This window comes from Eleutherodactylus coqui, chromosome 13 (genome assembly GCF_035609145.1).
Source record: "Eleutherodactylus coqui strain aEleCoq1 chromosome 13, aEleCoq1.hap1, whole genome shotgun sequence".
Lineage (NCBI taxonomy): Eukaryota > Metazoa > Chordata > Amphibia > Anura > Eleutherodactylidae > Eleutherodactylus > Eleutherodactylus coqui.
In genome coordinates this window covers 62,954,739-63,026,827 of record NC_089849.1, presented here as the reverse complement: position 1 = coordinate 63,026,827, position 72,089 = coordinate 62,954,739, and the positions used below count along the sequence as shown (strand labels likewise).

Here is a 72,089-nt window from a genome sequence, read left to right as displayed (position 1 = left end):
TCGGGACCTGCAACATCTAAACGCAATATCCCCCGTACCACGAAACGAGGAAACCCAGGGCCATTATTCCAGGCTCTTCCTAGTAAGAAAACCCTGCGGAAAACAGCGGATGATAGTGCATCTGAAACCTCTGAACACCTGCGTCAGATACAGAAAATTCAAAATGGAGTCCATCTCCTCAACGATAAAGTTGATTCCCAAAGGGGCCTACATGGCATCCATCGATCTGAAGGACGCTTATTTCCACGTACCGATCCACGAGGGGTCCCAAAGATACCTAAGGTTCGCAGTGGATATGGGCAAAGAAATAGAGCACCACCAATTCAGATGCCTGCCTTTCGGGATCTCCTCAGCACCCAGAATTTCTACCAAAATTATGGCAGAGGTAGCCGCCTACCTGAGGAAAAAGTCGATCCTAATAATACCCTACCTGTACGATATTTTGATAATAGCAGAGTCCAGGAAACTACTAACGAAACACCTAGAGATAGTGCTAGAACTCCTCCAGTCTCTAGGATGGATCATAAACTGGGAAAAATCCAGCTTAGACCCCGACAGGAAGAAGACGTTTTTGGGCATAACGCTCAACTCAGAATTACAATGCTCCTGCCTGCCTGAGGAAAACATACAAAAAATCCGAAGGCTGGTCAAATCATTCCTACAGAAACGATTATGCACAATTCGGGAAGCCATGTCTCTCCTGGGATGCCTGACGTCATGCATTCCCGGAGTAGCATGGGCCCAGGCTCACACCAGAGCTCTGCAGGCCTCCGTCCTATCCACGTGGGACAAAAAGCAGTCCTCGCTAGGGACAAAAATGTATATCCCAAACACAGTGAAAACATCCCTGCATTGGTGGACATCCCCAGCGAACCTGCAGAAAGGGGTTCATTGGCTACAAAACCCAGCCACGCACATCACAACGGACGCTAAACCAAAAAGCGGATTTTCTCAGCAGGAGGCAAATAGACCCAGGAGAATGGTCTCTCTCCCTGGAAGCATTCAGAACCCTGACCAACCGGTGGGGGATCCCACAATTGGACCTGTTTGCAACCAGGGAGAACGCCAAAGTAGGCAATTTCTTCTCCCTCCGGCCAGGAGATCATCCTACAGCAATAGACGCCCTAGGCCAGGACTGGGGAGAGGGGCTGGTGTACGCCTTTCCTCCGATACCACTGATCCCCAGGGTCTTACAACATTTCAGAACCCAGGTATGCACGCTAATCCTGGTGACCCCCTTCTGGCCCAAGAGAAGTTGGTTCGGTCTTCTGACAAGATTGAGCGTCCAGGACCCAGTCACCTTTCCTACCTGGACAGATCTGCTATCACAGGGGCCACTGAACCACCCGGGCTTAGACAGACTCCACTTAACAGCATGGCTCTTGAGGAATCCTCACTAAGGGGGAAGGGATTCTCAGAGAGAGTGGTAGAAACGTTAATGTCCAGCAGAAAAAAAGACGACCCACCTTATCTACCAGAAGGTTTGGAGAAGGTTTTCCCTTATGGAGACAGGAAAGGGATTCCGGGGATTCTATCCCGGACATCCCTTTGATCTTAGAGTTCTTGCAGGAGGGCCTACAGATGGGCCTCTCTCCAAGTACCCTGAAGGTCCAGGTCGCAGCCCTTAGCACCATATGCGACACAAAGTTCGTGGACAATAGATGGGTCAACAGGTTCCTGACAGCAACAGCTAGATTACGACCTAGACCCATCAACCTTGTTCCAGACTGGAACCTTAATTGGGCCCTAAGGGCAAGGACAGCAGAACCATTCGAGCCGATCGAAGCACTACCGATAAAAATGCTTACGATCAAGACCGTTTTCCTAGTAGCCATCATGTCTGCAAGGCGGGTTAGCGAGCTTCAGGCTTTGTCCATTCACCACCCATTCCTAAAAATCTCGGACACCAAATTAGTATTTAAAACAGACCCTGCCTTCATGCCAAAAGTGGTATCACATTTTCATAGGTCCCAAGACATAATAATTCCCTCATTTTTTAGTAAACCTAAAAACGAGGAAGAAAAAACCCTAAGCTGCCTGGACGTTAGGAGAGCAGTCCTAGGCTACATAGATGCGACAAGCCACTGGAGACGGGACTACAACCTGTTGGTCCAGTTCAGTGGCCAAATAAAGGGAACAAAGCAGCAAAAAACTCCATAGCCAGGTGGATCCGCCTGGCCATTATAGAGTTCTATAAAGCCCTCGGGAAGGAAATCCCTAAAGCCCATTCTACAAGGGCAGTAGCATCCTCATGGGCCGAACATAGCTCAGCTTCGGTCGAGCGGATATGCAAGGCCGCAGTCTGGAAAAAACCCCATACGTTCATTAAACACTATAGGGTAAAAGTGCAGCAGGACGAGGACATGGCCTTCGGCCGCAAAGTCCTCTCGGCAGCAATCCCACCCTAATAAACTTTAGTTGGTACATCTCAATTGGTGCTGACGTGGAGACGACTGGGGAAAAAATAGATTATACCTACCCGATAATCGGGTTTCTAGGAGTCTCCACGACAGCACCCGTACCTTCCCCCCCCCCTAAGAACATAGTAAAGAAATTATAGAATATAATTTTCCCTCAAAAAAAAAAAAAAATCCCAGTTAGGGAAAGAATTTAATTTAAGCTCCTACCCCGGCAATTCGTTAGAATCCACTGAGGAAAGTGGGGAAGGGGGGGGGGGGAGCTTTTAACCTCTCTGTATGTTCCTGTCCTATCAGGAGGAGGCAATCTCAATTGGTGCTGTCGTGGAGACTCCTGGAAACCCGATTATCGGGTAGGTATAATCTATTTTTTCGGGTGGAAATGCCAAGATCTTTGCAACGCCAGGTTATATCGTATATTGAATTTATTGCTGGTCAGCCAGTGAAGGTAGCACCGAGCCCGCTACTCCGCACAATATGGAGCGTAAGCATTCGGCTCTGACCCCTGTGTAGCGGACGGCACTCGTTATTGCTGGCACAGGTCCCAATACAATCACTGAGCTCCGCACCCTGCGTGTTATGCTGACAGCGGCCGTACTACATCTTTCCTGCTCACAGACAAGCAACAGAGTATGCTTATGCATGTGAACGTGTGGTGTCCGGAATGGCTTTGGACATTTTGACTTCGGATTGACAGCAAAACATGCTTCAGAAATTCGTGTCTTGACAGCAGATTTCGGGTAGGGGTGTCACTGCTGAGACTCCCATCGACCCAGAGAACAAGGGTCCTATGTCTCCATCTTCTTGTCAATGTGGGATTTACTGTACCCATCCTCATTGATGTTGGAATGAATGGAGCAGTGGTCACACGTGCGCAGTGCCGCTCAATTAATTTCAATAGAGCTGACGGAAATATCCAAACGCTTGGACTATTTGTGCCATCTCTGGCCTCCCATTGAAAATAATGGAATGGCATTGTGCATCTGTGACGGCCACTCAATTCAATCTCCTTCTCACTGCGGGGGTGTAGCGAGCTAACATTGCGGAAGAGAGGGGGGACAGAGGACCCCCACCGCTCGCTTATCACCTATTCATGTTGCATCTCTCATCAGATGAGTATTGTTACTGTTGTATCTTGTCTCCACCAGAAGAATGGGTGGAGACAAGATGCACGCCCACAACCAATGGCCACAACTTTATTGGCTGGCCCCTCCACCGCTCTCCCTTGTCCTCTTACTGACTTCTGCACTGTCAGTCTCCTCACTGGCTTCATATATTGCAACTATTATGCAAGGTCGGCAAGGAGACTGACAGCGGGTGACCAACTGCGCCGGAGCAGGGACGGGAGAAGGCAGAGCGCCAGGGGACAGTGACACTCCGCCGCTATCCATTGTCCCCTTCATGTCATCTGCGCTGTCAGTTGTTACCTTGTCTCATGTTCAACAATATACATATAATATATTTACCACAAAGTGCTTCAATCCATCAATCTGAGGCAACAATAAGGCAGGAGAGCCAACGTGGAGGCACGCCAGCCGCTGGATGTTTCGGAAACGCTCTCCTTTCCTCAAGCATTAAGGGGAAGAACCCAGATACGACCTGCTGCCGGTGTGCCTCCACATTGGGTCTCCTTCTTCAATGTTACCTCAGCTTACTGTTTTGAGAGATCCATGAACTGAAGTACTTTGTGGTGAAGACTTTTGTATGTATATATTTTTGAAACTTGAGCTAAAGTAACAAGTAGGGGGCATGATGATGTCATCATGCCATTTGTGTCAAGCTGCACAATCTTGGCCTAAAAGAGGTCAAGGCAAAGAATGGAGAATGCCGTGGCAGAGTCATGGAGTTGAGTGAGTTTACCATTATATTGCCAGGGCACAGCGGGCCTATAAATGACTTGACGGGCACAATGAGGCCATATTAATGACTCAGAGGGTACATGGGGGCATTTTTTTAATTTAACTGTATGATCCATACAAATCAAACAAATCCAGGTGGGGGAGGATAATGCGTATGGGATGGGTTATGAGGAGAGTAAAAAGCTTTGGGAAGGGGAGAGGGTTATGGGAGTGGGTGAGGGGGTTGGGGAGGAGAGAGGAGTTATCCGTAGTCATCCGGTGTTATTTTCGTGCAACAGCACAACGATCTTCTGCAGAATCTAAAGAAAAAAAGAGAACAAGTGTGAGACTTTCCTGAGAGTAGACGAGTCTTGTGGGAAGAGTAGTTACTAGGGAATTGGCTTTATACTGGAGGATGGAGGGCCAGTGAGGTTTAGTGGGAGTAGTGGAGTCAGAGAAGTGGGTCATACAATAAAACCAACAATAAGGAATGAGGGTTACATTCACCTTAGGAATCTTCTAAATCGGGCCCATCTTCCATGGCCTTCGCTGCTTCCGCTGCTGGAAAAAGTATATAAGATCAGAAACCAAATGTCCAAAACACAACTAAACCATCAATCACCAACTCCATATGTGTAACGTTGTGTGATATGTGGTGTCTGCATGCAACAAGCCCTCTGTAGGTGATTCTGTACTTACTAAGACGTCTCAGAGTCTTCAGTCATCAGGCCATCGTCACGTCCGGTCGTGGCATCACCTTCCTTCTTCTCATTGTCGTCTTCACTATTGGACAGCACATAACACACATATAATTGTAGAGAGATTGGTCAGAGACATAAATCACCCTTGTGTATAAAACCCATTGAAATAATGGCTTCTTTACTGGCATGACTTCCCACCACATGACATCAGGCACATCTCGCACCAGTTTCTCCCCCGTGTAAATACAGCCTGCTTCTGTTATAGACTTACGGTTTTGTCAGAGGAATTGGATACATTTCGCCATATTCAGGCCTGGAAAAGAAGATACAGAACCAGTTATAATGGAAGAGATTAATATCTACCAAAACCCCTACACGGAACACTAGAAAAATAGCGTCATTATGTACAAGATACTTACGGAAAATAGCCGGTGTAGTTCTCAACGCTCTGCAGCCACCTGTGTAGGAAGGCAAAAAAGAACAATAGAAATATGACATTTACAGGTTATTAAATGGTCAGAAATAGGATATTTATATAAAAAAGAGATCTATAACTATTGTGGGGTCCTACAGTGAGATACATACATATGATCTGTAATGTCCTCCAGGAGGATGGGGGGCCCGTTATCTCGAGATCAGCGGGGGTCTCAGCAGTGAGACCTCCACCGATGAGCAAGTTATCCAATGTCCTATGGATAGGGGATAACTCGCAATCTTCGTACAACTCCTGTAATGTGTGATATATGTGTAATTCTACAATCAGCCCATTGTAGATGGATTCTGTACTTACACACGGATGTAGCTGAATTTATCCATCACAGTGTTGCTCTCACATCCTGTAGACTCAGTGTTTTCCTCCTTCTCCTCCTCGTCTTCTTCACTATTGGACAACACATAGCATAACTTTCATAACTTCCACATTTGTAGAACCGTATGAGGCTCATTTTTTGTGGGATGATTCATTTTTTTACTTGCACCATTTTGGGGCACCTGGGAGTAAATGATGAATTGTCATTTCTTTCATTCCTTTTTTAGGAGGAGAATGAAAGAAAAAAAAAACAAGAATGTATGAACAATGTTAACCCCTTAGTGACCGTCCTATTTTGTAATTTAATGACCAAGCTATTTTTTTTTTAGTTTTTCCATTGTCGTATTGAAAAGGTCAAAACGTTTCTATTTTTTTGTATACACAGGCATAAAAGTTTAGTTTTTTTTGTGGGGCGAGTTAAATTTTATAAATGGCGTTACTATGAGGTACATATAATATGTCATAAAATTTGATTAACTTTTTTTTGCAGGGCTTTGAAAATAATCCAGAAAATTCCCTGTTATTTTTTGGGTTTTGTAAAAAAATGACAATAAAAACACTTATTAATAATAAAATGAAATACCAAAAAACAAATGATAAAATAGAATTTTTTTTTTATTTTTTTTTAATATGACATTTAGGGCTTATTCAGACGTCCAAATATCGGCCGGTTTTTCTCGACCGGTCGATATACGCTTCCCCTCTCTGTAGGGCAATGCTCCCAGCCTGTCCCCCTATCTCCGCCTTCAGAGAGGGACAGCGTATATCGATCATGTGTGAAAACCCGGCCAATATACGCATGTCTGAATAAAAGCCTTACTGTGTGGCATAAAAGATCTTTCATTGTGCGGGTCAATATGATTACAACCATACTAAATGTATGTAGTTTTAAAAATATTTTTCTAAACTTTTAAGACTAAGAAATGGTTTTAAAGAAACATAAAAAATAGCAATTATGATTTAAAAAAAAAAATAATTTAAGTTTTTCTCTATGTGGGATAAATAACTAAATATTTTAATTGTTTGGGTCGTTACGAGCACGGCAATACCTATTTGTGTATTTTTTTTTCACTCTTTATTTAAAATATTTTGTAGAGGATAAATGTTTTTTTTTTATTTATTTTACAATGTATTTTTTTTACTTCTTCTTTAATGCAGTATACTGTGCATACACCCTCAGCCTATCAGACAGAGGCCTCCTGTTGCAATGGTAACCTATCAGTACCTGGTGATCACATTGCGAGGTGCTGATGGGTGACAAGGGGAGCCCCCTCCCTCTGTCTTCCAATTTCATGCCAAAATCACTATCGATCGCAACATGGAATGGGTTAAACAATCAGGAACGGATGTTTCCCCAGTCCCAGCCATTACAGTAGGAGCTAGATTGCATAAATTTACTATGGGGTTTAAAGCACCATACCAAGACCTGTATATTTATGGCACTGCATCATTATGAATGTATTCCTGCTACTTCTATATACTTACGGAATTGTCTCCATGGTGGGATGATATGGATGGTCGGAAAATCTATCAGGCCTGAAGGAGAAAATACATACAATATATTACTGCGCCCCCCCAGGAAAACTCCTACTGATGTAACACCGCTAATGCATCTCGCCTCAGCGGTAAGGAGTCGCGGCTCAGCTACACTATTCACATAGCATGGCCGCCATTCAAACTAAAGAGCAGGAGCTACCCAAATAGTTTAGTGGTGCCCCGCAGTCTGCACTACAAGTGTAGCGTGCCGTCCTTCAAGGATTGCTCTACTAAATCTGTATATCACTCTGCACGGAAGACTCCTATATGTAATACTAGAGAAATATGGCATTATGAAAGAAGATAATTACCAAAAATAGACCTCTGTGTCTTTAACTGTCTCAATCCATCTGTGTATGAAGTAGAGAAAGAAAAAATTATAAATATGACATATACAGGTTATAAAATGGTCCGGAAAAGGAGATTTATATAAAAGTATCAAGAACAATCAAAACAAGGAATATTCCGTAACAACCAATCAGAATGCAGCTCACAGTTTCTGAGTTCTGCAATCAGGTGTTTTTGACACATAATCACACAATGTGGAAGTCAGCATAGGACAATGGCGCAAGCTACCAGCGGCAGCTTGGGGACAGAGGAGGTAAGTATGTAGTGATGCTATTTTATTACATACAAGGGGGCGGTGGAGGCATTATTTCTGGAAGGGGGCAAATTTGGGGGTCTCAGAATTATTAATCAAAGTTGGGTTTTTTTTAACGTTTTTTTTGTAAAGCAGTAAAACATAAGAAAAATGATAAATTTTGTATCGCTGTAAGGCCTTGTTCAGACGAGCGTTTTTTTGTGCACAAATAGATGCGCAAAAAGAACACGTCTATTAGAACTAATGGTTTCCAATTGAAGCGTTCACATGAACGGTTTTTAGACGCGCAATATCTTTGCACCTACTAAAGATAGGACATGCGTGGCTAAAGTCCGTTCTGTGTGAAAAGATAGGACCTGACCTACCTTTAAGTGCGTGCTGCGCAGGAGTTTCCATTGACTCCCATGGGAGCTGGATTGAATGAGTAAACTATGCGCAAATGTAGATAGCGCCTTTAGCTTCGTTCACGCGATTTTTCCATACTCTAGCGGCGATCTTTTTGCGCGGCTATTTGTGCGCCAAAAAAAATGCTCATCTGAACAAGGCCCAATCGCACTGACCCGCAGAATAAACATAATTTCTTATTTTTACGGCTCAGTGAACATCTTAAAAATGACACCGTAAAACACGATACAGGAAGCGTCAGGCACTGCGTGATCACTGCTAATACATGGCAGCACACGAAATCACGCCATGAGATTGTGATGAGAAAAAGTGCGCAAAAAACACCAAACGTTTCATAAAGAATAAGTATTTATTATTGATAAAGTACATGGGGATTAAAAACAATTAATAAGCACCAACATGATCCATTGGGGGTCACAATATATAACTGCCCACCATAACACCTCATAAGATACAATAACAACTACCAAGGGCCTCAAATTACTAATCATATAAGGCTAATATATGCTACAAGTAGCCAGGACAATACCGGCCATCCTTATAAACACAGCAGATTTGGGTGATAATCGCCCCGTGTACACGTGGCCGCCGACAGGGCGCTGAGCCAGAAATCGCTTCCCTTGTTAGAGTCACGTGGTTTGTAGCAGAACTAAGGACCAAGCGACTGTCGGCTGTGTAAACTGGAGCCGCTCAATCTTTGAGCACATTTTGATTACTGCGGAAGGAGGCGGCTGGAATGATCTCCGCCCGCCCCGCCTCCATCCACAGAACGCCTTTCACTCCCGTGTAAAGCGCAGGAGGGATAGTCGGGCAGCGGTCTGTGGGGCGGCCGTGTGACGGTATCTCTAGACTCCTGCCAACACATCTATCCTGGGGAAACTGATTAACAGAAAGGAAAGCATATGAAGAAAGTACAGAATACCAACATTACGTAACAGTGACAAACAGGGGGCACCAAGGGGCGATTTCACACAAGGCACCACGCAGCCTAAGGCCGGCCCTGATTGTGGGGGTCCTACAGTGGGATACTTACATCTCATCCAAGATCGTTTCAAAATCTTTCTGGATGATGAAGTCATCATCATCATCCTCCGCAAACTCAAGTGGGACCCACTGCACCTCTTCATCCTCCAGGGTCCTATTAGAGAATAAACAAGATGGAGATGACCATCAAAGAATGCTTAATAAAAAGTGTTAATCAAAAACTTGTATGTACTCCAAAATAGTACCAAGAGAAACTACAGGAGGTCCTGCAAAAACAAGCCCCCCATACAGCGACGGAAAGATAAAGTCTCGGCGGTCAGAAGATGGCGGCAGAAAGGAAATTATCTCCAAAGATTTGTTTATTACAAAAAAAACATACACATTTTGTATTGTCATAATCATGTCTTTTCTGCCGCAGTGTGTGCGCCGTAAAAACAAGACCTCACAAAGATGGAAGAATTGTAATTTTTTTCCATTTCACTCCAGGTTTTTTTTTTTTTTTTTTTTAAGTGTCCTAGTACATACTGTCATACTAATACTAACAAAAATACAACTCATCTCGCAAAAAACAGGCCCTCAGACAGCGAAGTCACCGGAAAAATAAACGAGTTAATAAAAATAAAGAAAATAAAGTAAATAATATAAGAAAATAATAAATAAAGTCTGCACCATCAAGGGGTTACGCAAAATGACATAGAGTAGCAGTTTTAGGTTGTCAGTGGCACTCCGATGACACATTATTAGTAGAGATGAGCGAGCGTACTCGGAAAAGCACTACTCGCTCGAGTAATTTGCTTTATCCGAGTATCGCTGTGCTCGTCCCTGAAGATTCGGGTGCCGGCACGGAGCGGGGAGCTGCAGGGGAGAGCGGGGAGGAACGGAGGTAAGATCTTTCTCTCCCTCTCTCCCGCCCGCTCTCCCCTGCTACCCGCTGCGACTCACCTGTCAGCCGCAGCGGCACCCGAATCTTTAGGGACGAGCACAGCGATACTCGGATAAAGCAAATTACTCGAGCGAGTAGTGCTTTTCCGAGTACGCGCGCTCATCTCTAATTATTAGCTAATGGGGTATTCTGATTCTGCAAAGTTGCTGTTAAACTAATAATTTGCTCATGTTATGCAGATGTGTAATGCAGTCGTGTTTTTTCAGTGACTTTTCTCGGCGTTCCAGCAGTGATTATTCTCCAGGTGCCTCTAGCCTCTACGACCCGCAGGCATTCTAGTGCTAAAAGTCAGGCTCGCTCAGTTGGCACGACCAGGACTGTTGTCTCCTGCAGCTCTGAGGAACACGTTCGTCCTAGTGCATGCGCAATGCCAGTGTGCAGCGACCAACTGTCGGGACACAAAGTAACTGTCTGCGCAGAGCTGGAACCAAGCGCGCCATTTCCTACAGTGCTGTGTGGGAAAATAATATATACACACACACATACTCTTATTGTGCAGCTTCAATTATTTCACTTTGATTTGGTGACAGAAAGGGGAATTATGGGACTAGCGACAAATAACCTTACCTCTATGCTCGCTTACTTAACTAAATTAACTAAAATAACCATCAGACCTTCTGTTGGGTAAAATTGTGGGGTAGGCCACAGCTTTATTAAACCAACGCTTATCAAAACTTTATTTAATTAAGAAAAACCTTTATGAGAAAAAACCTTTTCCATGCCGTAAACGTCCAACTTTGAGTCCACAATAGTCCCGAGGAAATTCGTGAGCCCAGGTCCTTGGCTGCTAACCTTCCTCGACTCTCCTTCTCCAGCATGGAAAAAACTCCAGGCATAACGTAGCTGTGACAACTTCCGAGAAAAAACAAAACAGAAAAACCTTGATCCGAACTAAAAAACCAATAACATCCACGTCGCTCATCCTTCCTCACCCTGCCTCGGGGCGGGCGGGTGGGTGCTTCTCTTCTTATATCCTTCTTCCACGCTGTTCACCGCTGCACTGAGCTCCACTTCCTTCTTCTCCCCTTTTCCCTTTCCTGTCCTAGCTCCGCCCACCTTCTCGCTCGCTTCTCCTTTAACCCCTTCCTATCCCCCTTGTCGCTCGTCCCATGCCGTCTCATTAATTCATTTCACGGCATAAGAGCAATGTAGTTTCCAGCTGTATATTGGAAGGGAAGTAGTGGACATCTTGGAAAACAGAGACGCAAGGAAACAGCGGATCTGGAGAACGGCGTGAAAAGGTAATGGTGGTGCAGATTATAAATACAAGCAGTTGTGTGTAAACCTCGTCCCCACCACTATTGTATGTGGAATTTCTGAAAATCCGCTTGCTAACTGGAATGCCCCTGTAAGCTTTCCATCTTCTGCCATTGGAATATAAATGTTGCCTTGGGGTGCGTTCACACGGCGCTGATTGGCTGCAGATTGTGTCATTGATTTCGGTGCAAATTTGCAGCTGATTTGAATGCAATTGAAGGGGTGAAATCTGCTGAAGATCTGCACCGAGATCTGCAGGAAATCAGTGACGTGCGGATGCATCCTTCTACCTGTCATGCTATAAGATACTCACATCTCTGCTGGGTATTCAGCCTCAAACTCCTCCACAATATTCATCTCGCAAAAACTCGCCAAATCTCTCGCCGCACTATTAGACAGTAAATAAGATAGTGAGAGTCTAGGGGTTAGGGTCAGCCATTATTCTATAAGAAAACCCTCCCCAACCTCTAGCGCCACCTGCAGGAGAGCTACAGACATGATAGAAGATAATGCCGGACACAACAGGAGCTCCAGACACAGTTGACTTACCTCCAACCAACTACAACTGTCAATGGAATGTTGGCGCTGCAGCTCCTTATATAACCTGCCAGATGTCATTATCTGCATAATGTGGTAATATGAGGGGGAGGAGCCAACAGCCACAACATCACTCACTTTAGCCAATAGGGACCAGATGAGGCCATGCAGCCAATCAAATGCGATATAGATAAAGTAGTCTCTATAGAATTATAAGCCTGATGAAGGGGCATAAAATAGCCTGGAGAGCTTGCAGATATCATTCTTCTGGTTGCCCAAAAAACTTATCACCTCTATAACACTTCTGTTTTTTTATTGTACAAGAGTATTTACTATTTCTGAGATTTTTCTGGCTAACACAGGATCACATTATTTTTGCTCTGTATCATTATGTAATTGTGGAGGACGGAGGTAGAGATGTTGGATGATGGCTGGTTAGATAATACATAAACAGTATGTCAGCAATATAGAACTAAACATTATACGTAGTACTATTATATAATCATTCACTATGGTCTCCTATCATTTCTGTGTATGCCCCTCCCAGACATTGAGGACCTTTACAGTTTCCCAAACTCCTAAATGGTCCCTACAGATGGGACAGGCATTAACATTCTTGGCTAAAAGAGGTATTCCAGGCATTTAACCTTTTTTTAGTGCTGATGACCTGTATGTCTCTATGTACGTCTGTACCATATCTTGTATCCAATTATACTTAGCAGATGGAGATAAAACCAATCTCCTGGTGCTCAGAAAACCTTCTCTAGGTGAGGAGAAAGATGCAATTGTCAAGACCGGCCCTGGATCAAGACCATAACTTCATCCTTACAAAGATATATGGTCTCAACAGCATCAAATGTGTTTAAAAATTCAGATTTTTATTTCTCTATATTAAAATACCTGGTGCGACGTTTCAACTTCTGAATGTAGGTCTTTATCAAGCTACAACAGGGTACTAGAGCCTCCATGTCTGCCTGTATCACATCTTGTATCCACACTAGAGGCGGTACAACAAGGTACTAGAGCCTCCATGCCCACCCATATCACATCTTGTATCCAAGCTAGAGGCGGTACAACAAGGTACTAGAGCCTCCATGCCCACCCATATCACATCTTGTATCTAAGCTAGAGGCGGTACAACAGGGTACTAGAGCCTCCCTTCAAGTGTTCAGTTTTCCACAATAGATAATCCTTTTCCTCTGATATTTTAATCACTTACTTATATCAGTGTTACAATCACACAGAGAGGATTTAATTTCATTCCGACATCTCCTTCTAGGGGAGGGTTGTGTTTCACAAGGAGTGTAATATCTTTCAACAATTCATCAATCCATTAATATGTTGTTAGTATGTATTTATTCAGTCACTGATTTGTCATTTCATTATCCCCACTCATCACTGCGGTGTTTTCTGACGTTATAGGCCTCCTGCACACGTCCGGGTCGGATCCCGCTGCAAGAATTCTCGCAGTGGGATGTGAACCTGTGCCCCTGCAGTGGCCACTGTGGCTCACCTGCTCTGCCGGCTCCTGCAGAGCCGGCGTGTCACTAGTGACTTCTGCGAGGCTCGTACAGAAATAGAACATGCCACGATTTGTGAACCGCGTGAGGGAATTTACTGCAATTCTACTTTTGTTGGGAGTATTTTCTTTTCATGACGTGTACACAGTGGAAAAATGACATCATTACTTACTCTGTGAGTCGGTGCGATTGCGATGATACCAGATTTGTATGGTTTTCTTTTTATTTTGCTGTACTAGTTTTAAAAAACAAAATACCCTTTAAAAAACATTCTTTTCTGTCGCCATCTTCTGACTGCCAGAACTTTTTTCTGTGCTATCTGTCAGAAGGGTTGTGTGAGGGATGGAAGCTGCAGGGCAGGCTGGGGTTTGTATTGGTTCCTTTTTGGAGTACATACATCTTTTTGATCGGTTTTATTTATTGGAGACAGAATGACCAAAAAAGTGCGATTCTGGTGGGTGTTTTTTCTGACGATATTCACCATGGAGGAAAAATTATACATTATTTTGATAGATCTGACTTCTTTTTAGACGTCATTCAATGGCTGAGCACGGTGACCAATCACAGGCAGCGCTCAGCTGTCATTCAATGGCTGAGCTCTGCATGTGATTGGCTGAGTGCTCAGCCAATCAGACCAGCACTTTCTGGAGAAGGGGATTTTTCAATCCCCAGCCTCCTGAAGAGAACTGCCGAGGCCGGAGAGAAGAGGGAAGGGCTTATATTTCTAGTCCCTCTCTGAAAATCATCAGTGCGGGGGTTGCTTTCAATGGGGAGGCAGCAGCACTGGCCACACTGAAAGCAATGGGATAGCATCATGGACCTCTGCCATAGCTGTGTCAGGGGATCATGATGTACTCACTATGCTTTCAATGGGGCCAGCTCTGCTGCCGCTGGCCCCATTGAAGACAATGGGCGACAGCGCAGATTTTGCTTAGAGCTGCGAGGCTTCAGTGAAAACATTACAAAGAAGAATAACACCATTGAAAATCAATGTGACGTGTCACACGCCTGAGTGAGGCTTTTATCAAGCACTGAAATGATGAAATCATATGCCATTAAAGCTATCCTGATAGTGCGGCAAACATCGTTTCACTTAAATATCCAGCAATTTATCTCTGCTGCAGGGTGAGACGACCGGGACATTGTGCTGCCTGCTTTTGTAGAATAGCCATCTATCTCCAACTATTTATTTTCGCCATGTTATACTGAGGCGACCCTACAGTAACACGGACAAAGTTTTTCCCGACAACCGAGCTGGGGAGTAATATCAGGCTTCTCTGCAACCTTCCAACATGGCTCCTCACTACCCTGTGCATTAGTAGTCTGAGACACTTCACACTGCTTTCAGATTGGCTAGCAAATCAGAGCAGCATTTAGTGTTTCGCCTACTGCTACACTGTCAGTGCTCAGCATTCATCAGGTAGTCAGAGAAGCGCTGCCACCAACTTAGATGACCAGAAAGAGTATGGAAACTGGCATATTCAGTATTAGGTCCTACTCTGTTCAATATATTTATTTATGACCTGATAGAGGGACTGCACAGTAAAACATCAATATTTGCAGATAATACGAAATTATAAAGGTGATTAATACAAGGGAGGACAATATGCAGCTACAAACGGACCTAGATAAGTTGGACGCTTGGGTAGAAAAATGGCAAAGTTCAGTATTGATAAATGTAAAATTATGCACATGGGCAGGAGAAACTGATAATAATAATAATCTTTATATATATAGCGCCAACATATTCCGCAGCGCTTACAGTACAGGGGAAATAACACAAGACCACGGTTACATGAAGTAATCAATTGATGGAAACAGTAGGGGTGCGGGTCCTGCTCCAACGAGCTTGTATACAAATAGTGGGGTGATACAGAAGGTAAAAGGGCTGGAGATGTGCACAGTATGGCGAGGTGGAGAGTAAGGGATGCTATACACAGACAATGGTCAGGCCGTATAGTGGCGGAATCGGAATGATTGCAGATGCCAGTCGATTATGTCTGGCAGGAGCTGCAGTCAGTAAGACAGGGAGCATGTTATCAGGCGGAGTACAGAGGGCTTTGGTTTAGGGGATATGGTATGACTCCCTGAAGAGGTGCGTTTTTAAAGCACGCCTGAAGTTTAGTGTGTCAGTGATTGCTCGAATATTTTTTGGTAGCGCGTTCCAGAGGTCAGGTGCTGCTCTGGAGAAGTCTTGGAGGAGGGAATGACAGGTTCGAATTAGAGGGGCACTTAGTCCTATTTCGTTACCAGAGCAGAGGGCGCGGGCTGGGTGGTAAATTGAGATGAGGGAAGCAATGTAGGGCGGGGCGGTGCTGTGGAGTGCTTATGGGTATTCTGTATTTGATGGGCAGCCAGTGTAGTGACTGGCACAGGCGTCTGAATAGCGACTGGACAGGAAGACGAGCCTGGCTGCCGCATTCAGGATGGATTGGAGAGGGTAGAGTCTGGAGCAGGGGAGGCCGATCAGCAACGAGTTGCAATAATTGACCTGAGAGAGGATGAGGGCAACAGTGAGCGTTTTTAGCGTGTCTGCGGTGAGAAAAGGGCATATTCTTGCGATGTTCTTGAGGTTCCGCTGACATGTTCGGGCAAGAGATTGGATGTAGGGGGTGAAGGAGAGATAGGAGTTAAATATGACCCCAAGACAGCGGGGGTGCTGGGAGTTATAGTGGCGCGACACACTGTGATGGAGATGTCACGATGAGGTGGACTAGTAGAGGGTGGAAACAGGAGAAGTTTTTGAGAGGTTCAGTTTTAGTTAGAGAGGACATAGTGTTAGACACAGCGGACAGTCAGAGGCGTTCTGGAAGAATGTTGCTGTGATGTCACGGGAAGAGGTGTATAGCTAGGTGTCGTCAGCATAGAGATGCCACCAATATACACTAAGTAGGGTACTGCTAGGGAAAAGTGATATGGAAAATGACCTCAGGGTACTAGTCGACTGTAGATTTAACTGGAGCAACTAATGCCAGTCAGCTGCTGCAAAAGCAAATAAAGTCTTTGGGGGAATAAAAGAGTTATAGGGGCGAGGGCTGAGAACATTATTCTTCCACTATATAAGGCACTTGTCAGGCCTCACATGGAATACTGTGTACAGTTCAGGACACCGGTGCTCAGGAAAGATGTTACAGTGCTAGAGGGGCTTCAAAGACAGGCAACTAAATTAATAAACAGAATTGGGATTATTCACCCCGGAAAAAAGACAGTTAAGGGTAAATGCACACGGGCCGGAAATTCTGCGGCCGGATTTCCCGCAGAATTCACACCCATGCATGCTGCCATAGGATTGCATTAGTTTATGCAATTCTATGCAGAGAGCCGCGATTTGATCTCATGAAAACTCACAGAGTAAACAAATCACAGCATGTCCTATTTGTATGCGAGCCTCACAGAAACGTCACTGCTGACGCGCCAGCTCCACTCTGCGCATGTGCCGGCTGGGTGGCAGCCGTCACATAGCAGAGCGGAGGAGAAGACGCCGGAGGAGGTAAGCCGCGGGTCATGGCTTGCATCCTGCTGTGAGAATTCTCACGAGATCTGACCTGGCCGTCTGCTTGAGTCCTAAGGGGCGACCAAATAACTATGTATAAATACATGAGAGGACAATACAAGGATCTCTCCAATGATCTGTTTATACCCAGGACTGCAACGGTAACAAGAGGGCATCCGCTACGTCTAGAGGAAAGCAGGTTTCATCACCAACACAGAAAGAGGTCATTTACTGTAAGAGCAGTGAGACTGTGGAACTCTCTGCCTGAGGACGTGGTGACGTCAAAATCCATAGAGGAGTATAAGAGGGGACTAGATGTCTTTCTAGAGTGCTATGATATTACAGGATATAGACATTAGGTGACCAGCGGGTTGTTGATCCAGGTCTTGGAGTCAGGTAGGAACTCAAACGTTAATAGAGGGATCATTCTGGCTGCCACTATAGAGTCGGGAAAGAATTTTGTCCCCTAATAGGCCCTGCCTCGTTGGGTTTTGACATTGTGGAAGGTCATGGATTCCACAGCATTGCGATGGCGCAGGAAATAGAAATCTTATTTTTTAAACAAAAAAAGTCTGCCATATGCATGTCTGACAACGGCTCGCCGCAGTAGAGGAAAGACAGGTACGTGCGGACGCCGGCTGCTGTCAGGGTCGGATTCCGCTGAGGGCTCCTGCATGTGGAATCCGACTTATTCGTGTGCAGCCGACCTTAGTTACGTAGTCGCTACGGATTGTCCACTGTGGAAAATTGGAAGCAGATATGCCTTGTGTATGAAGACCGCCTCATGACGAACTTCACTCGTACCCGCTGCGGTACTGCCGCAAGAACAGCACCATGTGACCGCACGCTTAGCGACTCCGCAGTCTGGCTGGTTGTTTTGTGAGGGAAACGCCAACAAGCTCTCCCATCGCTCACTTTTCATAGGCCGGCTTCACACAGACGTATTTGCGTGCGCAATATATGGAGGATCGAACCCATTGATTTCAATGGTTTCGTTCACATTTCCATATTTTCGCGTGCATTTCGGTAGCACAAAAATAAACAGAACAATGGGAGGTGCGCACATGCAATACGAAGGAGATGCGTGAAACACTGCGCAATTATGCTTGAAAAAGAACACATCTGGACATAATTAGCCATTTCAATGTATGCATTTATTTGCAGTGCGCAAATGAATATGCCTGCGGGCAGAAAAAGTAAATTATGCGAATACATGCGCAAAAAAGCCTTGTTCCGTGCACAAAAGTGCAGCACTGTGGGACATGCAATTGCGCTTCCGCTCGTGTGACGTTGACCTACTTAAGTTTATGCACCAACCAGTAGACCTAGTAGGACATTTGTAAAATGGGTTCAAACACTGCCGTGCCAAAACAGCACTAAAGTCTGTATATGTGGAGGTGAGAGACAAAAATGTAGCCCTGTGATACATGGCAGCTCTGTGTACATGCAACAGTGAGCAGGCCGCGTTCTCAGTAAGGGCTGTACAGAATTGGCCCAACACGACACCCGTAGGAAGGAAGTCGCTAAGGATTCTGGGACTTGTAGTTTTGTACTGTGCTGTAATCTCCGGCATGGCAGCTACTGCATAATCTAGACATAAGGCTGAGTTCATCATAGGGTGAGACGGGCGCTCGGGTGTGATGGATTGTAATGAGTGGTTTGCATAAACTATCATAATGTGAATGTCATTTACATGTAAAACTGGGACTCCTAATGATTGTCAATAGGGTTGTGGTGCAACTGCAACCGAACGTGACCATGGCAATTACAAAAAATCCAAACTCCTTGTACTTTTGTTTGCACGTAACTTTGCTGCCATTGACTGCGATGCAAGTCATGTGATTGCGACTCGGCGCTTTTTTTAAATAGTCGTATCGTATCTCTAAAACAGTTGCAAACACGAAATTAGCGTGCGTAGAATAGAGCCCATTGATGTCGCTGGGTTCGTTCACATTAAAGATCTTTTTGCTTGCATTTAGTGCGTGTGCAAAAAAAAAAAAGGGACCTGCTATATTTTCCCGCGTATTTGCGGACCAAGGATTTCCATAGTCTATGGGGCGTTCACAATATGCGGTGAGATGCAGAATATGCGGCCGGGGACAGAAAACACCGGGATCTCATTAGGCTAAATAGCCTTTTAAATCAGGGTCGGTGTTGTGTGCGCAAATATCAACTACGTACCGTGTGAAAAATTAGCGTTGGAATTGACCTGCGGTGTTGATATAAATCCGTAGCGTGTCCATTTATGCTGCGGTTTCACGCTTTCCAATGTAAGTTAAGATGCCTTCATATGGGGCGCTTCTCTCCCAATGAATCGCTGGAAGCAAAGGTTTTCGGCAATTGTCGTCCCATTGGCTTACAGTCACCGACAAGTCACCGCGAGAGAACCCGCTCGGTAGTCGCTAATCTCTTTGTTTCAGCTCACGGGAACGGAGCAACTAATGGCCATTTTATGCGGGCCGACAGTTGGATTAACGACTGCAGGAGTGCTGGCGTCACCGCTAAGGTCGTCTGCGCTCCTGCAGAGCATTTACACTGCCGGACTTCACTGCTGGATCGCGGGCGTCTCGCTCAGCGCTTCACCTTTTATGTGAAGTGTTGAGCCGGGAACATTTAGGCTGGGATGTCATGGGACGGAAAACTCGCAGAATGACCGCGCCGATAAACTGCGGGATAAGTGATGATTGTTACGTGTAAATGGGCCATTGGCGCTCCGTGTAAACGGGACTTGTTGAACAACTGCTTATTTACTCTGTATGGAGGCAGTGGGAAGAGATCTCTGGCCCTCTCTGCCTCCATTCGCTGTGTGAAAGCGCGGGAAAGATAGCTGTTGACGTGGCTGCTGTGCGAATATGCATCCAACTGTTGTGTGAAGCTGTTTTTAGACGGAATGATTATAATTGTCCAAAAAATTGATCATCCATTTGCTGCCAGCATAAGAGCCATCGTCGGCTCGTTCACTGATCGCTCGGATTAAACAGCGCTCGCGCAGTCCTTCTCGGTCACTTATACAGCGATGTGAAAGACTGACCGATTCTCGTCTGAACTCGCCAACGATGTATCCGCTGTGTAAACAGGCGGCCCGAGAGCGAGTGAGATAACTGTGACGTCACTCTTTCACACAATAACTGGCTCGTCTAAATGAACCCTTAGGCAGCTTTCACTCGGGCGACAAAATCGCACTATTTTCTCGCAATGCGACAGCACTACATGTTGCATGTATGTGAAGCCCATTCTTTTCAATGGGTTCCTTCACATTAGCGATGTTTTGTAGGCTGGTACATTGCAAAAAAAAATGAATCGCGGCACGCTAAATTCGCTGTGATTTGCGGTTTTGTAGCCCATGTTTCCCTACGGAGCCTTCCTTTCTGTTGCATCGCATCACATGAAAACGCGAAAGTCCCATCACCTAACAGATGAAACCGCTTCGCCGCGCGTCTCCTCTTCAGCTCTGGCAGTCTTGTCTGTAGTCTTGAGCCAGCATTTCCTGGTTTGGATGTTCAAAATCCCTGCCTCCAGGAAGCGCTGGCTCTCATTGGTTCTCAAATGCTGCTGCTCAGCCAATCACTGCAGGGCTCGGTGAACCAATTGCAGCCATCATATTGAATGGCTGTGATTGGATCATCAAGTGCTACAGTGATTGGCTGAGCCGTGGCACTCGAGAACCAATCACTGCAGTGCTGGTGGTTTTTGAACCTCCAAACAAACCTCTAGGACAGCTGGGTGACTGCCATGATGGCCTTATTACAGCTCCTGTCAGCCATTTTGATGCACGTTATACTTTCTGGTGTTTTTTGTTATTTGCAGTCTGTATTCCGCTGTTGGCATCTGTAGTCATTGGAGCTGCTTCAAGTTACTGTCTTACTCCTGTCTTCAGCCTTCTCAGGAGTCTTCAACTTCTCATGAAGAGAACGTGACATCTTCCCGCTACAATAACAGCGACGCCCATCTTGTCCAGATAACATGGCGTTCTTTTGTCAGAAGGATAGCTATGCCACTGAGGTGAGTGTGCGATGCCCGCTGGCATCTGTGGGCAGTTCTTTTTAATGTCATCTATATGTCTGGCTGGGCTCACACGATCAGGTTGTACTCCGGCTGTGAGCCTCGCCGGGCACCCTGCGTACCTCCCATATGTAATGTTACTTGCGTATGAGCTGCGAGTCGGACTCCTCCATTGACATCAATGGAGGATCTGTGGCAAAATAGAGCATGCTGCGATTTTTCTTCCGTTTGTGGAATATGCAATTCATATCCACGAGTGTGAAGGAAAAATCAAAGCTACGTGTATTTCCAGTGCCTGTGTTTTGCCGCGGTATGTCCGCGTGGATGCCGATTGCTGAATCCACATATAAATCCGGTCGTGTGCGACCGGCCTCTGTTAGTCTCTGCGCTAATGCGATCCACTGATCTATTGTCTATCAGGATGACCCAACGGTCCTTGTGGGTGAAATTAGGCCATATTTAAGCTGTGTGATCCCATGGTTTCTACTAGAGATAAGAGGTGCCTAATGTGTGTGGCGCCACTAATCTTATTGAAATAATGCTTCTTTTAGATGAGCCCATTCTCATTTTGAACCAGCGAGCGACATCACCGCTAACTCGTTCGCAGTCATGCAGCCTGTTTAGATAGGCAGAGACACCGTTGGCTCGTCGTTCAGTCCCTATAGAAGTGAATAATGGGACTGAACCGGCGCCATTTAAACTGAGCGACAAGCGAGCGAGCCAATGATTGTTTTTATGCCTACTAAAGATGAGCGAGTATACTTGCTAAAGGCAATTGCTCAAGTGAGCATTGCCTTTAGCGAGTACCTGCCCGCTCGAGACCAAAGGTTCGGGTGCCGGCGGCGGGCAGGGAGCTGCGGGGGAGAGCGGGGCGGAACGGAGGGGAGATCTCTCTCTCCCTCTTTCCCCCCGGCTCCCTCCTGCTGACTGCCGCTACTCACCGCTTCCCCGCGCCGGCACCCGAACCTTTGGTCTCGAGCGGGCAGGTACTCGCTAAAGGCAATGCTCGCCTGAGCAATTGCCTTTAGCAAGTATACTCGCTCATCTCTAATGCCTACGTAAAATGAAAGCGAAGGAAAAGTGAATTTCTCATTCATTGCACGGTCGTTGATTTGCGTTTAGACCCAACGATTATTGTTCACTTTCGCTCGTTTGACGCAGCATAACACGCACGTTTGTTTCAGCTCTTGGTTAAAGGCGTATTCCGGGACTAGTTGCCCCGCACCCCCATTGATAAGCTTTTAGAAGGCTGCAGCCTTTTCACAACATACGAGGCACAACGCCATATATTCTGTAGCAGCCGTGCCCAGCATACCAGCTCAATCCCATTCACTTGCATGGGACTGCGCTTCTGAAAGGTCATGTGACAAATGAACGTGGCATTACATGCCCGTCAGAAACTTTGTGTGTGCAGTAAGGACCCTTAGGCCGGATTTACACGACCATCTTTGCGCATGTTTATGCACGCACAATATGCAGTACATAGAACCAATTGATTTCAATGAGTTTATTCACACGTGCCAATTTTTCCTGTGCATTTCAGTGGTGCAAAACAAGGATAGTGCAGCATACTTCATTTTCTTGCGTACTTGCGCACTAAGGGCGCCCACCCACTGGCGATTTTTTTCCCTGCGAAATTCGCAGCATTTTTTTCTCTGCAGTGGTCTATGGGACTTGTAATGTTAAAATCGCGATCGCGCAAAATCGCGATTTCGCGGTAAATTGCGATTTTGCGCGATCGCAATTTTAACATTACAAGTCCCATAGACCACTGCAGAGAAAAAAATGCTGCGAATTTCGCAGGGAAAAAAATCGCCAGTGGGTGGGCGCCCTAAAAGTCGTTATAGACGTCAGTTGGGATGCGCAAATGCGTGCATAATGTTCTAGGAGATGCGTGAAACACTGAGTAATTGTGCAGCAAAAAGAACACATCCTGAACTCATTAGACTAATTATAGTGGGAGCGTTGGCGCCTATGTCTTAGCACACGCAATTGCGCACAACTTGTGTGCGCAAAACGTTCAAAAATTACACGAATGCATACGCAAAAACGCTGTGCTTGTGTGAATTTGGCCTTATATCTTTCCGGATCCCTATTGCTCATTCCCTTCCACATTTGCGCTTGTCCTCGTGCAGAATATTTAGACAGGCAGATCATCGCTGAGAATCGCTCAGTTCTCGCTCAGCGCTTCGCATTCTATTTAAAGTGCGGAGTGGGGAGCATTTAGACGCAGCGAAAAGTGAGCTGGTTGACCGTGAGCGACAAACAATAAGTAAGCAAATAGTGCAGGATGGATGTACATTTAGACGTAATGATTATCGCGTATTTTCGTTCATTTGAACGGATTTTGCGTGACGATGGTTACGTGTAAATGGCCCTTATGCCTGTCCACCCCTCTATTTGCTGCTCGTCTGTCTGTGGATCAGCTGAAGTTTTCAGAGCAAACCCGCGCTTTAATATGCAGATTTCTACTGCAGGTTTCTTTTGAAATCCGTGTCCGTAACAGCGGATGGTCTTGCAGACGAGTCCTCGGGAAGTCGACGGCCTTGTCCTCGCTCTGCTATTGGGATGATGTAGCATATGCCTGCCATGCACCTGGCAATCTAGAACTATATTCGGTAATTACTTTTTGCACAGTTGTCATCGGCTCTGCATCCCGCTTTCTGCAGTCAGTTGTATCGGTTTACACTTCTAGGATGATGATGATGGTATCTGATATAAGCCATTGCCCTGGCGCCCTCCTTGTACCCCCAATGTCTGGCATCTGCTGATCATTGTTGTAACACTTTTCCTTTTGCCCGTCAGTTGGTGACAGAAGTCGTGTCTTGCAGTCCTGCTCAATTAAAAACTGAGAATGGAGGGAAGAAGGAGACTTTGTCGGGATATAATGTAATATTGAAGGACACCGTTCTGTTCCCAGAAGGCGGTGGGCAGGTAAACATCATTTAAAGGGACCCTGTCAGCAGATTGAGCTGCTACCAAATGTACGGCGCTGTGTTGTTTCTGTAGTGTACATATTGTCACAGAAATGACCTGATAACTTAATTCTATGGGTCAGTACGATTACTACCATACCAAATGTGTGTGTGTGTGTATATGTGTGTATATATATATATATATATATATATATATATATATATATAATTTTTTTTTTTTTTTTTTTTGCTGTACTACTGTTAAAAAATATCACTACTGGGTCCACTAAGGGGGGGTCATTGTTATTACTGAGGCCACTATGGGGGGGTCACTCTTATTACTGGGGGTCACTATTATTACTGGAGTCACTATGGGGTCACTGTCATTACTGTGGTCACTATGGTGGTCACGTACTACTGGGGCCACTATAGGGGACCCTATTGCTACTGGGATCATTATGGGGGCCACTCATTATTGGAGCCACACTGATTACTGTGGTCACTTACTACCGGGGTCACTATTATTACTGGGGTCACTATGGTGGTCACTGTTACCACTGGGGCCACTATGGGGGTCACTATCACTACTGGGTCCACTATGGGGGTCATTGTTATTACTGGGGCCACTATTATGACTGGGGTCAATATTACTACTGTGGCCACTACAGGGTTACTATCACTGCTGGGGCCACTATGGGGACCCAATTACTACTGTGATCATTATTACTACTGTGGCAACTAAGGGGTTCACTATTACTATACTGTCTTACAATTACAGTCAGACCTTTGAAGGCCCCCATAAGACTGAAAATGAGTTTGATGCCCATGTCCTAGAAGGTGTTAAAGGGGTTGTGTGGGCATACTCTGCTGCCCAATTTAACATTGTGCATGGAGAGATGCCATTTCCAAGGCAACCATTTGACACTTAGCAAGTGTTATGCGCAGTGCTATACTAATTATTTGTACCCATGCATAATGCTTGCTGACCCTTGTCTCGGTCATGGGTTGTGTCTGGTATTGCAGCTTGGCTCTATTTAATGAATGGGGCTAAGCTGCAATACCAGACACAACCTGTGTATAGCTGTGTCATTGTTTTTGGAAGAGAGCAGCCACATTTTTCTAACCTTGGACAACCTGTGTTGTGGGTATAGGTAGATATGTATGATTAAATAATACATATTCCTCATCTTCTCTACCAGCCTGATGACCGAGGATTCATCGGTGATGTTCCAGTGCATCGTGTCACCCGGCAAGGTCCAGAGGCTGTACATTTTGCCTTGTCTCCCTTGGATCCGGGTTCAGAAGTACTAGTGAAGATAGACTGGAACCGTCGTTTCGACCACATGCAGCAACACTCAGGTGTGCACTAAGGCTTCTGTTCTGATTGGGCAGCATATGTATGTATGAGAAGCCTCTATTGCCCCAGTTAACACTGGATGCCCTATGTCTTGTCTTATCCTTCTACATGGTATTATGTTACATTGTAACGTCTGTTTCCTCCAGGCCAGCACCTCATCACAGCCATTGCGGACTCTTTGTATGGATTCAAGACCACCTCCTGGTAGGTTAGACCTCTCAGATGCTGGTTTGTTTTGTGTTTCAATACACTTTTATTCGAGGCTCATGGTACATGTCACAGACATACAAGAATTGCACATAGTAATAAGCTCAGTCGCGATGCTTTAGCTGGAACTCGTGCACATAAAATCTTCTACTTCTCAACATTTTGAAATATTAACGCTCGTTACACTTTGACAGAGGTGTATGAAACGGGAAGGGGGGGGGGGCGGTCATAGGGATGGGAAGTTATGGGAGGGGAGGATGGTGGTAGTGGGGGGGGGGGGGGGGGGCACCAGGCAGGGAGTGAGGGAAGAAGGGATGGAACAGGGTCGCTACATAATGTTTGTTCAGTATGATCCTGTGGTTTTGCTAAAGATCTGCTAAAGGTTTGTTCGTTAATAACTATTAAACCTCTCTTAGCTCCTAGCCTCTACAGGCGGCTCTCATTCTTCGTGTAAATTAGCCAAGGGTTCCAAAACTTTTTGAATGCACTCCACCTATCGTTCTTGATTGCAAATAATTTTTCCTAGTAACTATGATTGTATTAATCCTGGGTACTGCTTGCGATCTCCAACTTCTGGTTAGAGACAACTTGACCGATAGGAAGATGTGGGAAGTGGGTTTTTGTAAAGTCTGCTGAGACTTCATTCATTCCCAAGAGCAGTAGAGCTAGTTGAAGTGAGGGTATCAGGCGTGACCCTGTTATATTGGAGAGAAGGTTAAACTTCATACTGAGCGGACATTGGGGCACTCCCACCAAATATGAAGTAGGGAGCCCAACCCTCCACTATTTCTCCAGCATAGTGGGGATACTTCTGGGTTTATTCTGGTGGAGACCAAATTACTACTGAGGAAGTACCAACGTTTTACAGCCTTGTAGTAGGACTCTAATAAACTGGCACTCTTAGAGCTTTTATGGGCCCAGATGAAGGCATTCAACCATTGTTCGGGAGAGAACGTTCTGCCTAAAGGCCCATTTACACGTAACAATTAACTCAACATTCATTCAAACGACCGAAAATGAGCAGTAATCGTTCATGTAAACGTGGGCATCGTGCACTTTTCATTTGAACGATGATTTTAAGGTGAACTTAAAATCCATTGTTTATCTACTAAGAGATAAAGCAAACCCTTTTACCTTTCAGTAGACCACAGGCTGCTATTTCCACGGGAGTCGGCAGATAACATTGTTATCTGCTGGGATCCATGAGCAGAACAGTGAAGCTGTGCGCACAGCTGGGCGTTGCAAACAGCTCCTGGAGGCCCTTGTACTTGTAAATGCAGATGATAAAGTGTTAATGGCCATTAACACTTTATGCAAATCGCAAAATCTTTCAGTTGTTTGAAAGATTATCTTTGCCTATAAACGGGCCTGAAGTCTCTTTCGCAGTTCAGTAGGTGAACTTTTTTAAAGTGTTTCTCCTCCTGTTCTCTTTTTCCTATTAAAATTTTGTAGAAAAAGTGCATTCTCATTTGGAGAGGCGGGGTTTGAGTAGAAAGTTATGGAGACACATTGGTAATGACAGCGTTAGTGGGCACTGGCTTTCAGCATATTTTTTATTTTGGAGAAAGTTTAAGAAGTTAAGACCCAGGTTTCTAAGGGGATTAGTTTATTTTTTTTTATCATCAGGTCTTTGATGTCTTTAACTCCTCTTCCTCCCCAACCTGCCGCTGCTACTGAGAGCTCTGAATTAAAAAGCCCAGAGTTTCTAATGGGAGCTCTTAGATGCCGTTTTCACTTCTTGGGTTTTCTACATTTAGATTACATATTTCACATCAATGCAGCATTGGTCAGGTACTGCTAATTTTGTCCGCAGTTTGGAGGGCTATGTACTACTCCCAGTGGTGGACATTGTTGCCTATTCCACTGGTCTTGGCCAATCATCATCAATGGCCAGGCTCCCTGTGGCATATATTGTCCTCCGTTAGGGTACCTTTACCTTTGCATTCACCCAGGAGCGATAATCGCTCACTGAATGGAGGCGAAGCAAGTCTTTGGTGACTATCGGCCCACTGAAAAGTACCCATAAACATCACCACCCACATCGAGTAGCTGGAGCACAGTGTAGCTCCATGCTCAGTGGTTCAGGTGGATCTGCAGCGATAATAATTGACTTTATTTAAAGGGGTTGTGTGGGATTAGAAAAAAATAATGCACCCCCCGAACATCACCTTTTTGTGCATGGGTTTAATTTGGTTGCAGCTAAGTTAATTGATTGTAGCTGAACTGCTATACCAGACCCAACCTGTGAACAGGAGAGGCACTAGGAGATACCTTCCTATCAAGGAAAGTAGCAGAATCTCTTTTTCTAAGCTCATACTACCTTTACTTTTTTTTATGTCCCTGTAGGGAACAAGAGCCATAACAACTGTGATCCCTATGGTAATGCATTACAGTTCTTCTATACTGCAATGCCTTATTGCTTACAATAGCATAGGTTATAGCAAGCCGTGACACCAGAATTTGGTGTTCAGTTGCCATGGCCTTTTACATGCCGAGATCTACATAGATCAACATCGTGTCATGTAGGGAGTTGATAGCGGGGTTAGCTGTTCTTATCAATCTCTGCTGTCGCAGCGGGCGTCCTACCACTAGACACAGCCGGCTCCCGCTGCGGGATGGCGCAGGCTCTACTTCTGAGTCCGTGCTACCCACAGGACTAAAAGTGTACGTCCTGTTATGTTAAATACCCCACAACCAGGACGTAAAGTTACGCCCTTTGGCATTAAAGGGTTATAATTAAGATTAGGCATTAACGAAAAATTAAGTTGGTAAAACGTAGCCAGGGGCATGTTACTTATCCCAGCTAGCAAAACATATGGACACTATTTATCCTGAAAGACAACTAACACTCTTTTAACTTACAGGGAGCTGGGCCGACAGCGCAGTTTTATAGAACTTGACACGCCGATGATGACAAACGAACAGGTAGAAACTGTAGAACAGCTGGTAAACGAGAAGATCCGCCAGCGTGTGCCCGTCATTGTAAGGGTGATTACTACCGATGATCCTGAATTTAACCAAGTAAGTGATCTGGTGACCTACTGGATGTGCAGGTCTTGTTATATGATACGTAAACGTTTGTGGGGACTTTATCAATAACGTGTAGTGGGGGTCTGGGTGCTGAGACCCCCCCACTAATCTCTAAAATGAATGAGCAGAAGCATTGTGCCCGTGTAGCTGTTTCTGTCTCTGCTTAGGAGTGATGTATGGGCACCATAGATAGTCTGCGGAGTCCATACACAGCCAAATGGGCACAGTGCAAATATGAGCGCTTCTGCCAATCGTTGTAGCGATTGGTAGGGTCTCAGCACCCGGACCTCCTGCGATCAAAACTTCTGACATGACACTGACACGTCAGTTTTTTAAACGTTTATCTATATTTTAACATCCTTCTAATAAATAATCATACTTGAGCATTCTGGTCATGTGATTAACCATACTGATACCTGCATTACTGAGGGCTCCAGCGTTCCTTTGCAAATAATATTAGCAAATTCATGCTAATTGCTCATCTGACAAAAGCTAATGGTGTCGCCCTGTTGTCAATTCCCTTGTAGTTCGCATTCATCTGTCATGCAGTTTTCTGATATTAGTCAGTATTGGGCTCTGTGCACATCTGTGTCATAAACCGAAACCATCACACAGTGCTGGATCCGTTGTACGATGGACACCGGAGGCAACTGATAGAACCCATTGACTTGTAATGGGATCTGTTGGCTTCCGCATTGGTGTTCGTTTTTTTTTTTTTTTAATCTGAAAAATAGCATTGCATGCATCAAAAACTATGAGATCTGCAATGGAGGCGACTGATGGAGAGTTATCATGATGATGAAACATTGTTCTGTTTCTCTAGCATTATTTGCTAACACCGCAGCTTTAGGATTTATAGGTTATGGAGATATGTGTATCTGTAGTTGTTTATAGCTTGCTCAATGCTCCTTCCCATAGGTCAGAAGTCGAGGTCTACCTGATGACCATGCTGGTCCAGTGAGAATAGTTGACATAGAAGGAGTTGATGCAAATATGTGCTGCGGGACCCACGTTGCTAATCTCAGTGACCTACAGGTAAGTGAGAGGCCTATAACTGTAGGTCAGGAAGGTTATCGTTTCTCCTTAAGGAGAGCACCTAGAAGGTGAGTGAGGAAACTTTTATAAGGCCATGCATGCTCCTCTGGGAAATATGTAAATAGTCATTGTTAGAATGCTTGTTTAAAAAGTCCAACATGGACTTGCAGGAATGATGCCTTCCAGTAGGTGGTGCTGAAGAGGCATTGTTCAATCTTCCTTTTTTGCATATTTCCCAGAGGAGCATGCATTGCCTTATAAGTCTCCTCCCTCACCTTCTAGGTACTCTTCTCAAGGAGAAACAATACCGTTCTTGACCTAAATATCACCTGTCATATCTACAAAAGCATGGGACTCCAACCCTAATTATTATTAATACATTAGTGATTGAGAATGAAAGCCTTTTATGGTAAATTGTTGTAGAACCATAACCTAGCGGTATGTGACCGAATGGTCATACATCCATGTGTTAATATGTCCTCTGTAACTCTTACAGGTCATTAAGCTTTTAGGAACAGAGAAAGGAAAGAAGAACAAGACTAATTTAATATTCATTGCAGGAGAGCGAGTACTGAAATACACCGCCCGGAGCTACAGCACGGAGAAGTCTCTGACTGCCCTTCTGAAGTAAGATTACATGCACACTAGTATAAGACTGGGTTCTCACAGGGCGGAATCCCACAGGAAATCTTGTGGTTTTGCTGCAGCGAAAAACCGCAAGGTTTTGGAGCTGCACTTTCCTGGTGGAAATCTCGCGATTTTGTCGCTGTGGCAAAACCACAAGATTTGCGCCAGGAAAGCTCAGCTCCAACACTCACGGCACTTAGCCGCAGGTTTTGGAGCGGCTTTGCTGCATGCTCTTCCATTGCGGCCGGTGCTCCCATAGAGAGCAGCACAGCCGCAACGGGGGAAAAAAAAATTAGACATGCTGCGGCCAAGGAATCTGTTGGCTTTTCCGCCATGGATTGGCTGTCCGGTGTGGATGAGATTTTGGACAACTTTTGTCAACATGGCTGGCTAATCCTAGCATTAGCGGACGCAGGTGGATTTTCCGCAACAAAATTCTACACAGAATTTCCACTGCAAATCCGCCCCGTGTGAACCCAGCCTAATACTGTACAATTGTCAATGTCATACACTCAGATGTTCATACAACATCCCAATTCACTACAGTGATACCATGGAATATGTAGTATACACAGACCGCTGTAGATTATTGGGCACAATGCTGGTTCTCTAGTTGGCACCATTTTCTTGCCCGACCTTGTTATTTTAAGGTCCATAAAGGGTTAAAGCAGCCAATGCGCAGACCATTCACTCTACAACCCCTCGAACCATGATTAGAGGGGTCTAAATGCTATGCTCAGGGACTCTTCTCCAGTCTGCATTGCCGCTCTGTGCTTAGCATTTTAACCGTTTCTGCGGTGAATGCCACCATCTGAACACGCACTTATATGGTGGTTGTTACAAATGACCTTCCCAATTTGGAACCTTCATAACTCACATTTGATGACACTCGGATACAGAAATTTGATATCAATGGAAACAGAAATTCAAAAGTTCTTTATAACAACATCTAACATGTTTTCCACATCGGGGGTGATCAGTGTGGCCCCCTTTGTCACTCAACACACATGGAGCCTGTAGTCAAGTCCCTGCCATACATGTTGTAGGGTATCACGACTGAGTGATGCAATGGCTTCTGGGATGGGGGTAATGGGCAGATCGTGGTGGGGGTAAGGGGCATGTAAACGTTATCTTTAACACTCCCCCAGAGAAAAAAAATCACAAAGTGTAAGGTCCAGGGAATGTGGCGGCCAATCCAATCCATCTATTTGGTAGTCGCCGATCACTTCTGACTTCATTGTGAAAATGGGGGGGGGGGGGAGGGGGGGTCCTATGGGGGTGGTTTTATCCTGTTGGAAGATGAAACCTGGGATTTCCTGTTCCTGCTGCGGCAGAAGCCGGATATGTAGCGTCCAGGTACAAAATCCCCGGGATTTTTTCCTCATGGTAAAGAAGGGGCCGCACACCTTCCTACAGGCTGTAGCGCACATTCACCTTGGCGGAGTCATTCATATGGTCCACATAGACATGAGAGATTTCCCTTCCTAGATTACGGACATTCCGTATGAAAGGTGTAAGGCGGCTTCATCACTAAACACGAAATTACAATTTCAATTACAGTTTTCATACTCTCATAGAATGTTGCCTCGCTTTTGTCGTCCGGTTTCAGGACTGGTATCAATTGCAGTCGGTTGGGATAACTTCTAAAACATTTGCGCAGCATCTTCCACACAGTCAGCAGCGGGACGTCCAATTCTCTGCTAGCTCTAGGGTGGACTACTGACAACTTGAGAAATGAAAGCTGCGCTGTGATTGGCTGCTGCTGCAACAAGGACCGTTTTACTGTTAGACAGTTTTGCTAAACGAAACTTTTTGAATTTCTGTTACCATTGATAACAAATTCCTGTATCTGAGGGTCATTAAACGTGAGTGATGAGGGTTCACATCGGGAAGATAATTTGTAACAACCTGGTATTTATTATTGACGGGGCGGCTTACCCTTTTTAGCATCCTAAAGTTCTTTCCGTATTACTGTACGCAGGAATGGGCCTGAGGAGCATATTGATGCTGTGGAGAAACTGCAAAAATCTGTGAAAACGCTTCAGAAGGTATTGACATCGTGTGACCTGGATACTTTATAGTGATATAGTGTTTCATTACATTCATGCTCAGCTAGATCTTGGAAAAACCCTTAAGGCTGCGTTCACATTCTCCTCCTCCTACTGCCTTGGTCAGTGCTGGCAGGAACCCAACCCCATTAACAAGGGGAATGGTGCAGTTGGGTTTATTCATGGGTTTCCATAAGGAATAACGGAGGAACGGCACGACAGAATGTCAACGGGTCCTCTTTCACCATTACATTGGTTACAGGAAATGGCTGCATGGACATTTGATGATCAAACGAAGTTTGTGCTGTCTTTCAGAATAATCTGACGTTATTGAGAGATCTCGCCGTCCTCACAGCCCAGAGCTTTAAAAACAGCTCAGACAGAAGCAAAGTATTCTCCTTGCACAGGTGAGTGACTTCTCACATTGCAGTCAGTAACCAATCTGTGTTGCTCTCTTTCACCCTTTTAGCCCCTTAATGTCACCGGATGTAAGTTTACAAACTGACAGGTTGGTAGTTAACGCAATAGGATGCAAACTTACGTGGCGCTGGCAGCCTACCCTCTGGGCAGTCAGTTTATCCATTTATTATTTTATTTTATTGTCTTTTTTGCGTTTCTGCACCATTCCTATCTGATGCTCTATTAGGAGAGGCTATTATCTGCGCTCAGATCCTTTGTTCTCTAGGGGGAAACAATGCTATCAACACTCCCCCATGGAGAACGACTGATAAAAGTGAACAACGATTTTTAGGTTAGCTTGAATTTTATCGATCAGCTAACAGTGCTCGAAAAGCGCACGATGGGTGCACATTTACACGCACCGATTATTGCTAAAACGATCGCCAAGTAGCGATCACCTTAAAGGGGTTGTCCCGCGCCGAAACGGGTTTTTTTTTTTTTTTCAATAGCCCCCCCCATTCGGCGCGAGACAAACCCGATGCATGTGTTGAAAAAAAAAACCGGATAGTACTTACCCGAATCCCCGCGCTCCGGTGACTTCTTACCTACCTTGCGAAGATGGCCGCCGGGATCTTCACCCTCGGTGGACCGCAGGTCTTCTGTGCAGTCCATTGCCGATTCCAGCCTCCTGATTGGCTGGAATCGGCACACGTGACGGGGCGGAGCTACAAGGAGCAGCTCTCCAGCACGAGCAGCCCCATTCAACACAGAGAAGACCGGACTGCGCAAGCACGTCTACTCGGGCGATTAGACGCTGAAAATTAGACGGCACCATGGAGACGGGGACGCCAGCAACGGAACAGGTAAGTGAATAACTTCTGTATGGCTCATAATTAATGCACAATGTACATTACAAAGTGCATTAATATGGCCATACAGAAGTGTATACCCCAACTTTGTTTCGCGGGACAACCCCTTTAAGGCTCTATAGGAAGATAAGGAGAATATGCAGATACTGCAGAATTAGCATACTGATGCATTGAAATGACTTTTTGTAAGACTAAGGCCGCCTGCACACGGCCGGGTCGGATCCCCTGCAAGAATTTTCGCAGTGGGACCCGACCCGCGCTGCTGCAGTGACCAGTGCAGGACTCACCTTCTCCCGCGGCTTCGGCTTTCTGATGTGCCGAGTGGAGCCGGCGGCCCCGAAGTGACTTTTCTGTGCGAGCCTCTGCGAGACCCGCACAGAAATAGAGCATGCCGCGATTTGTTTTCCGCGTGTGATTCCACGCGGACAAATCGCGGCTGTCTGCCTAAGATTGCGTTTTTAATGTGATCCTATGGCAGCTTCCACAGGCGGAAATTCTGTGGGAAATCCGTCGCAGAATTTCCGCCCGTGTGCAGGGGGCATAACAGAACCACTTCTTCTATATGCATGGGGAAGATTGAAATCACTTCATGAAATATGAGGATCCAATATTGTACTTAGAAGAATAGATCTGTGCTTTAACAATTGCAGCACTAGATTGGTTTTCTCCTACTCTCCTTCTACTCTGTTTAATTAATAGTTTAGAAAGTAGGAGTACAATTACTTCCTATATGTGTCTAGAAACACATCCCTTCTTGCACTTTTGTGCATAAAATTACTAGAGGATATTGTAGCCCCTAAAGAGCTCACCCTGAGCGAACCGCGTTGGATAAGATTTAGAAGGGCTAAATAATAGCAACTATTTCTCGCCTCTCGAATCATCCAGTGGGCATGTGCTCCATGTAGAAGGGCTAAACACAGTAACTGTTGCTCACCTCCCCAATACCTGAGTGGGTGTGAACTACAGTTTGAACCAATCAACGTTCCCTTGGAATTCTCCTTGGGTACACGTTGATTTGGATCGCATATTATTGGATTGTGAGACACAATTGTAATAATTCCTCACCTCATTCAGGTAGTGAGAAGTTTATAGCAATTTCCTGTGCCTCTCACCTCGTTTCTACTTTGTATTCTATATTTCGAATCGACTTTTCTTGATGATTGTTTGTTCAGCACATGATTTTAAATAATATTATTAAAAGTTATATTTTAATTGTAGTCCAGACAGTGAATAAAATTTACATCCTATGGATGGTGCGGGTTTAGAAGTGAGCATGCGCCATCCCGCAGCAGGAGCTGGCTGTGACTCATAGCTGGACTTCTGGTGCAACAGTGGGGATCCGCAAGAACAGCGACCACCACTGTTAACTCTATACATATCGCGAACAATGTACATTGCAGCATATAAAGGGTTCACAGAGCTCACTCTGTGACATCATCGGCCCTCCAAGACTGATCGTGGGATGTATGGGGTTAACAGCAGGGATCAGTTTTCTCACCAGTCCCCGCTGTGGATGGCGTGGGCTCAGCTTCTGAACCTACACCATCTATAGGATGTAAGTGTATTCTGTAGGGAGGAAATTGCGTCCCAGCCAAGGCGTAGATTTATACCCTGGGATGGCAAGGGGTTAAATATATCTGTTTGGTAGTAGTCATAATCAATAAACATACGCGGTTCACTGAAGTATATATTTCTGGCATACTGAGACAAATGCCTGTTTAGCAGTTGTGTCTCGACAGTGGTCCACTTAGTTGAGAGGTGCAAAAGACATAATCTTCATCGTGTAGAGAACTGAACAAAAGTTAAAGTTGTTGAGGAATAACCCCATACAAGGCCATAAGGGAGCAAAGGGAATTATTTAACCCTTTGCAATCCAATTTTGGATTCAGGATTTCCTAGGGGGCTTTCTCTTTCTGCCATTATACAATGGCACCATCTGCTGGCTAGAGCCAGTACTGCGGTATGTAACATGCTGGAGAGGACCCCTGACAACAGAGCGGCCAGTAATCTACAGTAAGAATACCCTGCCGGACGTCTTCCGACATCGTAGCTGTACAGCCTTCAATCAGAATGTCTTTGGATATCAGACAGTGGATTGGAAAGGGTTAATAGTGCCATTGTCTCCAGGGCGCTGTACGTATAAAAAGGGTTTTTGGTATTCAGGATTAGATAAGGTATAGGATTAGGTATAAGGTATAGGATTAGATATAAGATAAAAACAAGTACAATAAACATGAACTAAAGCAGTGTTCCCCAACTCCAGTCCTCAGGGACCGCCAACAGGTCCAGTTTTCAGGATTTCCTCAGTATTGCACAGGTGATGTAATTATCGTCAGTGCCTCACACATTGCCACAGGGGGTCTTACTATAGGATATCCTGAAAACATGACCTGTTGGTGGTCCCTGAGGACTGGAGTTGGGGACCCCTGAACTAAAGGACTGACGGACGGGGAGAAAGGGAGAGAAGACCCTGACCATGCAGAAGGGAGGGCGAAGGAGGCAGTAAGTGAGGGGAGGAGGTCTTCCTATGGTGGCGCTGTGACAGCAGTGGGGGGTAGAAATGAGGAAATCAGGAAGTAAGTGCAGAGATTTTTATCTTTTTCTGTGCATTTTCTATGTTTGTTGTTCCTTTAACTATTGCACAATTGTAGCTGTTTGGAAAGCATCTGACTCTGAGCAAGTCACGTACTTAAGAGTTGTATAGTACTTCACTCTGTGCTTTCAGCTGACTCCATACTTCTCTGTTTGTCTTGTATATTGTAACACCCGCCTGATAATTATTATTACTTTTCTCGAACAGAAAAGAGGGAGATAACGAGTTCATGAATATAATTGCCAATGAGATTGGTACAGAGGTGAGTGAAATTCCTCCAGTATGGCCGTAAATTGTGAGCGTTAACACTTGTGTAGTAACACCTTAATATCTGCAATGTGTCTGGGATTTCTTAAAATCAGAAATTAAGAAAAAAGTTTCTCAGAAAGAGAAATAAAATGCACTATGTTGACAAAAGTACTGCAGCACATGTAAAAGGTGATCAAATTAAATTTTATTCACATTTTTCAATGCAGTGTTGGCCTACCTTTGGCCACAATGACTGCAGTAACCATACTAGGGGTGCTTTCCACCAAATTCCTATGGATATATGGAGGGATTTGCTTCTGTTCCTCATATGGTGCTTCATATGGTGATACAGGGGATGATAGCAATGTTACAATGTCCTGCTTGATGGAATTAAGATCTGGACTTGGGCTGGCAGACGTTCTGCTCTTCTAACCAAGCCTCAACACTGCATGCTGTATGACATGGTGCTCGGTCATGTTGGTAGAGGCATGGAGCTGTACCAAAGTATTGCCATATGGTAGGTAATGCCACATTATCCAGAATGTCTCTGTACCTATTGGCTTTGAGGGTGCACTTCACTATAACCAATGGCCCTAGTCCTTCCAGCAGAAACACCCCCACACCATTACAGAAGCTTGTCCCCACTTTCTGTTGGGATGATGCAGTCGCGTAGAAACCGCTCTCTAGGCAATGACTATAACGTAGTGCGGCCATCCGATCGGAAGATGGTGTACTGTGGTTCATCAGATGTTCCAATGACCTGTGAGACCTCCTGAGCGAGTGTTTCAGCAGACGGTGTGTGTGATGCCTTCACAGTGCATACAAGGCTTTATTGTCCACGTTCTGACAGTTTCCGCGGTCTCCCCGGACGTGGCACACAGCAGATGGTTTCCATGTCTGAATAATCTTGCCAACGTTGGACTTTGGAAGCTCAAAAAGCGCTGTGATGTCCTCTACTGATTGGTGGCTCGGGTGACATCCCACCATCATATCCTGTTGGAAGTCTGTCAACTCTACACTTCATGGCATTCTGCTGGTTTCTATGGTACTCTCCTTTATACTAATGCTCACATGTCCAATTTGCATATCCCTTTTGCCTGACGGCACAGGATTGGTGGGAGTCCCAATACTTTTGTCAAGAGTTACGCAGCCATTCTCAGTGCACTCGCACCCCTATATGGGCTCTGCTGGCTCCTACGGGCAGAGCATACGGCTGCTAATGTGTAAAATGGTTCTACCGGCAGCGTTTTATCCATACGCCCCATGTAAATGAGCCCTTACTGAATACAATCACATTTATCAGTAGTTACTATCCAATCTGACCACTAGAGGGCAGTGTGTACTTTATACAGGATTGCAATGAACTTTCAATAATATTGCGTGATAGAAAATCATAAACTAGAAGTGACTGTATTTAGGATGATTTGAAGTAGAGGTGAGAAACCTTTCCATTTTACCAATTCACTATATCATTAACTATTAGTCAAATCGTTCTGCCATATTTGAGTTTTGTTGTTTTGTCTTTTTTTAAATAACTCAAATGCAGTTTATTTATTTAGGATTGGGATGACTTTGCAATATTCAACAATAGTAAAACATAGAGAAGTTCAGAAATACTGAAAGTCCTTTTACACAGGTTGATTATGGACCCGAACCTGGTTTGTCCAACAATAAGGCCATGTTAAGGTGTGTTCCCACATACAGGTACCTGCCCAGCCACAGCTGTCACTGAAAGCACGATCTTGCTGTTTATGTCGGCAAGATCATGTGGCTATTGGCAGCCACAGCTGAGCAGAGTCCCTGCCACAAACGGGTAGCTCTATGTAGGAATACACCCTAACAGGAGCAACGATCAGCCAACAAATGACTAAATGATCTTTCGTCAGCAGATCGTTCACACGAGCGCACAACGCATGTTAGCCGTGCACAAAAAGCGCGGCTATTAGGACCAATTGTTTCCTATTTGAACGTTCAGACGAAAGAATTTTAAGCACGTAAAAAAGCGCACCTAAAAAGGTAAAACATGCGCCATTGATATTCAGCAACTGAAATTCCCAGCTACGTAAGTTCCATAGACTTCTATGGGAGCGGGATAACAAGGGAGGGGGGGGTCGATTAAGTAAACATTCCAAGTGTTTAGTGTAAACTTCTAAACAATCGGAATGGGAGATGAATTGGGGAGGGAGTGCTGTCGCGCCGCTAAACACAAAAACGCATTTTAAATGTCGCACTGTTAGTCCTCGCGGAGTTCACAGCGAGACGTTTAAAATGTGCTGTTCAGCTGTCCGGGAGAGAAGGAATTCCCTCGTGTGAATGGATGAATTTTACGCGAAGCAAGCTCGCGGAAAAACGTCCATTCACGCTATTTTTGTATAGTTACCTGTGTTTTTTTGGGTTTTTTTTGCCGTCTTTTATGTACTGGTGTGAACGAGGCCCGGGCAAGGATTACGTGTGTGTATATATGGAAAAGGAGAGCCAATGAGGACCGCTGCTGAGCTTCTAGCATCCAAGGTCACAAGATATTGTTACAAGTGCAGATTTGTAAAGTATTATGTAACCCAAACCAAAGTAAGAAAGAAAAGAGAGATGATTTACATATTTTAACCCTTTCCAATCCACTGTCTGACGTCTGAAGACATTATGATTTAAGGCTGTACAGCTCCGATGTTGGAAGAAGCCCGTCAGGGTTCTCTTACTGTATATTGTCAGCCTATCCAACGTGTCACCTCATGCAGTACTGGCTTTAGCCAGCATATTGCGCCATTGTATAACGGCAGAAAAAGAGTAAGCCCCCTAGGAAAACCAGGATACAAATTGGATTGGAAAGTTTTAACTTCTTATTACCTAACAGATAAAGTGGGACCTAGCCGAACCAAAAGTAACACTGTGTACATTGAGATCACTTGGGTAAATGTAACCTACGGTCTCCATACATACTCTGTATCTGTCGGCTGAGTACTTGTTCAGCTGATTGCTACTCTTTCCAACCCCCTTCTCGGCTGAGGGTATATGTGTCCTGAATGGGGATACTGGAATACGCTGCTGCCAGACACTCCTTGCAGTGGCTTATCTCCACTGAGAACCAAAAAGTTTAAATCCACTTGTTGACCCTCCTCTCTTACATCTGGTGTAAAAGGAGAATCAGGAGGTCCCCCCCCCCATACATGTTAGATGGTAGGCCAATATCTGTCTAATGTGTACCGCCAGCCTAAGACTCATGCATTCCATAGCTTGGTGCAGAATAATAAGCAAAGTGTCTTAGAAATACTAAGGCCTGAAGAAGGTGCAAGTTTTACATCGAAACGCGTTGCCATGCCATTTCTGTATCTGTGATGAGACGTTAGTATATTGCTGCTGTACCTGCCGCTTATGGAATAAACCGTCTGGACTATTGCTGCAGCTACAATGTCCCATTTTATTCAACCTTGAAATAGGGGGGAACTGAGATTGCTATCTCTTCCTCCTCGGTGAAGTAAGTGTACAAGCAATGCCATAAAATACATTTTATCGCAGTCTCCCATTAGAAGCGCTGCATATTTTTGGTTTATGTCTGTGTACCAGGGTGAAGAGCAATGGAATACTTATCAGCCATTGAATTGCGATGGGCAAGGGTATACCCCAAAAGTGTGTGGAGAGTAGAGCCACTTGTTCCAGATCTTAGATGGTTTTTCTTGCATTCTCCATTAGCATAAATAGCTGTGGTTGTATGATAAGGACACATTAACCACTTCTCTCCAGTCCCGGGGGGCGGGTGCACGCTGTGCCATCCACAGTTTGGCAGTACATTTCCTAGCTATGAACCGTTTCTATCTGATGCAGAACGATATCTTTCAGGCTATGGGAATAGAAGTCCATTTTCTGGGGTCTTCCGTAACTGACTACTCGTGAAGCTATTTAATCATTAAGATCCAGTAGCCTCTTAAGTTCTCGGCAAGCCCAAAATAGGTGTAGAATGTACCTAGAACACTAAGGGTCCTTTTACATGGCTTCATGTCAGCCACGTAGAAGAAAATTTATCTAGCGATTGTTGACCTATCCTTCACGTAGGCCGATTCAGAATGTACAGGGAACATATATATGATCATTCATCACCCGTACAGTTTCATCGCTGTTGGCAGCATGTCCCACAATTGCATGGGAAGATGTGCTGCTGACATCCCGCATAAAAGATACGATCGCCTGATGCAGTGGCACCTTCACACAATCCGAATGAACATTCCTATATATGCGCTTGTTTGAGAAAAGAGAGGAAAAAAAAGCAAACGTGCTCTAAAGGGATCCTATGAATGAAGTAAATGAAAGGGTTAAACCCAGGAGAAACCCTTAACTAATGGCCCCGAAGCTCAGACGGTATTAATAGGGTGCTACGGAAGAAGGCACTAGGACTTCGGGTGCGAGCGGGCTGGTCTCCAACTTGAAGCCTTCCCGCTTGCGCCAGGTAAGTCCTTTGCCTTCATTGGCCCCTTTATGTGTCTTTGTATCTGCTCTATCTTTATTAAGGCGCTGTCCAATTGATATATGTACATACTTAATCATATATGCTGTATAAAAGGCCCTTTACGGCAAAGGTCTGCAGTGTTTGTAGTTTATGCCATCTGATAGGTCCGATGTAACATTCAGTATGTAGCGGAGCTGCCGCATTCTCCATGGTTAGCGGAGACCGCCTTGAGGAGGTCTCACATTTGCGCTCAGGGTTCTAATTTCCTGTTCCATTCGGGGAGGAGGAATGGGGAATCCCCCTGGCCAAATTGCTCCATCTCTGGACAGAACCGACCGGATCCCTTTGCCTACGGTATAATGGGATCTGCCTGCTTTCCACCTAGCTGGCTTGGATCTTGGAGGGAACAGAAAGCGCTACATGCAGCCGGAAGTTCCAACGCAGATGTGAAACCAGCCTTAGACGGCTCCAAGGTCCACTGTTTGTCGCTAATGTCCGTTACGTCCACTTCAAATCTATGCATTTGAGATTCTCTGCTAATGACTTATTTCTCGCCCGGTATTCTAAGACTGGCAGAATGTGAACCTTTCATGAACAAACATTTGCTCGCTATACTTAAAGCACCTAGATTAGGGCGATGCAAAGTCTGCTGCCACGCAGGTCCTGAGCTCCTGTATTACTCCCACTACTATGCTAACACTCAGCTTTGCCTTCAGTATCTTCATGTACACTTACTAAAGTGGTTCCAAATATAAAAAAAATACAAAGTGGGTTCCTGCTCTACTATGGGGGCCGCTGGGAAGATACGGGTCATTTCTATGCAAATTTCGTAAAATTGCCGACGCATAAACCAAACATCTGACATTGGGAGATTGTCCATCACACCCGGCTGTGTGTACATGAGGCTTATGTATGCAGTACCTGCTTAGTATGCGGCCCGCGCTCCTCGCTCTGACAATGCGCTCTCTGTCTCTTGGAAGCCTGATTTTATTTAGAATGAAATCTTAACTTCTACCAGATGTAAGAGAGAAGAGAGGAACACAATGGGCCTCATGAACAGGGAAGGGGGATATGGTGGCTACTTCTAAAATATCACACTCTGCCTGCTGCTTTCTGTCATTAACACTTTGGCTGTCGACGGGAGGCATTAAAAAAGGCTCCCGGGGCCGGATGGTTATTTTAAAGAGAACCTGCACTCTCACGCTGGAGCGCTCATGCTCCATCGGACGTTTTCTGCTCCTTCCAGCAGCCGAATATAGCACTATATGAGACCATCTTTAACTGCCTGGAGCGGCCGAAAACGGCCGACAGAGCATGAGCCCTCCAGCATGAAAGTCCTGAATGTTAAATGGGTTTTCCAGGACTAAACTATCGATGACCGTCATCAGTAGTTGATCGGCGGGAGTCTACTACTTGAGTCCCCATCATTCAGCTGCTTGAAGTGATAGCATTCGGGTTAGCACTGCTGTCTCTTTCGTCTCTACCACAGCACAGCTCCATATATTTTATAGTGACTGTGCCTGGTATTTCAGCGTAATTCCATTCACTTGAATAGGACTGTGCTGCTCTCAAGCCAGGTGAACGATGAACGTGACACCACAGGCCTGAGAAGAGGCCGGAGCGCCCAACCAGACACCACAGAGGTCTCTTCAATCAGTTGATCAGCGAAAATCCCAAGTGGCCCTGCCAGTCAACTATTAATGATCTATCCTGAAAATAGGTCATCAGTAGTTCAGTGCTAGAAAACCCCTTTAAATCTACCCAATTATGCAGCAGTACGGATGTTTAAATAGTTAACAAGGTGGACTTTTGGAGTAATAATTGGCTGTAGTATAAAAGTATTGAAACTATTCTGTTACCGGCTGTTGAAATTGCTAATTGGTGCATTTGATGTCACGCTTTCAGGAGCCAGGTGATCAATGTCACTTAGTGACTGGTGCCCAACATTTTGGCTTGTTCTCTTTTGCCATCTGAATGGCTACTTTATTAGAAGCACCCATCTAGTGGTGCAGGTTGGACTTCCTTTGGCCTCTAGAACCACAACAGTTCCTCATGGCATCTGCACACAGGTATCAGAGGACCCAGGTTGTGCCAAGGAAGCCCTCCTTGTACCACTACTCCACCTCCACCAGCCTGAACTGTTCACACTTAGCAGGAAGGGTTCATTTATTAATGCTGCTTACGACAAATTCTGACCCACCCATCATAATGGTGTAAAAGAAATCTGGATTCATCTAACCAGGTGATGGTTTTTACACTTCTCAGTAATCCAGTTTTTGCACTGTTTACCCCCTGGAGTCTCGTCTTTTTGTTTGCTCACAAAGTTGGCGGTGTATGAAATCCTGGTCCCAGTTAGTCCAGCACCGATGACCAGATCTCGGTGGAAGCCACTCAGATAGCTTCATTTTTGCGTTCTAATGTGGATTCATATTGAAGCTGATTCAAAGAAAACTTGTCACATTTTATGCTGCACTTCATGGTCACGTTGTCCTATATGGAAGCTCCAATCATGAAAGGGTTGGGGTCTATAATAAAGTGATTGTTCATGGTTTGGATCACTGGACAAGGTGGAGTCTACTTAGACTATGTTCACATCTGTGTTTCGGGTCTCCGTCTTGGATGCCGGGACGAATAAGTCCGCCATGCAGGATTTTTCTTGTCCAGTACAATGCAGGACACCCGAATAGAAACCAAACAGACCCCGTTATAGTCAATTGGGGTCCATTCTGCCCCTGTCATAAAATGGATCAGTTTGACCAGTTTATTCTCCTTTCCTACTTGCGTAACAGAGCATGAAAATGCCCCCCCCCCCCCCAATGTAGATGGGAACATAGCCTTATACAGTTTGCAGAATGATCTCTGATATCTCTTCTCATGTGTTTGCTTTTATTGAGGAAGATGGGTTGCTGGGGCACCATATGGCAGAAGAGACCTTCAATGATCTGAATCAAGGCCTCTGTTATTGGGCTGAGAAAACAATATCAATTCCACCCAAGTCCAGCTTTTCAGTTGGACCATCCCTGTAAGATGCGACTATGTTTGTATAGTCTTAGGGGTATTATCTCACTGATGATGGAGTGGATTATCCATCTACCTTCTTGGTTTTTGGCTTTGCACGCATTAAGAAATGTATTATGTAAAGTTCTGATGTTTAATCTCATATGTTACAGGACACCATTGTCTTCTTAACTGTTGGAGACGAAAAGACATCAGGGTTATTTCTCCTTGCCGGTCCCCCTGGAATTATTGACCAAGTAGGACCAAGGTATGTCTTCATGTTGAGAGTTCTTGAGGTTTTGTGATTGGGGTTCAAATAGAGTTGAGGGAGTAATTCAGCGTGGAGACCTCTTGCATGCCAAAACACCCTGCCCATCCTAGGACCAGAGAGTCCAATACTTTTTGTCCTCCCCATTTCTAAGCCTTTTGTTTAGTGTGTATTATTATGCCCGTATAAATGCCTTTTATCTAGCGACAGGAGCAAGCTGGTATTACTTAGAAAACTGCAAGATTTTATGGGCAACCGTGATAACGGTGATTCTGTGCTGTGATATATAAAGCATAAAATATTTTATTACACACTTTATTGCACATAAATCCCAGTTGTTTCATCTCTTTACTACTCCCTTGTAGTCATTGCTATCAAGGACTTGCATAACCAGGTCTGTGATCATAGTCATCCCTGGTCAGTTAGGAGGCAGCACAACCAGTGATGTAAACTTTTATTGCCAGTACATGTGGCCAAATTGGAGAGCCGGCCATCTTAGTGCATGGAAAATCACATATCTTTCTACGTCCCTGCAGAAAAAAATGCTGCAGTTATCTTTTTTTTGCATTGACTTTTCCTTCTCATTCATTTAGAAATTCTCATACTTGGTTTGCAGGATCTCCTAAATTCAGGTTTCTGGCTCTGGGATGTTCCCAGCAGTAATCGGCTGGTCTTTCTCATGAACCTGCACAATCTCAGCTTAGCCTCTTTCAGAGGCTGTGTAGCATAACCACTCCCACTCAATACTACACAGCTGTCCTCCTCTATCTCATCCTCTCTCTGGGTTGCTGCTGGTCCCGTTACCCCTCACTGCTGATAAGAGTAGAAAATTCATACAGAGTGAATTACAGCCCTCTGTAATAGTAGCTTTCTCTTCTCTCTGTCTTCCTGATCTCCTCCACCACCCCTCGATTCTGTCATACAGCCCTCTATAATAGTTCAGTGGAAAGGCAATGAATGCACATTCACAACAGGGAATCAGGCTAGGGACGGAGCTGTCTGTTTACTCAGACTAACAGAATTTGCTAAGATTTGACAAGAGGATTGGTAACACCCAGTTGTCAATTTATCCATAAATTTCTAGGAGGAATAATGGAGGAAGAGCACAATGTAGAGTTCTAAGACGAAATGCTCCAGAATTGTTATTTCACTGGCAATACTAGTATATAGAGATGAGCGAGTATACTCGCTAAGGCACATTACTCGAGCGAGTAGTGCCTTAGCCGAGTATCTCCCCGCTCGTCTCTAAAATAAAATAATAAAACCTATAATGTAACAACATTCACCAAATGTCCCTTTCTTAAAATTGAGCTTGTGTTAAAATAGATATCCATCAGGTAGGCAAAAACATCCAATATTTTTTTGATTTTCTATCTCTGCCTGTGAAATCGTATCAACTTGTGCCGCCATCCTCCAGTCCTTCTACGTTTATTCCAATGGCATGTTCCGTCTTGGCCGGGCATGGAGACTCAACAGTGCCACCGGCATACTATAATGCCTGTTGCTAAGCAAGGACTTGAACTTTGGTGAATAGTTAGGCAGTAAATGGGGGAACATGAATAAATGAAGCCTTGATATGATATCCTATTTTTGTTTTTGTCATTGCAGAGCTGCTAAGATTCTAGATGGGAAAGGAGCTGGAAAGAAGGGTCGTTTTCAAGGCAAAGCCAACAAGATGAGTCAGAGGGGAGATGTGGAGAGTCTTCTTCAGGAAGTCATAAATGGGTCTGCACTTAAAGAAGAATGAAGAAGCTGTCTGTGTCTTCCTATGCAGAAAAACATCATTCACCACCAGGGTTCGCTGCTAATGCAAATAGTAAAATAGTTGACCCACCAAAAGAAGTTATTGTTAATCCACAGGATGGAGGGCAAGTAGCGGATCAGCAAGTGTCTGATTGCTGGTACCCCAGCCGAGCTCAAGAACGGGGGTGCTGGTGGTCTCCATATAAATGGTGGGCCGGTGAAGCATATGCAGTGCCACTCAATTAATTTCAGTGGACAACTGGAGATAGCGGACTTCTTCAGGACCCTCATTTTAGTGATTGGCATGGTATCGGCAGTTGGACCGCCATGATCTGCTAGTTATCTCCTATCCTGTGAATAAAGGATCATTTCTTTTGGCGAGACAACCTTCAGGCATTCAGGACCACCATCAAAGACTACTTTGTAGCACTTGGTCATGTATAAACACATCATAATAGGAGGTTATATAATTGTCCCACAAGTTGTATTTAAGAAATCGACCTGATTTATAGTCCTCTCTGCTGGTTCTACTGAGGTTTAAGGGTCAGAATAAATTAAGTACCTTGCACAATCCATCCAGCAGTTGAATGCAGTGTTGAGCATACTGATGGCTATATACATGCCAGGAGGAATACACAGTGTAAAATCTACCATTTAAGTTGTGACTGCACCGTCCATAGGAGGTGTGTGATGGTGTATTTAACATAGTTAATTTATGTATTTAAAGGATTGTACAGCATGAGAAAATAATTGCGTGCCAATCCTTTTTTCTTTTTCTTCAAGAATACAGCGCCACCATTGATGTTGGGATGTGTCTGGTATTGCAGCTCATTCCTATTCACTCAGATGAAGATCAACTGCAATACCGGAGACTACCTATGACAAAAATTGGTGTTGTTTCTAATCCCCACGAATTTTGGTAATATGTCTATTAAACTCAACTAGAAGTTGTCTGTTGGGGTAAACAATGATTTGATGTATGTTTCTCTGTACAACTATTATTTGGCCAATGCAATAAAATATCAGTAGATTAATTAAATGAAATTCTGTTCAGTGCGGCTCAGGCAGGATGGCCGCTGCCATAATTACATACAGAAAGCAGAATAAAAAGCATCTACAATCAGAAAATAAAAACTGATTAAAAAAATGGAAAATGTTTTAAAGTCTGGTTTTAATTAGAAAAATGATAGGGGATGCATACTCTTATATATACATTACATTTACTAATATGTGTGTGTGTGTGGGTGTATATAATGTGTGTGATATATGTGTGTGTGTGTGTGTGTGTGTGTGTGTGTGTGTGTATGTATATATATATATATATATACATACATACACACACACACATTGTCACAAAAATATCAAGCACCTTGAAGAAGTTGTCAGAATTGAATTAAACTTTGTGTGTGATTGTAATGTTGATATAAGTAAGTGATTACAATATTTATTGTGGAAACTGACCCCTTGAAGGTTGGCTCTAGTACTCTGTTGGGCTGCCTCTAGCTTGGATACAAGATGTGATACAGGCGGGCATGGAGGCTCTGGTACCCTGTTGTACCGCCTCTAGCTTGGATACAAGATGTCATACAGGTGGGCATGGAGGCTCTAGTACCCTGTTGGGCTGCCTCTAGCTTGGATACAAGATGTGATACAGGTGGGCATGGAGGCTCTAGTACTCTGTTGTACTGCCTCTAGCTTGGATACAAAATGTGATGCAGGTGGGCATGAAAGCTCTATTACCCTGTTGTACCGCCTCTAGCTTGAATACAAGATGTGATACAGGTGGGCATGGAGGCTCTCGTACCCTTTTGCACCGCCTCTAGCCTGGATACAAGATACAATATGTGTGGGTATGGAGGCTCTAGTACTCTGTCGGGCCACCTCTTGCTTGGATACAAGATCCAATGCGTGCGGGCATAGAGGCTCTAGTACTCTGTTGAGCCGCCTCTAGCTTCGATACAAGATGTGATACAGGTGGGCACGAAGGCTCTAGTACCCTGTTGGGCCACCTGTAGATACAAGATGCAATATGTGCGGGCATGGAGGTTCTAGTACCCTGTTAGGCCACCTTTAGCTTGGATACAAGATTTGATACGGGTGGGCATGAAGGCTCTAGTACCCTGTTGGGCCCGCTCTACCTTGAATACAAAATACAATACGTGCGGGCATAGAGGTCCTAGTACCCTGTTAGGCCACCTTTAGCTTTGGTACAAGATGTGATACGGGCAGGCATGGAGACATACAGGTTCCGTATGGTATCCTGATGCATATCACTTAACATTTGCTGTAACTGAGCTTCTAGAATTGTCAAGGTTTGCATCCTAGGTGGTCCCATAATCGTGCTCTTGGACTTTTGTCAACACCCAGTTGTCAATTTATCCATAAATTTCTAGGAAGAATAATGGAGGAAGAGCACAATGTAGAGTTCTAAGGCAAAATGCTCCAGTAAAATTTTTATTTTACTGGAAATACTAGTATATACTACAACAGACATGTCAGCAGAGGCAACAGGTCCTCCTTAAAGGGGAGATTCCCTATTTGTTTGGGAGAATTTGAATCCACAGCTTCTTTCGTACCTACAGTTCAGTAATAGAAGTATAATGTAACAGCACTCACCAAATTCCCCTCTCTTAAAAGTGAGCTTGTGCTAAAATAGATCTCCTGTCCCATAAATGTTCTCTTGGTGATAAATCTGGCAACCTGGATGTTGAGGCATTCCTGTGACCCCCTTGTGTGTGCGGCTGAGCATTACCCTGCTGGAGAATGCCTCTTGGAAGTCCCGCCATGAGAGGAACACATGTGACTGCAGGATGTCCTGAACATATCGCTAAGATGTTACTGCCCCTTGTACCACTGCTAAGGTTGAGCGACTGTCGTATTCGATGACCCCCAGACCATCACACCAGTAGGGGGGGCAGTGTGCCACTCCACAGCAAAGGCAGGATTGAGGCGCTCACCCTTAGGTCTCCAGACATGAACACGGCCATCATCCAGCCCAAACTAAACCTGCATTTGTTGCTGAAGACAACTCAGTTCCACTCCATAGCAGACCAGTTTTATTGTTTATGAAACCACTGCAAACGGAAGATACTTTGGGTGGGTGTTAAAGGCAATACAAGTAATGGGTGCTGTGAGGCCAAATGGCCTTCAGCCTAGTGCCTGGTAATGGTTTTGACGGACACGGAGACCTGTAATGATGGTGCCATCTGTCTCTGGATGGTGGTCAACAAAATAGATGGAGCTGCACATGGTTGTTGGATGGTCAGACCATCCTCTCTACTAGTGGTCTGTCGAGGACATCCTGAGCACGCTTGCCATGTGTGTATGCCCTCAAACATCACAGCACAGGCAGCTGGCAATTTGTCAATCTGACCATCTAGCTTCTCACATCCCAATAACGCGTCCCTTTCAAACTCTGGTAACAGGGTGAAATCTCTTCTCTGCATCGTAGAGGCGTCTAGTGGTCAACAAGCTCTACACAAGCGGAAGAAGAGATCACTACACACAAGGAGCCTCCGAGAGCCTTTTATAGGCTAAGAGTGGAACCACTTTTAGGACCTGAGGTGGCAAGACCGTTCATCTAATTACGCCACCGCTCTAATCATTTGTATATCTGCCTGAGATGTAACTGCATGCTGAGTTTAGCGGCAAAGCAACAACTCCTTCAAAGGGTTGGATATTTTCTTGGCAAAGAGTGTATATGCACCATTGCTGTGTTAAACAGATCCTGCTTGCCTACTACTTTGTTGTTTGAGCCGCGTGGGCAGTTTACATGGGAGAATTGTCGGAAACAAGTGTTTGTGCGAACTTTCCTCTGCACCGTAATCGGCTCGTAGAAAAGATACATAAGTGGTGAAACTGGAGTTTAACACTGGTCAACAGGAAAAAGCTTGTTGAAAGTGCAAACGCATTTCTGCAAGTGATTTATAGTCTTTCCAATTATCAAACTTGAAATAAGTGAATGCATAATTATGTACCCCCTCCTAGTCAGTGCATTGTAGATTTTCTTGGCAGTACTTTGAGTCCGTGTGGAAAGATCTCTTATCAGCTTTCTACTTGTAGACATTGCAGTTTTTCTGGAATCTTTGCAGAACTATTTAGAGGGGTTGTCCAAGATTCAAGGTAAGGGTCTGCTTTTTTTCCAAACTGCACTGTTTTTGTGCACAATCTATGGCTGCTCTTGTGCGTGAGTCCAATTTACTTAAAGGGATTGTATCAAGACTTTTATGACTTCTCCGTACAATAGGTGATAAAAGTCTGTCTGATGGGGTCTCACCTCTGAGACCCTCATGATCCTGAGGAGGGGGGGTTCCATTTTCCAGATCCTCCTCACTGTGGGCTTGGTGCACCCCCCAACCCCCACAGTGAGGAGGAGACTCGAATATACCTATGGCTGCGCATGTGCAATTCTGTTCCATTCATTTCAATGGGGCTGGCTGAGATAGCTAAGCGTTTTTTATTCGGCTTTTACCCTCCATTAAAATAAATGGAGAGGTGGCTGTGCATGTGTGACCAGTGCTCCACTTAATATGATGTCACTGCGGTTGGAAGAAGCAACATTACAGTGAGAAGAAGAGGGGGGCACGGGACTCGGATCAGTAGTAGTCTCGGTGGCGAGACCCCCACCAGTCAGACGTTTATCACCTATCCACAGGATAGGTGATGAGTCTTTCTTGGTCCAACCACTTTTAAGGGGCTGTCTCTGGAAGACCACCCCTGTCTATATGACCCTGTCTCCCTGCTATGATCCAGGATGGTAATTCGCTGTATGACAGTGACTCCTGCTCTGGTCAACTCAAGCCTCCCTCATCGGAATGGCTACCATGAAATACTTCATTTCCCTTGCAGCTGGAAAAGAATACCTGGCCAAAGCTTCCCTCGGGAAAATTTGATGTTTGGTGGGGATGTCAGGAGTGGGGCCTCTGCTGACCAGCTGCACACAGCAGTGATAAGTGGGTTGTCTCTGATGAGACAAAAGTAAGAACAAGTTTAATTCTCCTTTAATTTTTCTTCTTTATGATGCTGTAAATGTGTGAACTGCAACGTCCCCTGGAGGGTCACAGTGACACAGCCAGAAATATCAATGTCCAAACTGTATTGTTTGGCAAAGCCAACATGGTCCCTTGAAATATATTGAATTGATCTTGCGTTAGTCACAGTATCTGTTGAAGCCAAACCCGGCGGTACATGTACAAGCCAATTCTGTTTTGGCTCTTTAAGTATTCAATTTACTGGAAGACTATTTCTTACTTAGTTCTTGGCATGCAGCGCCAATCATGTCCAGCCAAGATGAAGAAGAAGAAATCTAGAATAATGTAACCAAATACTGTGATCGTCACTCTGGATGGGTCCAGGTTGAGCAGATAGAGTACACAGCTGCTTCTAGTTACACACATGTATGTAAATGTCTATGGAGGGTCTTACAACCAGAGAAAGGTGTAAAATAGTGATCTAATTGAAGAAGACTACCAAAAATTGAAATGGCTGCTCGGGAACAATAAATTGATTTTCGGCTTAGTCACCCAGGAAAGAATTTTTCCAAGGTTATAAATAACAGGTAATTATAGTCTGTCTCACAAAGAGAAACCAACGGATAGAGGCGGCATTAAGTGTAATACTCCATTTGTGGTTGGGGGATTGGCCACCTGTGACAAATGCTACTGGTGGCGATCATTTGACTATCTCTATTGACCTATAGTGTTCCAGTTAGTAACATATGAGTCACTGACTGGTATAATAACTTGTATGTTACTAACTGGAGCACTATAGTTAGTTTTTGTTTCGTTTTTTTTTAGCCATGCCTTAAACCGCACCCAGTCCCATTTGTGCCCCACACTTTCATAGTGCCCTCGTTGTGTGGCACAATGTAATAGTCCCCCCCACACTGTAAGTGTGCCTTCTAAGTGCCCACTTAGTGCTCCCCACACAGTATGGTGCCTCCAGTGATGCCCCCATACAGTAAAGATTTCTCCTTTGTGTCCCACAAAGAAAAAGTGGGCCTAGTAATGCCTCTCTACACAGTATGATGCTCCTTAAGGCCCATTTACACACAAAGACAATCTTTCAAACAATTGAAAGATTGACAGTTTTAGCGATCCTTTTGCATAAACTGCTAATGGACACTAATGTTCATTAGCAGTTTATGACCTGAATTTGTGTGTAAATGAGGCTCTAGCAGCTGTTTGCCAACCCCAGCATATGGTCTGGACTTTGCACTGCTTTGTCTTTGCATGGGCTGCCACGGGCTGTCAGCTGAATACAATGTAATCGCCGACTCCCGTGCAGAGCACAGCGTTTGGTCCCTGCTATCTCTGCGGCTGAACGATGAATTTTAAGCTCACCTAAAAATCATTGTTCAGTCGAAGATTGAAAGATGGAAGCGTTTACACACAACGATCATCGCTCAAAAGCCATTGTTTGAACACATTTTCAGTGATAATCGTGTGCAAATGGGGCATAAGTGTCCTCTCCTAGTAGTGATCATCCACACAGTGAAGGTGTCCCCAGTGAAGCCCCACATAAAAGATTCTTCGTTATGGCCCCAATGCAGAAAACATGCCCCCATATACTAAAATTCCTTCTCAGTGCCGCCTCATAGTAGTGATACCCCTACGCAGTAAAGACTCCTCCATAGCTTACCCACGCTTAAAAAGTACTCTGTTGGTACCCCCCCCCCCCCCCCCCACACTGTGATGCACCCATTGAGTGCCTTGCTCTTAAAATAAAACACCTAGTCCTACTCCCACGGAGATCACTCAGTAGGTTTCCTCTGGTCTGTGACTGTGCTATCTGTGACTCAATGCAATAGACACCATTACATCACTGTATCACGCCTGCTTGCACCAAGTCACCAGCAGCAGGACTGGAGGGGTGAGTGGTGAAGCACAGAGCTGATGGCTCCCTTCATCATTGCTCACAGATGCAGCTGAAATAAGGACTTTCAGCATGGCTCCCAGGACAGTACTCAAAATCCAGGACTGTCCCACTTGATTCTGGACACATTGCTAATTCGATCCTTGTATTGCAAACATCATTCTTTTACCTATTCTGGTTTAATAGAGAGGACCCCTAATTTGGGATCTCCAACAATTTGCTAGAGAGGAGAATGGTTCCAGTAATCTTCTCTGGCTCTGGAGGACCTGGCCTTTGTGTGTAATACACAAACAGGCTATTGATTTTAATAGGCACCATGTAATGCCTAATTTGTCCTGTGGTGGTGCTGCAGGGAAATTGAACACTTATTGCCAGGTTCCTCCACTGATTACAGTGATCGCTGGGGATCTTTGCTGTATAAATCCCTGTGATCAGGTTTTTTTTCGTGAGATGATTCTAACAAAGCGTATTGTTTAAAGAGGACAACCCCCAAAGTACTATGTATATGTCCTGCTCTGATTTTTCTGGTCACAAACACTAATACAATCTACTGAAGATTTTCCCTTGAGGTGTAGAACTGCAGTCCCTTCTGTAATGGATTTTGGCCCCATACAGCTGTTTTTTTGTTGCCTTGACAAATGTTTTTCATGACTGTGTTATCTACTTTCTAAGAAAGTAGGTGACAGGTGAGAGATCTCTGGGCACACACTAGGTGAGGATGTTTCAGGGACATATTAAATGAAAGCAAAATGTCCTACATGACACATGGCAGTAATCTTTTTCTTGTGTGCTTTTACGCATAAACATGTTGTTACTTTAATAACTTTCACCACGGCTGCAAATGTGCCAAATGCTAGTTCCAAGAAGCTGGAGGACAGCGCAATCAAACAAAACATGTCCCAGCTCTTAGTTAATAAAGAAATCATTGACTAGTATTGAGAACTGTTTTCCCTCTCCATGCCTGGGATGGGGAGGAGGGAGTTTTCTTAAAGGGGTTGTCCACCTGGAAGCCTTATATGGCCTATCCACAGGATAGGCTATCAATAGTAGATCAGCAGAGGTATGCCACCAAAGATCTCTATTGTTCAGCTGTTGACTAGGCTAATGCTTACTTGCATTATGCTTATTTCTTCAGGAAGCAGACAGCTCCGTTCTTACTGCAGTGGCTATGCTTGGTATTACAAGCAAAGGTCTCATTCACTTCAATGGAAACTTTACATGTATTACCAAGCTTGGAAACTTAACATGTATTACCAAGCTTGGCCACAGAGCTGTCTGCTTCCTGCGGAAATCTGCTCAATACACAAGCACACTGACCCACAGAACGTCTGATCAGTGGGGATCCCAAGGGTAGACCTCTGTTGATCTACTATTGATGGCCTATCCTGCTGACAGACCAGAAATAGTATGCAATTGGACAACACCTTTAAGTGCTTATCTATCTTAACTAATCTAATCTATGCATATCTATCTTCAAGGGCTATTCCCATTGAGATAGCGCTGAATATGAGGTGGCCAGACTAATAGAAACAGCTGAGCTCAGCTGAGCTATACTGCTTCCATAACTCCCATAGAAGTCAATGCATGTTAACAAAAATCTTGATACAATGAGCTGCGCTGTTTTTGCAGCTCCTTAGGAAAGCAAGCTTAGCTCACTGTACTATTTGTGTAACTTCCATTCAATCCTATGGGAGTTACGGAAATAACGTAATGCAGTGTGCTTGGCCATTTCCACCCTCCCGACCACCCCTGGCTATCACATACCAAATTCAGATTGGCGAAGCCAGTGAGGGCCAGAACAGGATAGATGTGTGAGTCACAGAGATGGGACTTGCACACATCAGACTTTCATGACATATTCTGTGAATGGGAATATCCCTTAAAGTCTTTTACTCGCCTGTCTAATATAATCTGTCAGTCTGTCTATCTAATCTATCTCATCACTCTATCGTATGCTGTGCTATCCATGCCGGGGTATGGGGAACAGAGCTTCCCTAAGCCCCATTTAAATGGAACAATTATCGTTCAGAAAATCCGTTCAAGCACGGAAAAACGTCTAAACAGTGAACGAGAATCGTGAGGTTCTCGCTCGTCATTCAGTTTCAGCTGGCATAAATACTAGTGCCGGATCGGGCACTTATTGTGTCATTTAAACACTGATCGTTCACATAGGAATGTGAAACACTGAACGATAAGTGCCTGACGACTGCATGGTTCTCAACAAGAATCATGTAGTCTAAATGGGCAGCCCGAGTACAGACGAATTGGTGATGACGTCACCAGCTTGTTCCATCGGGTAAGTGAGAATCTTCATATCCTCGGCTGATTTACACGCAACGAATATCACTCAAAATTTGTTCAAACTATGGCTTTTGAGTGATAATCATGCAGTGTTAATGGTCCCATCGTTTGCTTTTTGGCCGAGCAATGGATTTTATGTGAGCATAAAATCCATTGTTCTTGATAGCAGGGACCGCACGCTAAGTTCTCCATGGAAGCGCTTATAACATTGTTTTCAGCTGCAGTCCCATGGCAGAACAAAGGGTCTGTATGCAGATAACAGACCAACTGCTGTTATCTGCATACAGTGAAGGGAGCTTCATTTACATGCAAATGAAGCTAATAAACTACTAAAGGGAATTAGTGCCCATTAGCAGCTTATGCAAAATGATTGCTCAAACTGTCAAACTATCTTTTGAGCGATCATCTTTGCATGTAAATGGGGCTTAAAAGGGGCATTACATGCCTATCTAATCAAATCTAATTATCTGTCCTAATCACTGTAATCTATCCAATGATATCTTATTTATGCCTGGGGTAGGGAGGGGGAGTTTTCTTATGTGTTTATATAATCTATCTAAAGCTACCTTTAGCTGTTGCTCCCTGCTATCACTCAAGAACGATAGTCTGTCAGAGAATGGAGGAGGAACGAGCCAAAAATCTCTTCCAACCATACATTTTCATGCTCTACAAACAGGCAGTCGTCAAAAATTGAGTGACTCCTATTTTGACCGAATGAGAGAAAAGTCGCTCACTAGTCGTTTCATTTAAGTGAACTGCAACTGACTAACTGACGACTACTGAGTGAATTCTCACTTAGTGCTCTATTGGAGGCTCTGTGTACACGGGCCAACAGTTGGTCATAAAAGCTCATTATTCGGGCCTCTATCAGCAGTGTGAAGGTACCTTTACATTATCTATCCCAGTCTCTATCGTACCGCCGCATTCACATGATACTAAAATATACAGTGTAATAAAGTGAATAAACTCTTCTTTTACAAAAACAATATTTATTATAATAAATTTAACAATCTGAAACATCCAGTAAAAATGAGACATTACCACCTTTTGATCTTCATATGCAACAACAGAAAAATGATTATTTTGGAATAGCCATGGTATGTTAATACTGGATGGGTACTTAGCACCTGGAGGCAGGCAGTCGTTTTTCCTAACCATTTGACCTGTCACCAGTAGATCCGTCCATCATTCTTAGATATTAAGAATGTATGAGTGTACAAAAAGTTTAAAGGGGTTGTACAAGATTACAAAAACCAATCTGCCTTCTTGCAGAAACAACGCCACCCCTGTCAACTCCACTGAAGTCAAAGCGGCGGTTCGGCAATACCACACTCAACCTGTGGAAAGGCATGGTGCCATTTTTGGAGTAAGTAGCCATATTTCTCTAACCCATAAGAATCAAATTAGTGGTTTTACCAATAGGCTACAACTCGGACAACCTCTTTAAATATAGAACTGAATTGTTGCCTCCATGGTTTTTAAAACACATGTATGACGCCACCTTGGCTGATCCGGGCCCCGAATCAGCCCTGTACAAAAGCATCAGTCTTTTTGTGATCTCCTACCAGTAGATCTCTTAAAAAAGTTTTGACACAAATGTCAAATCTTCCTTGATTCTGGTATAGTATGTTGCTTTGTCCATTCATTAGCTTGACCATGTTCCTTCATAGAACTATAGATGCAAAGCAGCTCTCCTGCTGGAAGAAGGAAAATTGACTCTCTAGTGCCACCTAATTGGGAGGAGCTACCCAAAAATTCAATGTCCAACCCTTTTACAGGCCTTTTAAGATGACTAATCATATAAACCAAACCAGTGTCTTCTCCATAAGGAAGAGAGACCCATCTGCAGACCTCTGTTTTCGGGTTTTCACCCCTCACTGTACTAGTTGGCTAGTGAGTAGCCTCTGATGTAAGGGGGATGATGTTTCTTTCTGTGGAGCCCCCCAAATTGGTGTAGGGAGTCTTATAAGCCAGGCAATGCTCCATAGTCACTCAGAGAAATGTTTCTTCATTGCAGTTTTCTTAATATGGTAGATGTCAACCATTTTGGAATATTGACCTGCTAATGTCTAGTGTAAATCTTACACCAATGAATGGTTGACCAGCTCTTACAGAACCTTTTCTTTCTTGTTCATAATGTGGGATATACAGTATGGAACAATCCCTACACAAGCTAATGGAACAGCAGTACTTTTGCAGAAGGAGAGGAGGTAGAAGAGCATTTCAACTTTTGTAGGTGGCTTGAAGCTGTCAAAAATATGGAGAACAAACAGAGAAGTTGCTATGCAGCAGAGACGGAACGTAAACTGGTTGGAGAGCTTCCCTTGGCAGCTTTCCTTATACATTTCGGAGTTGAGCGCTAGGCCTAGTCCAAAGAGGATACCGAGATTTCTCAGCAGTCCAGCAAAAGGAGTGGTGTCAATGTGGATCCATTCGGGTCGGTCACACCATTTCTTGGCTTTCTCCAGTGTCCACAGGAGGTCAACTCCCACTGCTTTAAGGATCAAGTAGAAGCCCAAAGCAAAGGAGAACAGAAATAGAGTCGTATACACATATTTCTTTAAACTGGCCTTGTAGATGGATCGAATGTTTCCGAAAACTTCAGCTACCACCATTCCTACAATAAGAATGAGCAGTAACGTTAGCAGTGCAGTTTTTAAATTTTCAAGTTGACACAATTTTTCAATAACAAGCGCCCTCACAGATCTAAAAGGCGGTCATAAAAGGTATTTTGGCTAGTCAGTGCCCCGTTTATTTTGTATATCTATGAAAGTGGAGAAAAATGAGCAGACAGACATTTTCAGCACTTCTGGGGGCAAATATGGTCAGATAGGTAAAAGTGAACTTATCTACCATCCCTTAAACATAATTTTGACTGAGGAGTCTATTGCCCAATAACTTCTGTATGCTTGGGTTGTATTCTATTGAGCTTGAAGAACAGTGACCATTGTGCACCAAAATACTGACCTGATATGACTCCACACACAACTTGATGGGGAAAGTGAGCTGCAAGAAATATTCGGGATAAGCAGACACATATCTGGACTACCCAGAATCCAATCCACAAAGCAGTCTGGAGACATCTGGAACAGAGAGAGATTCTATCAATACACTAAAGTAACACTACTGCTAATCATGGTTATAGCACAATTGTCTGTCTGATGAGCAAAGGAAATAAAAATATTGGTGTGCAGTGCAACCTTGCCAATGGAAACGTGCACCCGTAATTGTAGAGAAGGCGGTCTATTACAGATGCACAACAAAGCATCACCACTCAACCACAGCAGTGCACCCTCCAGCATTACTGAGGAAGGAGCTTTTGCCCTGAAGCATATCTGTTGCTGGTATACTTTAATACTTCGCAAGCCTTTGAGCCTATTCCCAACCGGAAGCTTGCACCACACACCAGTATTCTTCCCTCCTTTTTTCATCACACATCAAGCCCATCTTCCACCGTTCACAGTTGGGGAATAACTCTGGGCCAGCAGCACCTCCCAATGCATTCCACCCATCCCTTATTATCATAGTCATCTGCCTGGTTATATTATTTACCTGCTTTTAAAAGTGATTGAATGCTTCCTATTCAGCATGATTGTAAGCAGTGATGTCACCATGACGTAGTAGACTCCGGCTGAGCCCATTGCATGACCTGAAGGACTCCCTGTGAGGACACAATTTTATTGAATATTACTTTAATGATATAATTCTAGTTTACAAGATCCAGATTTCCTGATCAGCATTGAGAAAACTTCTTAAAACTTTAGTTCGGTCTGAATTCACTTGAACTGAACTAGAACTTTACCAATACCCCTAAAATTGGGGTATAAAACTGTTGAAGTGTTATAAACATTTTCCTCCTATGTGCCTAAGTAGTTAGCACTGCTGCCTTGTAGCACTAGGGACTGTGAATTATCCTGCTGGTGGATTTGTATCTACAACAGCAGCTTCTCTATTTCTTTTTTCCTCTAAGGTCCTAAGTTCAAATCTGAGCAAGGACAACATCTGCATTTATATTTGTGTAGGTTTCTTCAAACTCTATGCAGATGTTGTCCTTGGTCAGATTTGAACCTGGGACCCTAGTGCTGTAAAGTAACAGTGCTAACCACTGAGCCACCATGCTTCTTCAGCCTTGCAATGAGAAGAAGTAGAGGAAGACAGAAGAAGACGCAGGGCAGCTCAGTGATTAGTGCTTATGCCTTGCTGTGGGGTCCAAGGTTCAAGTCTGGCCAAGGACAACATCTGCATGGAATTTAGTATATTCTCCATGTGTTTATGTGGTCTTCTTTATAACAATTACCTTACATGGCACATACATTTATAAAGCAGAAAAACAAACACAGAGAGAATATACAAAGTCTATTCAGATGTCATCCTTGGTCAGATTTCGGCCAATAACACTAAACACTGAGCCACCATGCTTCCTGAGAAGTAGATCCTCTCCAAGGGGAGAACCACAATGGTTAGCACTGTTGTATTGTAGGTTCAAACCTGACCCAAGGACAACATTTGCATGGAGTTTGTATGAAACAAATTTTTAGGAAAGTTCGACCCGAACACAGTGTTTGACTCAACCCTGATCCTAATCTATAGGTGAAGGTGTCTAGAGTGTTCCAGTATGATGTATTAAATGCAATACATTGTTGTATGGTGTAATGTAGTTGGATATGTATAGGGAGGGGCTCCTTGGATTTCTACTAATTGACCTGTGTATTGTCTACTTGCTAAGGGAAACAATACATCCCGTAGACTAGATTTGAGATAAGAGGTTTTCTTACCTGGACCAGTCTCACAGGTTACAGGAAACTGCTGGATGAGGGGGGCAGTCGTGTTGCTGTAATAATCGGTGTCGTGCACCCACCAGTATGGTCTCTGGCCAAACAAAATCCTAGAGATGAAGAAAAATAACTGATAAACGACCAGGAGTTCATCATCAACAGCATCCTACAGGGGACTACTAGTACAACAATGTCTTCTGCTCACATGAGCAGATCATATACCTTGCACAGAATAAGAAGCTACAAGCACAAGCGTGAACTTGACTGATGACATACTGTTAGAATTTATAAAGAAGTTCGAGTATAGGGATTAATACTTATTATTGGTTGGTTGGTATATTTGACTGTCCCCAGTTCTATAGTAGGTAGGCAATAGATTAATATAAAAGATGATGATAGATCATAGATATGAGCTAGGTAGACACTGAGACTGACAGACAGGGCAGTCATTATCATTTCATAGTTGAAGAATTTCTATTTCCAGCACTTTCACTAAGTTATTAGGTCTTGTGCACCAATTGGAACAGTATTTTGAAGGGAAAATCTGGAGAAAAAAAACTTAAAAGGGTTTTCTGAGACTTAAAAAAATGTACAGGCTTAAAATAGTGTAAAATAAAAAGAAGTCAGCCGGGCGACCATGTGCCGCTCTTTGGGCACGTGACCACACATCCAATCATAGGCTTCAGCAGTGATTCTTCTGTAGCTGCTGAAGCCTGTGATTCCTTGAGTGGGAAACATGCACAATATATGGCACATGACCACTTGAGGCTTCTTCCGGGTTCTGAGCAGCGCTCTGGGGGGCTCCAGCGCTGAATGGGAGCCAATAGAGCAGCTGAGTATGCATTTTTCTTTGTTGTACACTATTTTAAGCCCATAAAAATATTTTAAGCCCCAGAAAACCCCTTTATTATTTTATTGCCCCTTTGTTTTGGCTAACAAATATTGATGCAAAATACTGACCAAATCTGCAATGTATGAATGATACCTTAAGGAATTGCAAACTAAAGTTGTTTCACGGAAGGCCTTAAGTCCTAATTCCCATTGATTTTTCCATCAGCTATGGGTTGTTTACTGCATGCTATAACCGATGGCCCATTGGCAGGAAAAATACTGTTACAAACACTGATCTTTAGCTTGGAGGACAACCGTAGGGAATTTCACTTTCCAGCATGCACCTTAGGTTTGATTCAAACTTACAGCAAAATGTATTTTGATTAATACTGATGGGCATGCTGGGAGTTGGAAAGAAACCAGTTGGGCTCCATGGCTTTGGTGTAGAACCTACAATTCTATATAAAAGTGTAAAGCTCTAATAAATTATAGGAACCATAGTTGAATTCCCAATCAGTCGTGCCTCCTATTAATTAATGACTATGCTACCAGCATAATATCATACAAGACTTTTGCACATACTCACCACTTGAAGACAAGGTTGAGCCAGTCCCCGATCACTGCCACCCAGATGAGTTTGATGCCCACAGATTCACAAAGGTGGAACCAGATGGGGAAGAAAACGAAGAAGGTATTTCTCAGATCAGCAGCAAAGGAGACAAACATGAACCAGTCTTGGGAACTCTTGTAGTTCATCTGGAGGTATTGGACCATTTGGACCCCAGAGTGGTGGAGGGCATCCATTCCGTTCTCCATTTCTTTGTAGAGCTCTTGAAAGATTGTTTTCTTGCTTTGAGTCTCTTGATGTGGTGTCTGACTCCCTGCCACTGCCTATTATACGGTCTGGAGCTCAAGGCAGTCACTCTGATCTTTGACCCTATGCACATCCCTGTAGCAACATGTTGTTGACAAAATGACCTGGATGACGGAGGTAGGGGTAGGGGGGATGAAGGCTGTTGATCAGTGACATAGTACAGTGAAATGATGAAGAAATGATGAAAATAGCCTTGTTGACAATGCAGAGTGCAGAGTCCTCCTATGAAAGGACGTCAGAACGCAGGAAATTCTGAAAATGCCTAGCTAAGCGCTCTCTCTGATAGCGGTGTTCAGGTCTGTTTGCTCATGAAATTAGAAGGTTATATATATAGACCGCTAATAATTGACACGTTTTGTCTTTATACAGATGGAATGCAATGAATTGTATTGGATATTCAACTTATTCCTTAGGCTAATTTCACACGGGCAAATTCGATATCGGGCCAACATTCAATTTCCCCCCGGATGTGAGGCATTTCTGTGTCAAAAAAGTCTCGCATCACTTCAGGGAAGTAGCGATCCTCAATAAGCAACCTCGCATCGCGTGCACATCATATGCGGTGCGATGTCTTTGTCAGCACCATTGAAAACAATTGGCGAGGCGTTCCGAGGAAACGTCCAATGATAGGACATGCCATGATTTTTTTCAAAAGAATGCAGTTCATATTCGTGCAATATTTGTTTTGTCTTGTAACGCATTTTCTGGGTCATGTGATTCCAGCCTTAGTCATTCACCATGATTAGCTGCCAAAAAAACTACTTCTTTTGTGTCATGTCTATCTTGTAGACACCATTATAGACAATTACACACCCCTCTCCCATAACTGGAAGCTCCTGGGCCCTGATGCAAAGTACATAATAAGGCCCACGACTTACCATTTTCTATTCGTGATACTTGTGTCTTATGTGGCATTGGAACTTTTCAACTTTTTCAGACACAAGGGCATGGGTGCAACTGCTCCCTCTACAGTTACATCACTGGTCAGAAATCAGGAAGTTTTCCACATATTGTCACACTGCAGTCTATACAAAAAAGCAGGGCCATAACTATGATGAATGTAGAAAATGCTGTAACCTTTGCACCTTAGAGTCTTAGGAGGTCCGTAATGTCTCTTTCATCCCCATGGTGGAGTCTAGTGCTATAATGCTAAAAAAAAGCATTGTAGTTGGAAGGCCCAGTTACAAGTTTTGCATCGGGGTTCAGCAGCTTCAGGTTCCGCCTCGCCAAAAGAGTACACTGCTGATTAAATATAGTTGCAGGCAGAATGCACACCAACTACATTTAGTGACTCACAATAAACGTCTTCTTTGATTGCAGACTTTCTCTTTTCTTCTCCATCTAGCCCAATCCACTGTGATGACTTCTGACAAATGTAGAGTTTGCTTCTGACCTACCTATGACCCTCAGATTATTTGTAGTCGCAGGCAGAATAAACAATTTAATTCAGTGACTCACAAGAAATGTCTTCTAACAGACATTCTCGTTTTTTTACTTCTCCATCTAGCCCAGACCACTATGACAACCTGTGACAAATTCAGTTTTCTGTTGAGACATCTTTATCCTCTTGCTTCTGCAGCCAAATACAGACTCTGTAATAACACAAATAAATTCAACATGCCCAAAAATAACCTAAATTCACACCCCTTGACTATAACCCTATCAGAAAGCAGCCTAAAATATTGACAGAGATCCTGATTATAGTGCTAGGTCACTTGTTTCTTGCAGTAGTTTTCATTATATCACTGTTTTTTAGCAGCAGTATGAGCCGATTGTGGAGTCCTCATATTCATTGGCTCATACTGCGCATAGGTAGAATGCTGTCAATCCTGTCAATCAGCAGTGGGTGGCAGAGAGAGCTTGCCATTCACGAAGCAGTCAAGACTCTGCATAAATCATTGACAGGATGAATGTGCTGCAGCTAATAAACAGTGATTTTGCGAAAATTACTGCAAGAAAATAAGCGACACACCACTAAAATATAGTTGTATAATACATACAGATGTAGCAAAAGTCAACTGTGATAACTTGTTGCAAGAAGTTATCTTAACACAACAAAAGCTACTAAAAAGATGTTGCTATTGAAAAGGCAAGAAAAAGTTCTGTGCCACAGTTTAGTTACAAAGTATCAAGTTAAACCTTGCTACATCTGTATCCATATTAACACAGACGTATGAGAAAAACTGAGGATTTGTGTCTGGGTGTATATATTATTCTGAGTGGACTCTGATCCAAATCTATATATATCATATGTGTATATATATATTTATACATTTAGAGGATCACAAGGAGGAGGAGTTAAAGGAGGAGATAAGTTCTGCCATGTGACTTAATTTCACCCCAGCCAAGGGATGCAGTGTATAAACCCAATAAGGGTGGTTTCACATCTGTGCTCGGGGGTTCCGCTTTCCTGTTCCGTTTGGGGAGCAGGACATGGGAATCCCCGTGGCAGAATGGCTCTGTCTTAGGATGGAACTGGACTGCGCCAAACAAATCCCAATGGCTATAATAGGGTCATCAGCATTCCGCCACAAGACCAATTATAAATGTGCCACAGTGCATCCAATAGTATATACTACACACTAAATGTGAAGCTCATGCATTGCTCTAAATTTGTAAGAGCTGAGTGAATGCTACAATATAGACAGAGATCTCTCTCAATAAGTGCTTCTGTATACATTTTAGGCAATGGAAAGCAAAATGGGAGGTCAAGGTGTGAAGAATCAGGACCACAGCAACATAATATAGAGGGGAACCTTGGTCTTCTACAGGGTGGGCCATGATCCCGCCACCACACTCTTATGAAAAATGTCTATATAAGGTGACCACATTTTCCCAAGGTCAAAGCAGGACAGAGGGGTGTGGCCAGGGGCGGGGTTTGTCACAGCGTATGATTTTACCTCTGTCATTATAAAAATTACAGGGGCGTTTCAAAAAAGTCAGGGAGCAAATTCCCCCCAAAAAGTTAGTGTTGATTTTGACTGGAAATAAGATGCGGCGCTCCCCCTCACATCCTCCAAAGGTTTCCCTCTGTCAGCGTTCCCAGCAGCCTGTATTGGCCTCACCTGACCAGCATCACCTGACCAGGCCGCTGTGAATCGGAAGTCAGGGAGCGCTGACTGTGAGAAGCTTTTGGATGAGGTGAGGGAGAACGCCGCATAGTATGAAATCAGCTGCGGATACGTACTACTAATGGTACAGATGTTTACTGTTTTTTAGATGTGGAAATGCGGCAGAAATGATGTGTTTCCTCTCTCTGTTCTCAAAGAAGATGAATAAAAGTCATACAATACATTATATACACCTAGAAATGGTACCAATAAAAACTACAGTTCACCACACAAAAAACAAGCCCTTGTACAGCCATGTCGATGGTAAAATAAAAAAGTTATGGCTTTTAAAAAGTGAAGATGAAAATCTCCCCAAACAATCGTTGCGATGGACCCCGGCCGATTAATTATTGATGGCCTATCCTGAGGATAGGTCATTCATAGTATTCTCCCGGGAAAACTCCTTTAAGGCCGTGTCCATAAGGGGTTAAAAAAAGTGGTGGTGTCATGTATGAGCACTCAGAAAGTTGAAATTTTGGCCCAACATGAAAACCCAAAAAGTTGTTGTTTTGATGCATTCAAACAACAACTTTTTGGGTTTTCATGCTGGGCCCCGCCACTATCTCAAAAAGTGGGAAGGACCATAATTAGGAGGTGTGACCATGTACAACCCATCATATTTGCTATGATATACACCAGAAACTGCTGTACATTAGAGCGGAAACCTACACCAGCTTGTAGCTGGCATGGATTTCCATATGAGTCACGGAGGAGCTGCCAGGCAGAATACATTTGCCTCTGTTAGGCCAGCACACAGTTTACTTATACCAATGCATGGTATATCTGTCTAAGTAAATGTGCCCCTATGATTATAGTGTATTCCATAATATCCTAGTGACCTGCCACTAACATATGACTGCAAAAAAAAACAAACATTTTTTTTTTCTAAATATGCTGTGTGAAACCCAACAGTGTTTTTTTTAGTTTTTGAATAGGGGTTGGCCTGGGCCTGTCCTGCACTCATTATCATGACTGCGCTGTCAGTTCCTGTTACTTAAACAACAGTTTGTAGAGATATCCTCTTACTAATGTATTGGCTTGAGAATTTTTCCATGAACATATGAAATTAAACAGAACTCAAGGAATGATGATTTTGCCTTTTTTTTGCATATTGTGAAACAACTGTTTTTATTGTATTGGATTACATTTCCGCCCTGTTCAGTGGACTGTGTCCCACCACTGGTCATAGTTTAGCCAAATACAAAAAACTGAGGCCAAGGATCCTCTGAGATATAGAAACAGCAACATTTTTTTCATACCCTGTTTGGGGTTCCAATAAGGCCGAGGCTGGACGGCAAGGCTAAATTAGTTGTGTAGACACACTCATGTCATATAGTGGGTCCACTTTCTACAGCTGATCATGGGGGAGAGGTCTTACAGCTCGTATATGGGGTGCGAGAGAGCGGTGTAAATGCTCATATTTGGTGCAGGGAATTAGAAATTATTATGGTTCACCCTTGTTTTCAATGGACCCTATTGGTCACATATCTACATAGAGTTAAAAATCTCCCAGAATACCCCTTTAAAGTCTCCAGGGCACCATGTTAGTGTCGTGTTCTGCTTCTATGGTATATAAAAACTTCCATGTGGTTCTCCACAGCTGAGATCCATGCTGAAGTTGTCTCTTGGTCTTATATGGTATAGAGAAGGTTCTTTCAGCAAGCCTGTAGGAGAATCAGTGCTATAAGTGGCCCTTGATCCTTATTGTAGGCTCTACTCAAAGATGGAGAGTGAAGAGGCAGACACACTGAAGGAACTTTAAACTGCTCTTTACTCCAAAAGAGGACACACACTTTAATGCTTATAGTACAAGGCACAAGGCTTGGTGGTTACAGAGTATATGAAAGATATAAAGCTTGATGGTTTTTATTGGCAATGGAAGAGTTTCTCAAGGTGGACTTGTAGCGTATTAGAAGGCATAAGACATCCATTACAGTATCAACAGGGCCAACAGGCGTCAAGAGCAACTCACATTAAGTTTATTTGTTATGGCCGCTTGGTTTTGCACTGTCACAGTCTTCGCTCCCAACCGCAGTATTACCCAGGGCTTTGCTGAGCCCACAGTAGTCTTTCGCCAGGTAATGGTCTGGAATTGCTCTAGTATTTTTGGGACACCTCCAGTTAGGGGTTTTCTTTAGACTCTGCAGTTCCAAGCATTATCAAAACTGGTGCAGATCAAGACAACAGGGCTATGGTTTACCACTCAACAGGATCTTGTGATCAACCACTCTATCTTGGCTTGCTGACTGGACCCAATTCCGATCCATGGTTAATGGCTGTGGGCCGTTCATCTCAAGAAATTCCTTACAAGTACAATAGAGTAAAGCAGGCAACCCCTATAAAACTGGTCATATAGATTAAATTGAAGCCTCTAGACTAGGGGTGTCAAACTCATTTTCACCGAGGGCCACATCAGGTTTATGGTGACATTTAGAGATGAGCGAGCAGTTACTCGAGCGAGCATCTCTTGAGTAAGAGATCTCTCTTACTCTCCACCCCGCTAACCCCCGCCGCCCCACTGAGCACGCTCGGACCAGTAAGCAGTTACTCGAGAAGAGCGATGCCCACTCGAGTAACTGCTTTATCCGAGCGTGATCGCTCATCTCTAGTGACCTTCAAAGGGTCGATTTGTAAGGGCCTGTTCACACAAGCGTATTTGTGTACATAATATGCAGTGAATAGAAGCCATTGATTTCAATAAGTTCTTTCACATGATGTATATTTTATTTTGTTACAAACTACGCACCCAAATAGGCCATTGAAGTGAATGGGCCACGCAAATACGTGGTGAATGCGCAGGAAACCGATGTATTCACTACATATTTGCTCACCATTTCAGTGGACCCATCTGTGTTCTTTTTTGCATGCCCAAATATGCAGGCATAAACGATTTTCGATTGTGCAAATACTTGTGCGACCGAAATACGATTATGCCCGTGTGAACGAGCCCTAATAGTGACCCCTATAGTGGTCGTAGTAGTAATAGTGACCCCTATAGTGGTTGTAGTAGTAATAGTGACCCCTACAGTGGTCGCAGTAGCAGTAGTGACTCTGATAGTGGTCCCAGTAAAAATCGTGACTCTCATAGTGGACCCAGTAAAAATAGTGACCCTCATAGTGGCCCCAGTAATAATATTGACTCCCTCAGTGGCCCAATTAGTAATAGCGACCCCCACAGTGGCCCAATTAGTAATAGCGACCCACACAGTGGCTCAATTGGTAATAGCAACCGCCACAGTGGCCCCAGTAGTAATAGCAACCCTCACAGTGGCCCCAGTAGTAATAGTGACTCCCACAGTGGCCCCAGTAGTAATAGCGACCCCCACAGTGGCCCCAGTAGTAACAGGGTATCCCATAGTGGCCCAAGTAGTAATAGCAACTCCCACAGTAATAATATTAACCCCCTCAGTAGTAATAACCTTACAGTAATATTATCCCCCACAGCAATATTAACCCCCATAGCAATATTAACCCCCCTCTGTAACATTAAACCCCCTCAGTAATAATAATATTCCCGTCAGTATTATTAACCCCATAGCAATATTAACCCTCCTCAGTAATATTAACACCCCCACAGTAATATTAACCCCCTCGCCACAGTGATATTAACCCCCACCTCAGAAATATTAACCCCCCCTCAGAAATATTAACCCCCCTCAGTAATAATAGTTCCACCCTTACCCATAAACTTACCTCTTCCTTGCTATCAGCGCTGATCCCCCCCTGCTAGCGCTGAGCCTGGGTGCACACTGACATCACAGTGTGCGCCTGGAACACTTTCTCCCTGAGTCCTCTCCTGCGGAACTGAAGAGCAGGGGACTCAGGGGAGGAGGATTCCGGCTGCACACTGACATCAGAGTGTGTGCCGGGATCAGCGTTAACAGTTATTACCATCGGGGAGCTGCGGCACCCCAGCTGGTAATCGCTTCAGTGGTGAGCGGCCGTCAGCATGCCCTGGGGTAGATTCGCCCCGCGAGCCTTATGTTTGACACGTGCTCTAGAACCTGCTGACTTTGGTGGATCTGACTGACTTTGGTCCATTTTAGCAAGCAAAAGTTATTACATGCAGTGCTGAAAAACAGATGTAAAATCAATACAGACTGATTCAAAGGACTGTTTTTTCTGGGTCATGGGTGACTGAACCTGGAGAAGTGATGTCAGCAGCAGGGATAGTTTACGTAAGATGAAAGATAAGTAATGTCTAGTACCTGCTTCTTCCTAACAGTCCATCTCCAGCAAAAATAGCCAGCTGACCATGACCCTCAGTGTGTAAATGAATAAATGGAGATAATGTGATGTTCGTGAACACTGATTCTATTATTCATATACGATTCTTATAAAAAATGCCATCGATATGATATATTTAATATAATCGAACATACAGACAAAATTTCGATGAATGTTGAAAAATCTCATTTATATCTATTTATCTTATACATTCACGTAATTAAATCCAGATACACAAACAGGTAATAAATAATTTATATAGCATGTTTACAATATATATGGTGTAGTCAAAAAGACTGATCAGCACTACATCTCAATACTGGTGTCCTACACTGAAATAACAATAGCGTACTTGAACAGGAAGGCATGGATGTGTTACACAATAGTATGGCGCACGTGCCCCAAGACATGGATTTCAATTTTGTGTTGTGGCCAATGGCAGAATATAATAGGGATGATAGGGGCGGCCGTCCGGGACCCGAGGGTCCAGTGGGGCCCACAGTTGTCACAATCACCCATATTGTAATCCACACTGCTAAATCTCCAGCTGTAGGGAGAGGACGGGGTTAAACACCTTAGTACACTCACAGCCTTCCGTCTCTGCTGCCTGCGTTAGTACTATGGCCCTCTTTGTGCCCCAAAACAGTATGGGGAGAGTGGCCATGAGACAGCCTGGCCCCACCGCTACACCTCTGGATGCAGGGAGAAGAAGGGGTTAAATTCCTTACTACACACAGCCTTTTCCTTTCTGTAGGGGCACGGCAGGACATCATCACTCCTGCCCCTCTAAGTACATTGAGTGCTGGGAGGAGTAATGATGTCCTGCTGTTCCCCTACAGAAGGGGAAAGAATTTAACCCCCTATACTATTTTAAGGAACAGAGAAGGCCCTAGTACTAATTAGGGCCACTGAGAATATTGTAACAAATTGGGGAACATTGGAGGACCTATTACTAATTAGGGGGAGGTCACATTACTAAATGGGCGAACTGAAGAGATTACTATTACAAAGTGGGGCCGCAGCAAGTACAATATTACAATGGGAGGCACTGAAAAGTTGATTAGGAGTTGCAGCAGGGTGGGGAGATTGAGCAGAGGGAAATCATGGCTGGAAAAAATCTAGGCCCAGAGAGAAGAAAACCGAACATGGATGAGCCCAAACAGAGATGACATCACTGGAGGTAACTGCACTGTAAACACTATTAGGGTATGTTCACATGTGGCAGGAATTGGTTTTCCGCAGCGTAAAATCCGTACCTAAATCCTTGTCAGTTCCTCATCAAAGACCATATAAAAATTTGTATGGATATTGATGCTGATTCACGGCTGATTTCACCCTTTCAACTGAAATCCACAGCAAGTCTGCACCAAAAATCGACACTATTTGGTGCAGATTTTGATGTGGATTTTGGGACAGATGCACACAAGTGAAGGGGTTAAATCTGGGGCAGATCCACACATAATAGTTATTGCTGTGGCAACGTATTTAATGTTTTACTAGAGAATATTCTACTGGGGGCACGGTGTATGTGAGGGGGGCTCTAGTTGTGTGAACAGCCTCCAGCCCATGGTCTTCTTTATACCCCATTAGTTGTGGCTCCTGTAAGAGAGAGAGTAAATGGCTCCATGCATGTATTGTAGCAGGAGGAGGCCTATATATGTAATACATGAAAGGGTCAAGTCCATCAAAGTGAGAGAAAATAGTTTTCTTTCCTTTTTCTGGATCAACACTGCAGGATAATAGAAGTCCATCCAGTCCAGCCTGTCTGTTTTCAGCCTAGCAAACTATGTTCCTATGTTCATTAAAAATCAGTCCGTCATGCCGCTCACAGTCAGTTTCACATATACTTACTGGTCCGGTTACTCTCCTCTTCTTCACTTCGGCGGTATGTCATATGACCTGTGAGATCATCACCAGCCCTGTATATGAAACATCACTGATATCATTTCATTTGGGGCAGACTGCTGGCAGGACATTTGCTGCAGAGGTCACGAGTATACAAGCACGTGACTGCTGCAGCCAATGTAAACAGTATGCGGTGCAGAGGAGGGAGCAGCAGTGTCAGACATGAGGGTCATTACAAAGTGAGTATTTTTTTTAATTTTTATTGCAGCACTGTGCAAAAGTTTTAGGCAGGTTCTGCAAAGTTTTTTGTGCTGCAAAGTAAGAATGTTTTCAAAAACAGAAGCGTTAATAGTTTTTTGTCAAATAACAAAATGGAAAGTGAAGAAATTGCAGCATGCTGCGATTTTGTGCGGGCTACGCACGGCTGGCTTGCATTGAAGTCAATGGAAGCCGTCTGTCCTGCAGCACTTCCACAGTGAGCACTGCAGAAGTATCAGGGGATCAGTGTTATCGCAGAGCACCGGCGGCTACTGCGCATGCAGGATGAAGTGTCAGCTGGCGCATCCGCAGCTCTGTACAGAGACACCGGACAGCTACGCTGGGGTCACCGGTCGAACTCCGCTGCGGGAATCCCGCATGCGGGGTCTGACCCGCCTGTGTGCAGGAAGCCTTAAACTGTTCCCCATAACACACAGCACCCTGGACACCCTGTTCCCTCACATTTGAACCCCATAATGTGGTTTATAGAGCTCAAAAGATGATCACAAGCTCCCTTTAAGAATTATCCTCAGTATAAAGAAGAACAAGGAGTCCTGGAAGTGAAGATATGGCCCCACAGAGCCCTAATCTCATCATGATCCAGTCTGCCTGGGATTACCTGAAGAGACAGAAGGATTGGAGCAAGTTAAATCAACAGATCGGTGGTTAGTTCTCCAGGATGTTTGGAACAACCCCCCCTGCAGAGTTCCTTCAAAAACTGTGTGCAAGTGTACCTAGAAGAATTGATGTTGTTTTGAAGGTAAAGAATGATCACACCAAATACTGATTTGATTACTGATTTCTCTTTTTGTTCCTTTATTTTTCATTTTGCAAATTGACAAAAATAACTATTAACTTTTCTATTTTTGAAAGCATTCTAACTTTGCAGCATTTCTTCCCCACCTGCCTAAAACCTTTGCACAGTTCTGTATACTTTCTCCTATTGCTCCAATCTTCATTGCAATTGGAAAACCCCTTTAAAGTGGCACTTATTTAGCCAATGGCTGCTTCTATTTACTGTTTAGTTAGTGAAGATAGAGGAATAAGCCCCTGCCAGATACCATATTGGCTTATCTCCTGTGGGAACATGTTGAAATCCCACGTACCCAAAATCTGCCTGATCTGACTTTGCAGACAGTCAGTAGCCCCCAATACACTTGAGCTTGCCTGCCTGTCTA

General features: G+C 44.2%; 2 protein-coding genes across 4 annotated transcripts; one reads left to right on the top strand and one right to left on the bottom strand.

Annotated features, from left to right (window-relative positions):
- Nucleotides 1–18,572: 18,572 nt before the first annotated feature.
- AARSD1 (alanyl-tRNA synthetase domain containing 1) lies at nucleotides 18,573–46,971 on the top strand. 3 transcript variants are annotated; one of them, XM_066586307.1, is made up of 13 exons: nucleotides 18,573–18,658; nucleotides 20,918–21,042; nucleotides 23,848–23,976; nucleotides 25,157–25,316; nucleotides 25,461–25,518; nucleotides 28,386–28,542; nucleotides 29,470–29,586; nucleotides 30,083–30,213; nucleotides 32,195–32,261; nucleotides 32,577–32,668; nucleotides 36,330–36,384; nucleotides 43,980–44,074; nucleotides 45,683–46,971. In XM_066586307.1, the coding sequence occupies exons 2-13, from the start codon at nucleotides 21,004–21,006 to the stop codon at nucleotides 45,819–45,821; spliced, it is 1,239 nt and encodes a 412-aa protein (XP_066442404.1). In that variant the 5' UTR covers nucleotides 18,573–18,658; nucleotides 20,918–21,003; the 3' UTR covers nucleotides 45,822–46,971. The 3 variants fall into 3 exon arrangements, with proteins under 3 accessions (XP_066442404.1, XP_066442405.1, XP_066442403.1); XM_066586308.1 differs by having other exon boundaries at nucleotides 18,575–18,658; nucleotides 20,848–21,042; nucleotides 23,874–23,976; XM_066586306.1 differs by having other exon boundaries at nucleotides 18,575–18,658; nucleotides 20,848–21,042.
- An 8,989-nt stretch (nucleotides 46,972–55,960) lies between these two features.
- Nucleotides 55,961–61,542, bottom strand: LOC136587928 (glucose-6-phosphatase catalytic subunit 1-like). The gene is made up of 5 exons (XM_066586763.1): nucleotides 61,184–61,542; nucleotides 59,767–59,876; nucleotides 58,544–58,652; nucleotides 57,959–58,074; nucleotides 55,961–57,608 (listed from the first exon to the last, which is right to left on the bottom strand). The coding sequence occupies exons 1-5, from the start codon at nucleotides 61,411–61,413 to the stop codon at nucleotides 57,100–57,102; spliced, it is 1,074 nt and encodes a 357-aa protein (XP_066442860.1). The 5' UTR covers nucleotides 61,414–61,542; the 3' UTR covers nucleotides 55,961–57,099.
- Nucleotides 61,543–72,089: the final 10,547 nt, after the last annotated feature.

Bases quoted from the DNA above. Each gene is read 5' to 3' on its own strand.
- AARSD1 (XM_066586307.1), top strand. From the start codon at position 21,004: ATGGCGTTCTTTTGTCAGAAGGATAGCTATGCCACTGAG. The intron at 29,587-30,082 runs GTAAGTGAGAGG...TAACTCTTACAG, and splicing joins CTAATCTCAGTGACCTACAG to GTCATTAAGCTTTTAGGAAC. The intron at 44,075-45,682 runs GTATGTCTTCAT...TTGTCATTGCAG, and splicing joins ATTGACCAAGTAGGACCAAG to AGCTGCTAAGATTCTAGATG.
- LOC136587928 (XM_066586763.1), bottom strand. From the start codon at position 61,413: ATGGAGAACGGAATGGATGCCCTCCACCACTCTGGGGTCCAAATGGTC. The intron at 59,877-61,183 runs GTGAGTATGTGC...CTTCATCTCTAG, and splicing joins CTCAACCTTGTCTTCAAGTG to GATTTTGTTTGGCCAGAGAC. The intron at 58,075-58,543 runs GTAAATAATATA...TCTCTGTTCCAG, and splicing joins TCAATCACTTTTAAAAGCAG to ATGTCTCCAGACTGCTTTGT.